The sequence below is a fragment of the Lonchura striata genome, chromosome 2 (genome assembly GCF_050655825.1).
Source record: "Lonchura striata isolate lonStrDom1 chromosome 2, ASM5065582v1, whole genome shotgun sequence".
Lineage (NCBI taxonomy): Eukaryota > Metazoa > Chordata > Aves > Passeriformes > Estrildidae > Lonchura > Lonchura striata.
In genome coordinates this window covers 65,513,694-65,574,641 of record NC_140704.1, presented here as the reverse complement: position 1 = coordinate 65,574,641, position 60,948 = coordinate 65,513,694, and the positions used below count along the sequence as shown (strand labels likewise).

General features: G+C 40.5%; 3 protein-coding genes across 4 annotated transcripts; 1 reads left to right on the top strand and 2 right to left on the bottom strand.

The window, feature by feature from the left end:
* The first annotated feature begins 564 nt into the window (after window positions 1-564).
* Window positions 565-29,857, top strand: MAK (male germ cell associated kinase). 2 transcript variants are annotated; one of them, XM_021534463.3, is made up of 15 exons: window positions 565-686; window positions 5,818-6,153; window positions 7,817-7,871; window positions 8,828-8,949; window positions 9,962-10,041; window positions 11,801-11,933; window positions 12,025-12,196; window positions 15,932-16,099; window positions 17,848-18,162; window positions 19,172-19,362; window positions 19,888-20,018; window positions 21,952-22,083; window positions 23,906-23,980; window positions 25,495-25,623; window positions 28,355-28,740. In XM_021534463.3, the coding sequence occupies exons 2-15, from the start codon at window positions 6,053-6,055 to the stop codon at window positions 28,507-28,509; spliced, it is 1,959 nt and encodes a 652-aa protein (XP_021390138.3). In that variant the 5' UTR covers window positions 565-686; window positions 5,818-6,052; the 3' UTR covers window positions 28,510-28,740. The 2 variants fall into 2 exon arrangements, with proteins under 2 accessions (XP_021390138.3, XP_085427606.1); XM_085571480.1 differs by lacking the exon at window positions 23,906-23,980 and having other exon boundaries at window positions 28,355-29,857.
* A 2,442-nt stretch (window positions 29,858-32,299) lies between these two features.
* On the bottom strand, window positions 32,300-35,881 carry LOC110472625 (transmembrane protein 14C). The gene is made up of 4 exons (XM_021534476.3): window positions 35,739-35,881; window positions 35,340-35,441; window positions 33,311-33,395; window positions 32,300-33,086 (listed from the first exon to the last, which is right to left on the bottom strand). Exons 1-4 carry the CDS (start codon window positions 35,812-35,814, stop codon window positions 33,029-33,031), a joined length of 321 nt encoding a protein of 106 aa, XP_021390151.1. The 5' UTR covers window positions 35,815-35,881; the 3' UTR covers window positions 32,300-33,028.
* Window positions 35,882-46,457: 10,576 nt separating this feature from the next.
* Window positions 46,458-53,229, bottom strand: GCNT2 (glucosaminyl (N-acetyl) transferase 2 (I blood group)). The gene is given in 5 exon segments (XM_085571479.1): window positions 46,458-51,913; window positions 51,915-52,267; window positions 52,269-52,493; window positions 52,496-52,566; window positions 52,569-53,229. Coding segments are annotated over 5 exon segments (1,227 nt in total). The 5' UTR covers window positions 52,819-53,229; the 3' UTR covers window positions 46,458-51,585.
* Window positions 53,230-60,948: the final 7,719 nt, after the last annotated feature.

Genomic DNA, 60,948 nt, shown 5'->3' with positions numbered 1-60,948 from the left:
CCATTAGGTCCTGGATGGTCCTAAGGTCAGCCTAGAGCCTTCTCTTCTCCAAGCTGAACAGCTTCCACTCTTACAGCCTGGTTTCATAGGAGAGGGGCTCCAGCGCTCTGAGCATCACAGAGCATCCAGCTTTGGACTCCTTCCAGCAGGTCCATGTCCTTCCTGCGCTGGGGACCCCAGAGCTGGATGCAGCACTGCAGGTGGGGGGGTCTCACCAGAGCACCAAATACACATTCAATATATAATTACTATTAGCAGTAATTATAATAAGGACTGTCTGAAGACGATCATGGGGCCACCTCCAGCGAACTTGTGACGTGGCCCCTGTCATCAGGCTCAGCTCCGCTGCGCACAACTCCCTTTCCAACGGGGCGCTCCCCTCAGAGCTGCTCCCCGGCCGCTCCCGGCTCCTGCGCTCCCGGGGGACACCCGGGCGGCCGTGCCCGCGGCCGGCGGGCGGTGCCGGGGCGGTGCCGGGGCGGTGCCGGGGCGGTGCCGGGGCGGCGCCGGGGCGGTGCCGGGGCGGTGCCGGGGCGGTGCCGGCGGGGGCCTGCCCCAGCCCGGGCCCGCCCCAGCCCGGGCCCGCGCCTGTCGCCCCGGTGACGGGGCAGCGCGGCCCGGCCGAGGAGGCGGCGGGCGGGCCGGGGGCGCGGCGGCGTCGGGCTGGCTGCGCCCGCAGCGCCGCGGTGAGTGAGGGGCGGCGGGGACGGCGGCGAGTCCCCCTCGGGCCGAGCTCGGGGCTGGGCCAGGCCTGTCTGGGGTCCCCCCGGCAGGGAGGAGGTGCTGGTTCGGGCTGGAGCGGTTCTGAAGGGGAGCGCTGCTGCCGGCCCCGGCGTGGCTCGGGCGGGCGGCGCGCTGTGTGTGGGAGCTGCCCGCGGCCGTGCTGGGCTCTGGGGCGGCAGCGCCGCTGGGTGCGGAGCCTGCGGGGACAGGAACCCTGCCTGCTTTGGCTGCGGTGCGATAGAGCCGGGCCTCGGCGGCCGGAGAGGTCCGCGGTGAATGGGAGCAGGTGCAGCTTTATTTAGGAGTACAGGGGTGAAACCGGCGGGCCGGGCGGTGCCGAGTTTCGCAGCGAGCGGCGGGAGCGCCGTGCTGTCCTTGGCGCTGCGAGTGCTAAGGAAGGTACTTGAGCGCACTTGGGAGGCGACTGAATGTCACCAGGTGGAAATGAAGTGGAAACAAGCATTTGTTTCCATTCTTAAAACTGAGAGGGGTTCTCATTAGTGGGTAAAACTATCTCACAGACAGGTGCCAAGAGGATAGTGCCAGAGTCTTTTCAGTGGTGCCCAGCAACAGGATGAGGAGCAATGGCCATAAATTGAAACACAGGAAGTTCCACCTCAACATGAGGAAGAACTTCTTTACATTGAGGGTGGCAGAGCACTGAACAGGCTGCCCAGGGAGATTGTGGGGTCTCCCTCTCTGCAGACATTCCAAACCCTCCTGGACGTGTTCCTGTGTCACCGGCTCTAGGTTATCCTGCCTTGTCAGGGGCTTTGGGTTAGATGATCTCCAGAGGACCCTTCCAACCATAACAATTCTGTTTTTTATTGAAACTTAAGTAGTGCAGATGCAGAAAGTTGAGTGGTTCATGTTCCTTCTGGACACTGCCCAAAACCGGAGACTTGAAGTTCCAGCAGCACTGAAACCACTATTATCCTGAAACTTGCTGTACTGTGTTGTGGGAAGGGTTTTCATGTGGGTAGGAAGTGGTAGCATCGCTGGCTTAGTGGTAATCTGCTGAAAAAGTTGGTGGGAATAATTTTGGTTTGAAACCAAAGCTAGTTTGGAACAAAATAGGCAAAAATACTTAGGGCGTACTGGAGTTCTTAAGTTGATATGCCCCATCCTAAATGCCTGATACACACAAGTGGAACAATATATTAGATTTTTAAAAGGAGTTTAAAAAAATTAAGGCAGTCTGTTTCAAAGCACCAGTATTTATTGTCAGTGTTACTGACTTCTTTCTTGAAGCTGTGTCATGCTTTTAAATAACTGCTGGTATTTGATTAGAGTAATGGATTTGAGGTCAATCTCAAGAACTGGATCCACCTGTCATGGGACCTGATTACTGGCAGCTTTAGTAATATGCATGCACTTCCAAGAAGATTCTTGTAGCAAAATTTGTTTGTTGTTTTGTGGTTTGGCTTTGTTTTTGGGTTTTTTTTTAACTTTTAAAATCAGCATCAGCATACATTCTGTGCTGTGCAATACGGCAGTTCTGATCATTGAGAACAGTACTGTGCCACGCAGTTTTGGTGATTTCATCAGGTACTGTAAACAGGTTGGTAAAACTTGGTTGTTGGTGTTTTGCTTCTCTGCAAAGGGAGGTCTTATTGGGTCATATATCCTAGTTTCTAATTATTTGAGAGTAGTGTGTTTAGGATGCAAATGTAGAACTTTTGGTAAAGCCTAGTATTTGTATATAAGAAATGTAGGTGATTTGTTGCTATTCATTACATTTTGAAATGTAATTCAGATATCTGAAATAATGTAAAATTGCTGCTAGTGCTTAAGACACCAGTAATACAGTAAAAGTGATGATTTGTTTTGATTCTCTAGTACTTGTTCAGGTTCACTTAATTTACACAAATTAAAGATTCTGTCAAGCTATTTTGTTTCGTCCTCTATTTGTCCCTGGCTTTAATCTTTCCTTAATCGTGTGTAAAGAGATTATGTGCAGTATGTCATTAAGAGTAACAACAAGCTGTTGTTTAGACTAGGATTTCTCTTGTCTGTTTGGTACCTGTTATGACAATTTTACATTTTAGAGCTTTACATCACTAAGGAAATAATATCATATTAGTATGATATTATCATATTGGTATGGAAAAGGTCACTCCAAAGGCATGTTTTAACCAGAAAAGCTAGATTAGGCCCTTGTTTTTCTTCAGGTTGGTACAAAAGACAAAATTTGACTGCAGATTTGAAAAAGAAAATACAGATAGACCACTGAGGAAAAAATTGCACACCTGAGCTGCATATGAGTGGTGAAAATTACAAAGTATGCAGAAGTCTGTTGTAGTGAAATGTGACTCTCTGGAGCATTTATGTTCTAATCATCATGTTCTGTAATTCCAAAACATGTCAGTGTGGGGTAGGTGTGATGGTACACAGATATTGTTATCAGGGTATGTGGTTTTCACACCTTGTTTTGTGCATTTCTATGGAGTGGATTTGACACTTCCACTTGATAATTGAAGGAATGCACTGACTTTTCTGTACTTTACTTGATCAGGTGTTTTCATACCCTAAAAATTAAAGTATACAGCAGAAAAGGAGTAAGACGATAAAATATATTACAGAATAGACAAAATGAATAATTTGGTCTGTGATGTATTGTATTACATAGAATTTCTGGAAGGAAGGAGCACTTTATGTGAGGTTGTTTTGATTGCACATGCCAAAATACTAGAATTGGACAGAAGGAGTAATTGTAAAAGCATGTGATTAATATATAGTCCAATGAAAATTACTTGGAAAGCTGATAGGATTTAGGCACCAAAATTAGAGGATTTAAGGGTCAAAACTTGAGGTTGTGTCTAGATCTTGTTCTGTTTATTGCAAATACAAGTTTTTCTCATGTTGTTTTTTGTACACTTTGTTAGAGAGCAAAAACTTGAGCATGAAATGCATGCAAAATCTCCAACTTCTTAATGTAACTAGGAGTTCAAGCTAGGGCCATCTGTAGCAGATATTGCTGAATCCCCTCAAAAAAAAACCCCATACCTTAAACAATGCACAATTAGCTGAAACAGAAACACAAGCACACAAAACTTGTTACATTTCACTTCATATGATATGCCTGTGTACACCTATACAGAAAATGTATACACAGTTTATCATTGTTGACACTTTAGATGTGATGCTGTGTTTTAAAATGGGTATAAGAATACCCTCAAGGTTTTTGTCTTGGTTTGTTTTTTTAATATATACATAGAGCTAACCATTGACAACTTGCAAGATGTGTATGCAGAATGTCTCTTAGCTTGGAATAAGTACACTTGATCATCTGTTTATTACCAGAGTGAACAAATAGCCTTGTTGGAAAAAGGCATTATTGATGGTATTAAAGACTAGAGTGCATGCAGGCATTCTGGGGAATAAGATATGAAACTAAACTCTGAGAAAAACAATTTGCTTAAATATATGAAAGTGCAATTTAAAATTTCATCATAATTTGAGACGTCTGTGTTACTTTTTGTTAAATCTGATTTTCATCTTAGTTTCAGAATATGCTATTAACCAGAATCTTATTTCACTATAGCTGTGGCTTTAGGGGAGGGGAAGTGTAGATGGGTGTAGAAAAAAAATTATTGCCTAACAAAATGAAGGTTGCCCGGTGCAAAGATTATAAATGGAGATGTCCACTAGGCCACTGGTATCTTGACACAGGTGATGTGAGATTCTTTCCTGCCAACAGAAGCAACAGGGAATAACACTCTGTGTTACAACTTAGAGGAAGCAGCATTTCAACTAAGAAGAGCTTAGAAACATTGGTCTATTGTCCAGGCAGCTCTTTCCTTTACCCAGCAGGCTAGTCTGCTTGAGAATGTATATTTCACACTCCTTGAGAGGCCAATATTATTGTTATTTTGCCAAGCCTATAAATCTCAAGCCTGAGTCTTGTTATCAGCTGAATCAGAGTTTCTTAATCTGTTTGAACAGACCAGACTGTAGCTAATTTTGGCATAAGGATAAGGACTAGAGAGTTGCCTGCTAAGTTCTCAATCTCCTATAAAGGTAGACTGATGGTGTGTTTTCATTGTTTTGAATTTTATTTTGTATATATATTGTTCTTGAGTTTTTGTATGCTAATATTCAGTTAACATTCAGTTTGTGTATTAGGATTTGAGTTACAGTGAGTAAATGGTACAATGAGAGGTGGTTTGTTTTTCCTAGTCCTGCATAAATAACTGAGTGATTCTTGTGAGTTTATATAAGTGTTTAACATCAGGCAACTGACCTTCATCTGGAGCACTGGGGACAGATAGTATTGTGTGTAATGGAAGCTGGGGTTCAGATTCAAACTTGGATTGGGATTTAAATTAATGTTTGCATGGATTCAGATATGGTGATTCAATATTGTTCAACATGGATTCATTTCTAAATGATAGTTTATATTTAGTCTTCTATAACAGTGCATGTAAGCTCTATGCTTCTCTCTGTAGGCCTTGTAAAGCTGAAAAATAAACTTAACTGTTCAGCCATCACCATGCCTAGGAATTGTGTGAGCTTCAGAGCAAGACACCCATTTATAACATGTCTATGTGGGTGAAGAATGCAGTGGTTATCTTGCTGCTCCACCTCCCTTCCTCACTAACTTTTAAGCACAGGAAGCCTGCTTGCATTACCTTTCCAAAACACAGTATTCAGACCCTAAGTTTGCTGTGGTACCCTGTTCAAAATTTCTGTCCTTATGTTTTCCAGAACTTCAACCGTGCCTTTGTAATAGTTCAGGAAGCTGCTGCTATCTACAAATTCAGAGTAAGGGCTTCTATCAGAATACACCAGCTTTAAAAATGCTTTGCTGGTTCTAGGGAATTATGACAGTAACCTTGACTCTCCAGTTTCTGCTTACTCCAGCCATAATTATGCAGTAGGCACCTTCTTCTGTGGTTTGAAAAATTTAAAGGTGCTAATTATGTTTACATGCATTTAAAAAGCACGTGTGGTTCTGGAGGGTGTTATTGTTTGATACAAATATTATACAAGTTTGATACAAGTATTGTTTGATACAAATATTAGAGTGTCTCTTTACTGAAATACTGTAGAACTACCTAGTCTTTTTTTGTTGTTGTTGTTGTTTTTTTTTAGGGATCTGTGAGAATGACTATGTTCTTCTGTCTCCCATTCTTCATAACTGGATCTCAAAGCAGCTATAGTTTGGAAGAGAGCCTTGAATATCCTGCTCAGTTATGAGAAACATTTACCAACATAAAATAGTCTGGAAAAAGATTTTTCTTAAGAAAATCAAAGAGCACAGAACCCTTTAATAAAACAGAAGACATTTAGCATTTCATAAGCTTTTGGCTGTCCGAGTCGTAAAAAAATGAATCGTTACACAATTATGAAACAACTGGGTGATGGCACCTATGGCAGCGTGTTGATGGGAAAGAGCAATGAGTCAGGAGAACTTGTGGCTATCAAAAGGTATGTAGCATCTCAATGCAGTAAAGGTGCTTACAAAATCTTAGATTTTCACTTTTGACTTTATTGTTGTCTTCCATTTGTGTAGAATTAAAAAAAGTCACCTTTTAAAAGGAAATTAACTTTTTTTTTTTTTTAATTAAGATGTTTAACAAAGTGATTGTGGGTCAGATTTCTGGTAACAGATCAACAGAGAGACACATCAGTTTAATGTACTGATTTATGTTGGCTTGTAAAATTGCATGCTGCTTTTGTTCAGTTTGAACATGCTTCCTTCTAAAAATGTTGTTAGGCCAGCACCAAAGGAGATGCAGAAGTGAACAGGATTAGTTAGGGATTTTATTTATATGAATTGCAGGAATAACGATCTTAACAGGTAGATTTGAAATTCCATTCCAGCCCCCCCAAATCTTTATAAGTACTGCATTAATTTTAATGTGTTGCTACAGTGATAAACAACAGTAACAATCTGGTCAGGTAAATAAAGGCTGTCTCCCTGGCTCTAATAGTGTTCCGTGTAATCAAGAGTATTGTCATATTTGCCTTAAAAGATGATTACGAAACAAGAAAAATTCTACTCAAGGCATGGGGGAATTCCCCTTGTATTCCTAGAGAATTGCGAGCAGGATATAAAGTGTAAATTGAAATATCCGAAATTGTAACTTGCTCAGACTTTTTTCTCTCATTTATGGATCTACTGCAGTAAGATAATTGTAATATAATAGACTGACTTTGTCTTGAAGAATTTGTGAGAATTTCATGTTTCACCATATCTTGCTGGTACTATTTCTGAAGTTAATATTATTCTAAGCTAAAGAAAGAATCTCCAATTATTTTAGTTCTTTTTAGCAAAAGGAACAACATTTTGTGGGAAGTGGTTCATTTTGTCATTTCAGGATTTGGAATTCTGTTGTGTGATTTTTAAGCTTGGGACTTGAGAGGCTACAGTTTATTTTAAATGAAAATTATGGGTTTAAGTCTCTTCACTTTAGGTGCTAAAACTTTACAAAACACAGCAATGACATTCACAACTTCACCCCAAGATCTGAGCACCACCAAATGTCCACATTTGGATTTATGCAGGACTTACAAATAAACGTGTTACACTGCTATGTATAACAATTAGTTTAGAGGCTATGATGTTGCTTGAAAAACATGAAACCTTTTTTTTTCCTAAATTAATGTCTTGGAACAGATTTTTTAAATGACCAATCAAGTAAGATGCTTAATTATAATAGAAAGCAGTCCAGATACTTTGCAGATTTCAAAAATTTAATTTTTTTTGTTTTCCTAGAATATGCAACTTATGCATAAAGATGTGATTTTCTGTGTTGTATGTACAGTGTCATTGTTGCTTACTTTATTATTAAAAGCACAATTCAAATGATACAAAGAGATTTCATGTCCCTTTTACTATGGAGTAACATGGTCTCTGGCTGTACTCTTCTAAAGATATGTTTCAGTGCTTGATGGTTAATCACGGGAAATATTAAGCATTTCTCAGCATTGTCTTTGTTTATAATTATATTGCTGATGAGTGTGCTAGAATGTTTTAAATTGAGTTGAAAATATAGATAATGCTATTCTTAGAAATATTTAGGTTTTCTAATTCTAAAAAAAATCTGTACTGTTCACTGAAAATACTTTATCTTGGACTTTATTTCAGAATGAAAAGGAAGTTCTATTCATGGGATGAATGTATGAATTTGAGAGAAGTCAAGGTAAAATGGTGACCATTCCACATTCAAAAATAAGTGCTTGCACTTATAAGTTAGGCTTGCATGAAGGAAAAGGGCAGCTACTGTGTCCAAGCGAGGCCAAACTCTGTGAACTCCTTAAATGCTGACAGTTTTCACAAAACTATGGGGTGCTGGCACTCTTAGAGGTCTTGCTGATTTGTGGAATATCTCACTATTCTCAAGCAGTGGCCGTATCTCATAGCCAAGCCTCCTTTCTCCTTTGAGAAAGGAGAAGAAATTGATTTAATATGTGTGTATTTCTGTGTTTTACCATCCTCCTCTTTCATTTCACTTCCAGATTTCTAGCTGTGTATCCATTCTGTATATCTTGTATTTGAGGCATCTGTAGAAAGCACTGGGAGTTTTCTGTCACTGGCTAGCCAAATGATAGAATAACACTTTAAAACCTCGTCATAAATTCTGAATAATTCCATGTTTTGATGTCTAATTTTTCTGTATATACAAAACTCCCTACTAAAGGGTTTTTGATTTAACTTATTGGAGATTTCACACAAATCAGTATGTCTAAAATGAATATCTCTAAGAGAATCCTTCTTCATGAAAGTTTCATGCTAAAAGGAAGGGAAAAAAAAAAAAAAGAATGCAAGTTTTCTTACTCAGTTCAGTGAGCAAGAGCTCTTACAGCTTCCGATTAGTGTTTTGTTGTAGGGAATTAGGTTTTTGTGCTAATCTTTGCTCCAGCTCTGAGGTAATCCCTAGAAATAGGTTTAAGCTACTATTAATACAGTTGTTGCTTTTAGTTTGAAATTTATTCAAATTTCTAGATTGTTCTTTAAAACAGATTACAAGATAAATAATGGGGTATCATATGTTATGATATGAATATGTTGTGCTAGAAACTTACATGTTAAAAATTTTGTTCTGGTAAGGAATCAAAGTCTGTGGGGTATCTGAAGCTGTATTTTGCTCTGTTGCAGTCTCTGAAGAAGCTAAACCATGCCAATGTAATAAAATTGAAGGAAGTCATACGAGAAAATGACCACCTTTACTTTGTATTTGAGTACATGAAGGAAAATCTCTATCAGCTAATGAAGGATAGGTATGCCTTTTTTCACAGAAAAGTAGAGTGCTATCATGCTTTATTTAATGATTCTTATACTGCTTTGAAGAACACTGGGATTTCTGTAGCCCCATTGATGTGAGCAGGATTGCTGCACCAGCTTATCTGAGGGTAGAGTTCTGCATTGCTCTGTTACAACACTGTATATTGTAATGCTTTTGGAAATAAGTTTGATCACTTGTTAACAGGAGAGTTTGCATACCTTTGTATAGAGCCATGAGAGAAATTCCAAATAGTTGTGGGGTTTGTTTTTTTTTTTTTTTTTACTTCATTAGCCTTCATTTTAATGTATGAAGAATTGGGTGAACAGTGTTCATGCTACTTTTGCGTATGGGTTTGATTTAAGGTGGGAATGGTATGTGCATGCATCTTTGTAAGAATGGCCTAATGTAGACTAACTCTGATGTTGCAATCTTGGACAAGCAGTACATAGCAAGGCCTGCAAGGTGGTCTTTGGAGTAGGACCTGCCTTTTCAGTAACATTTTATTTTGATTAATTGCTTTGCCTTTGGTGTGAGTTTCCTTCAGACTTTGTCATGTGCTTGTATTTCCTAATGTGCCAAACCCTTTGACATCCTGAAGTAGCTGCTGGTGATATGAGCATAATGTTACTCTGCAGCTGAGCAGAATTGCTCTTATCAGGACTCCCTTAAGGGCACCACTGGGTAATGCACCCACGAGTGCCATCTCTGCCTTGCTACAGCACTGTGCATTCCACATTCACCTGGTCAGGCACACTGCTGGCCAGCCAGCTTCTACAGTGAGATAAGACCATGAGCAATCTCAGCACAGAAGTTCTGTTGCTGCACTTAAAGTGCTTGCGATTCAGGCCCAATAGAATTTTGACATGAGAGTTGCATCTCCCTTACTTTGACTTGATGGGTTTGTTTTCATGTGTTCATGATGTGTTAGGCAAAATAAAGAAACACATATGTTCTGAAGACGCATTATTTTTCTTAATCATGTAAGTCTTTACCCTGTTTCTTCACAGAAACAAGTTTTTTCCTGAGTCAGTCATCAGAAACATGATGTATCAGATATTGCAAGGACTGGCTTTCATCCACAAACATGGTAGGTTTCCTACTAGAGTTTAACTGTGTAGCACTTTTTTTAGAAAATAAGATCATGCACAGAAATAACATGAATAAAATAACCTAGCAAGGGCTATTAATCATCTCTGATAAAATCATGGTTACCTGGTTCAAGTGTGGTGCAGTTTTAAACTTTGCCTGAAGTTCCTTTTTCTCTTGGTAAGCACTGGATGTTGTTCATAACCTGTACAGTAGTTTTTTCCTACTTTAGTTAGCAGATGAATAAACAAACTAGAGAAACTTGTATTCTTTGCTGTACTAATCACTTCTGCATCCTCAAAAAGATCTAATTGAGAAGCATTAATACATCAATACTTTTGTGTTGAGATACTATAACATGATACTCTACATATAGCAAAATACTAAAATAACTTGTTCACTGAGAAATTCAAACAGTGTCAAATACAACCTGGATTTAAGTATTTTAGTAAGTGGGGTGTTTCTAGGAATTACAGGCACAGTCTAAATAAGAGGTGAGGTGTGCTCACAACAATAAAAATTTTCACAGTGTTTGCAAAACTCCTAATGTTCATGTTTAATACCTGTCTTTGAACTATTTTCAGAAATACTGGTATCAAAGTCCTTTGCATTTAAAAAGATAGTAATTTACTCTCATGCTCAACATTTTTATTTTGTAGTTGTTCTTCATATCACATTGGTATCTTTAAAACTTTCCAAAGACAATAAAATGTTAGCTGAAAATAAAATTAGAATCAGTGTTCCTAGCAAGGTTTGATTTGCTTCCAGTGTACCCTGAAGAGGCCTGTTGGTGAATTAAATTAATAATTAGTTTTATTCAGTATTGTTAATGATTAGAAATTGACATTTTATTTATATATACTGTTCTCTGATTGTTAGCATCCTCCTTTCGTACCTCATTTCTCTGTAAAATACATTATAAAATTAGATTTTAATAAAAACTTTCAATTTTAAGTTACAATATTTATATCTTGATTTGACCATAAGTGTATAAGGGAAAACCAGGTATGATAAATTTGAACATTTACATTTCACTGTAATAATTTCAGCCAATTTCTTACAGTCACTTTCAATTTATGCATGCAGAAAATCAGTGCTTTATTCTAGCAAGGGGATTTCAATCAAATTATGGATAACATAACAAATTGTGTGTTCCAATTAAACAGCAAAATTAATTGGCTTAGTGACTTAACCACTGCCCAAGTATAGAAATCCTCAAGCCAATAGCAAGCATTGAAGAAGCTTTATGTGCCTGCATTACTAATATTAGCATTTCTGGGCAGGATTTGGATATCCTTTATACGTCTGTATCTCCAAATTGTTACAATGATAAATAACTAGCTAAAAATCATTCAAGCAATTTTATGAATCAATTGTGTGTCAGATGCTCAATTTTCCATGATCCAAAACTGACAGAGCAGTTGTAGTTTTTGCAGAAGATTTCCTTCTGAAACTGTTTTTTTATTTGATTTTGCTGCCAGCCAGTTAATTTTCCTTAGTGTGCTAACGACAGTTTGCATTTGTTAATTTAAGAACACTTGGTGTAATAATCACTGGAGGGAAAATGTGTGCATTTGTTGGGGGAGGGTTCCAATTATTTTACATTGAATTAAAAAAAAAAAAGAAAATAAAAAAGACTGAAAACCACTACTTATTCCAAAACATCCCAAAGTAAATATTGGATTAGTCTGATTAGAAATTGCTGCTTAAGAAGTGATTCTGTAATAATTTGCAATTATTTTCTGTTCGGTCGTCTTCAGGATTTTTTCATAGGGATATGAAGCCTGAAAACCTTCTCTGTAGTGGACCAGAACTTGTGAAAATCGCAGATTTTGGGTTGGCTAGAGAACTAAGATCTCAGCCACCTTACACAGATTATGTTTCTACCAGGTGGTAAGTATATCAAGAATTTAATACATTAGCTTAATTAATTATCCTCCTATGACCATTTTAACTTATTTATTATTTCCTTCTATCTTCACAGGTACCGTGCTCCTGAAGTTTTGCTGAGATCTTCTGTCTATAGCTCACCTATTGATATTTGGGCAGTTGGTAGCATAATGGCTGAGTTATACACACTCAGACCTCTTTTCCCAGGCACAAGTGAAGTAGATGAAATCTTTAAAATTTGCCAAGTCCTAGGGACTCCAAAGAAGGTAAGGCAGAACATACATATTGAATTATTATTTCAATAAGTTTCCTGCGACTTTAGTGTTTGCTCAACTGTATTGCTTTTCAGCTTCCATTAAGACATGTAATACTAGTCTTTCGTTGTATATTAACATCTGCTGTATATCAATACTAGTATATGAAGCCCTGCTTTCCTCTGATGAAAACCAGATAAAATTGTTTAATTTAGTTATTTAAAGTTATTCATAATGGAAAGCAATTCAGAAGTCTCTTAGGATTTAATTTACCAGAGTCAATTTGCTTTCCCTTCCCAAAAGTGTAATTCTTCTGTGCTATCACACAGAATTTGGAATTTGTAAAAGTTACCATAAATAAGACAAATTATGTCTTTCTTATTTTTAAAGCATAAAAGAAACATTTCATCTCAAACACAGATGTCTTGTAAATATTATTAGCAATAAAAAAGTAATTGAGGGAAGATATGCAGTATTTTAGAGAAGAAACAGTTCTTTTTGCTTATTTTCTGGATGAGCTAAATCCTATTTAAAATTTCAAGGAAGGTTTGGATAGTGCATATAAAAATGGATGCAATTATATTCAGTTTAAAAGTTGTTTTAGTAAATGGATGGAAGAATATGCAAGAAAAGAATAAGGTTACCTTCTATTTTTTTTAATGAACTGAAAAAAAAAAAGACCATATGCTATTAAATATTTCTGTTGACTAAAGTAAGAAATGGCAGGTATCTATCAGTATTTTATGAGTGCAGATAGAACTTCGTGGAATAACTGACCAAACACAGTCCACCTAGATTTAAACAGCCTAAGGGTGGAGAGAGAAACGTCAGTTTCATTAGTATTCTGCTTATATAAAATACAGTATAATTCTTGTCCAGTAAAGGAGCTGTTAGCAATAGAGAAGTAAGGAACAGAAAACTTAAAACAGAAATAGATTAAGCTTAGCTAGGAACATGCAGAGGTTGAAGTAGTGGGAAAACATCCAAGAGAACATTCTGAGAAACAGGTGCAAACTCATGACAGAGCGAAGAGGAAAAGGTCAGGTGGAGAGTTATAGATGATATGTTGTGGAAATGAACATCGAGTCAAGAGGACTCAGTGAAAATTGGTATAATGTGTAAAACAGTGCTTGCCATGACAGAGTTGTGCCTTGGGAATAATGTGCAAATAGGAGCAGTATTTTAAAACTTGAGTTTTCAAATGCAGATGTGAACTTTCTTAAGTAGATCACAAATCTAGGCTAGTTAGAGGAACATTTTGATGTACAAAAAGACTTAAAGGCAGCACCATGCTGGCTTCTGGAATATTTTCAATGTACAACTTAAACAAGCTCCGAAGTGAAAGGATATCTGAGAGAGGTTTTCACTGTGCGCAGTAGCAGAGCAGCAATGTGGTGATTGTTGTGTTTTTTCTCTAACCTTACAAGGAGCTAACAAAAATCCTGACTGTTTAGTCTGTCATTCCCTGACTAGAAAGCTTATTGCCTGGGAAAACAGAGAGCATTACCAGCTGAATAATCTAGAAAAAATTGTAGCCTCCCTTAAAGCCACTAAGAGTTAAGGACATTGTAAGTCAGCCCTCTAGAATCAGAAAACTGTAATTAATTACTTTGTGCCCCTGTCATCTGCTGGGCAGACTCGGGAATTTTCTCTCCTTATGATAATGCCAAGGCATTCTTCAGGAAGATGGTTGCGTAAAAGGAGTACTTAAATAGTATGATAGGAATTATCACAACAAATATATGCATTTTCATTTATTCTGTTATCCTGCAATAATGAGTTAGAGGAATTATGCCCAGAAGCTATCTTCATTCCAGTTTACCTTCCTGTACTTAAGTCCATAACAACATATCAATGACTTTGGTGAATGTAGGTGTTCTAAATAGTGGCAGGCAACTATTTTGTTTTATTTTATAAATTAAGTTGCTTTATTTATTTTATAAATTAAATTGCACTATTAAGGTATTGGCAGTGGTGGTGCACTTGTACTATGTGAATTTAATGGAGAAATTGATGGCAACCTCAATAGCAGAGATTCATGAAATGCATTTTCATTAGCTGAAGATCAGTTACCATGGACTGTACTAACAGAGCTAAAGCTGTTGTACATAAAAAGATGAATAATGGCTGTCATGGTACCTTAAGACCAAATTGTATCAAATCAGTCCAGTTTGCCCTGTAGCAATGCAATAACCTTGGTGGAGAGAGGAAGAGCACAAATGTTATACCTTGTCTTCAGCAGGGTTTCTAATGCTGTCCCTGATAACATTCTCAGCAGCATATTTCTATGCAAATTGCATAATAAGAGCATACCTGTTTGGAAAGAGTTACCCAGAGAGTAAGCTTCACTGGCTCTTATTCAAAAGATTATTTGAATGGAACTTGAGTGGTTGTGCCTCTGATGAAATTTTTTAAATTGTATTGAAGGCTGTCTGCTAGATTAGATTTTACTACTTAAGCTAGTAGATGGCAGGCGGAGAAGAATTTTGTTAGAAAGTAAGATTAGAAGGGAGGTTTTTATGTATAGAATTAGAGATGCAGCTTAAAAGAAACTTTTTTCAGTAGTGCACAGAATACTGTACCTAGGCAGGAATAACCAGCTACATAAATAGCTGCGGATGACCATCCAGCTAACACCTCTGTAGAAGAGGCCATAGGAGCTATTTAGTGTATTGTATGTCTAAAGACAAGTACCATACCAGTTTGTAGAAAAGTTAGTATTGCCCATTAACATGTGAACTAATCTTTCTGTTTCACTTGCTGTATTCTATCCAGTTTAGAATAATCCTTTCACGAGAGAAAAATCAGAGTCGAGAGAGGAAAAAAAACTTTAAAAGCCTAGACCCTAGGAATTGTTTGGGTTTCTTTAGCCTGTACAAAGACTGGAAGAAAAGAAAATAAATATACCTCCAATGTATAAAGAGGCCACTCTGTAGGGAAGAATCAGATAGTCCTTTTTGGTATCTGTGGATGATAAGATACTCAACCATGGTCATCTTCATTCGAGAAACCTCCATTTTCCTAATCTTGAGGAGGTTACTCTCTGGAGTAATCTGTATAGTCTGGCTGTAGATTGCCAGAAATCAGAAGCTTTTTGAGACTTAATACCTATCAGGAGGGGACAAGGGTGTAGAGTAAATGGTCTCTTGAGGTCGTTGATAATCCTATAGTTCTGTATTCCAAGAATTCAATTATCAGGCACAAAGGACTTCAAGGTTTACTTTTGGAAAGTTAAACACATTTTTAAAAAGTTCTTACCTGGTGGTGGTCATGTTTTTTTAATGTTGCAATACTGTCTGGTTGTAACTTAATTATTGACTGTCATAATGGTGGGATCGGTGCTATAGTGTATAGGCTGCATCATGCTTATACAACTGTGTCATGGTGAATGGAAGGGCTTCACTTCTATTTCCATAAAGAGGGCATGTTGAAGTCAGCTGCTGGGCTCATGGGATGTTCAGTACCGTTCCGGGTTCTTTTGTACTCTGGTCTCCTTCAGATAGAATGTGTCTAAGTGTGTTATTCATGGTGATGGTTCCACCTTTAGCTACAGGAGACCTTAGGAGGACTGCCATTGGAGACCTGCATTCACTAGTGTTGTAATAATTGTCATGGAAAATAGGAATGCTTGTTTTCAACCATACAGGAAGGTGCCATGCAGACCAACCATGACTCAAGCTGCATTAAATTTTATATAAATACATCTTTGCTCTTTTTTGGTGCTGATTTTTCTTTCCTTTGAAACAGAGTGACTGGACAGAAGGATACCACCTTGCTTCTGCCATGAATTTCCGTTTCCCACAATGTGTCCCTATAAGCCTAAAAACTCTCATCCCAAATGCAAGCAATGAAGCAATACAGCTTATGAGTGATATGTTGAACTGGAATCCAAAGAAGAGACCTACAGCAAGTCAGGTCTGAGTACATTAATGATTAAGTATAAGACTGAATTTTCTTGCATTGTTAAAAAATTGTAGATACAGAGACCAATTGATTGTCATAATAGTGATGGCTACAAACATCTCCTAATTTTGAAAACTTTGGTGGGAATGAGACTAAGTGGTGAGAAGAGAAAGTTCTAAATCTGGCTCAGCAGACATCAGAAACTCTTCAGTTATTTCTGCAGTGTTGTCTTCTGTACTGGCATATCTTAAAATACTGTCTATACAGGACAGAGGAATAGATGAGGTGCAAATATTTCAATTGTGTCTGTCATCACTTCACCACTTTTGTTTTCCTCACCATCTATACAAAGGGAGGTACTGAAAAGTTTGAAAACTTTGCTTTTTGTGAAGCCACAGATGGAATGCAGTATGGAAGAGCTAAGGCTTATTTTTATTTGGAATGTAAATTGTACGAAGTGATAAAGAAAGAACTTTGTGAAGAACGTGCCAATAGCTCACAAAGGTCACAAATTTTCTCCAAGTTAATTTTCATACAACATATTTCTAGGACCAAAGATGGTTACATTCTGTGGATTTTTTTTTTATTCATACCTAATGTAATCCTATTTAGAACATATAAAAGAGGAATACAAGTGGGAAAGGACATATTGCAAGTTACCCTAGGTGGATGTAGTGTGATTCAGAAGCAGTTAAGCAGATGGTACCAAATAAAGCATCCATTCCTCTCCACTTTATAAAGCATGTCTATTGTACAGTGATGGAGATCTGTATGTAGTCCCGTACTATGTACCTCTACACAAAGTACTGCATGGTGCTTTATAAAAGCAAATAACCAGCTTGTACCCAGGTGAGTTACCAAGGAAGCAGCTGCAGCAGTTGTGTAATCCACAGTCAAAAGGAAGAGTATAATGTATATACATGGCAGTGTGTTCAAAGGCAGGCATTCTTGAGTGCAGCTGAGGCAAAACATGTATTTCATAACTAACAAAGAGTGGGATCTTGCCCAGAAGGATTAACGGAGTGGGTTGTTTTGATATAGGAGGAAGTGTCATACTAAGCTGTGTCCATGTTCTGCATCTAGCAGAGGACATGGAAAGGATCAAATGAATATATGCCTTAAGACAGATCCTGTATTTTCTTAATAAACACCATGAAGGCACAGCAGGTGCAGTGAATGTATTTTAAAGAAAAGGAAAAGCTGGTGATAAGAAAAATGGGTGAGAAACCTTGCTCATTAATATCCTATAACTGTAGAACCCATACATGGCAACCATCTCACTTCTGGGGTTTTTGTTGTTGTTGTTGGTTTTATTTTGTTTCGTTTTTAATTTAAAAACCTCAGGCTATTCACTGAATTGCCAAAACACAGTCAGCAGTGGAGGCATGTAATAAAGCATGTGTTAAAGGTAGTGGGGACTACCTCTTTTAAAACAGAAATTTGTTACTGCATAAATATACAGTGGTGCTAAATATATAATGCACCTCAAAATACAGATTCCACCTAGCAATAGAGAAGGGAACAAAATGCTGTCATATGTACAAGTGGATTAGTCTTATTGAGTTATGTGATGGGAAGAGTTTGAAATGCAGAACTGCCAGTTCTCAATACAAGTTTACATATGATTTCATTGCCCATCCATCTTTCATCTGTTCTGTAAAGCTTGCTCAAATGTTTCAGAAACCCACTTAGATCCTTGATGAGGTTACCAAAGTCAACTTCTTGAAGTTAAAATTAGTGTGTTGTATCTTCGTCTGCAGGCTTTGAAGTACCCTTACTTTCAAGTTGGCCAAATTTTAGGACCTCCCCCACAGTATCTGGAGAAGCAGACTCCTGTTAAACTGGTTCAGCCAACAGAGCCAAAGCCATCTTTACCTAAACTGGAAGCTAAGCCAGAACCTCTGTCTTCGCCTGATTTACCTGACAAAACACAGCCACAGCCCTTGCCAAAGGTTAACCACCAGCCTCTCCAGCAAATTCAATTGCCTCAGAATACAGCTAACCAGCAAGTACCAAAGCAGCAGCAGCCACAGGCACAACCACTTTTTCCAATTATCAATAAAAACTCATCACCTGTAAGTTGTCTTCAATAAGTATATAGACGGTTTTATTAAAAATTATTACTACGTTCAGCTAGGTGATCCCTTGAAAATTGTCATATGTTTTATTAGAGGAGATACAGATAGATAAATAGTGAATAAGTGAGGCTATAACTGTCTGCTTATTTTATAGCAAGTCAGAAAAATAGATTGCTTGTAACAACAGCCCTCATATAATAGCCCTCAATGATGTGCTTATGCAGTAATGGAGTTGAAAAAGCTGTTACTTATTGACCTTTAAGAAGCAGTTCACAACAATACTGTCAGTACACAACAGAGAATTGGAAAGGGAGAACTTCACTTGCTTCATGCAGGAAAATACCCAAAAAGGTTCATCCAGTTCCTAACCTTGGAGGAATTTAGCAATTATGATTTTTAAGAAAATGAATAGTAAACTTTGGTTTGTAACTTCCATTTTGCTTTCTACTTGTACTCACTGAACTGCAATACAAAACATGTTAAAAACAACAGGTATTCAGAGAATACTGGAGAGCAAATGATAAGTAGAAGGACAGTCTTAAAATGTAGTAATTTCATTGGAGCAGAATGTTAAAGAAAAGTTTATTTGCTGTATTTACTTTAGGGGCACAGCAGTGTTCTGCACCATTGTGCCCTATTTCTTGACAGCTCACCTACCACTGTTCAGAGCATGAGTTCAGCAAGATGCCAGAAAATAGTGGTTGAGCACTGAACTGGGTTTGCAAACAGAATGTTAACCTCATTAGTTCAGGTAGACCTAAGCAATTCAAGAATGACAGTCCAAAACAACTACACTTCAAATACATGCTGGCATTATTGTTATGTTCTGTGCTTAAAGTCATAATGAGACTATGACCAAAACAGGTACAACACACTGTGAAAAATTCTCTCGAAGTCTGTATGCAGTAGTCAGGAGTTACACTAGATATAAAATATAACATTTTAGAATTTAATACAAGTGTGTTTTTATTATTATTTTAACTTCTTTTTTTTAAATTTAAAATAGAAACAGGCAGCTAGTGGATTTCTGAATGGTGTACTAGGTCCTAAAAACTGCAGAAGACGGTGGGGTCAGACTTTGGTAAAGGCTGTGGATAGCTGGGATGACTTGGATGACCCTGAACTTGGAATGTCATCTTCAAAGAAGCCTAGCATTGCACTGTTGAAAGAAAAGAAAAACAAGGAGTTTCTTTTTAGGTAGGTCCTGAAACTATAAAATCCCAATTTCTTTTAGTAAACAGTATCCAGAAGTAGATTGTTTAAGACAAGTCTATTAAAATTCAAGTCACCAAAATTCTGCAAGAATGCTAAGAATTGCATGAGCAGATCAGCTTTGGGTGTTATGTTGTTATAGTGCTTGTAATATCCAAAAAAAATCAAATTTGTTTTCAGACTATATGGTTCAGGTGTTTGTTGTGTATTTAAGAAACTGTTTTACTAAAATTTGACATACTAACATTTTTCATTTGTCAGCTAAATAGGTACTATGTTCTGCCATTTGGCCACATTTAGTTTTAAACCATAGTGTTGGATAAATTTCTCTCTTCAAATCCCAGGTCAGGCTCTTGTGAGGTGTTCAGTTTGACTATTACTTTGTGGAAACAGACTCTACTGAGAAAAGTAGGATAAGCAAAGTATTCTGTATTCTTCAGGCTAAGGTCAGCTTGTGGTATTCTGAGCTGGAGTTGTTTGTCACATGGTTTGAAAATTTTGATTTTTCAGTGTGCCAGAACCAAAAGCTTCATGCTGTATCCAGCCAGGAGGGGAAAACAAGAGTGTGATGAAAAATGATTCTGAAAGGTCAAATACATCAGCAAAAGATTATTATATAAACCAATCAAGATATCTGCCTGGTAAGGTTAAAAGTCAATACATTTGGAAAATACAAGATGTGCACAATGTACGTACAATACATTTAAGCTTTAGATTTCTCATTGGATAATTTTATTTTCTTAACCAAGCTACATTTTCAGGTTTTGGACTAAATGCCTTTCCCAGAAGGTATCACAATTGATGCAGCAGTTCCTGGCTATAGAAACGTGGCAGGACCTTAACAATGCTTGTACACTATAAAAGTTCACAGGCCCTCTTATGACCCCTGACATAAAAAATCCTCAGTAATATAAATCAAACATCTCGTGGATTACTAGGAATGTAGCCTGATCAATCTATAATCATGTGTATGTGAGGACTCAAGAAACTGTGTACATGTTTTTCTTCAAGACTGTAGTGATAGGACTACATAGGAGTAATGGATTCAAATGGAAAGAGGGGAAATTTAGAAAAGATATACAGAAGAAACTCTTTACTGTGAGGGTCGTGAGGCATTGGACAGATTGTCTGGAGGAACTGTGGATGCCCCATCCCTGGTAGTGTTCAAGGCCAGGTTTAATGGAACATTGAGCAACCTGGTCTAGCGGAAGGTGTCCCTGCCCATGGCAGGCAATTGGAACCAGATGATCTTTAAGGTCTCTTCCACCCCAAACTATTCTAGGATTTTATTATTTTATATAGTGCATATTTATCAATTTTGCAGTGTCAGGATGTTTGGAATTTTCTGAACATAACAATTCTGGTAAACACAGTCCCCTTCCTTGTACAAAGTGTTTAGAAATATCTATCTACTGGCACTGGTAGCAACTCACACGCTCACTTCCTTTCTCAAGGTAGTCATCTTTCTTTAGAAATAGATATCTTAGTCTAAATCTGGGTGATTTTGTCAAGAAAATAATGTGATATTATTTAATTACTGGGGATGAGAATGGAAAGGAGAACGCAAAGAGAATGTTTCCTCTAGTTAGTATTCTGAATATATTCTATAATCAAATTATTTTCTTGGTGTCTCAGTATCTTTGTTGTGGTTTGTTCAATTACAGTAATCATGTCATGACTTCTGTAATACACGTTTGAGAATTTAGGTGGCTCACAGAGGAATTCCCCATTGTTAGGCAAGTCATTTTGATACATATGATCAATTTCGTCAGCAACTCATTAGGGCAGTGATGACTTCTGAATATGAAATCAGTTTTAGAATGTTGAATAGGATGCTCAGAGAATCAACAGTTTAAGTCCAAAAGAAAAATAAAAATATAAAGAGAGAGGAACTTCCCTATGGAAAGGAAAGACAAATGTAAGAGTCATCTGTATTTCTTATATTTTATTAAGCACAGTTCTAATGTCTCTGTGATTTTCAATGAGAAAGGCATAGATGTAAAAAATAATTAATTTCAACTTTCAATTTAAGGGACTAATATGTCCAAGGAACATAGTTGTTATTTATCCATATTACTTTAGTTTTCTGCAACCACTAGATCTGGGAGGTGCCTTTATGTGTTGTAATCCCTTTAACTCTTATAATGCTTGTAACACGCTGAATTAACAAGAACCTTTGTCCTACTTTTTAACTTAATCCTCAAATAAATAGTTTCTTTTCAGCCTTAGGAACCCCAGTTTTTGATAGGTATTTTTATTTTGTGTGTTCTTTCTTGACAGACAAAAATATCAATTATGAGATTATGCTTTTAGAGAAACCAAGTACCTATACTAAACAGTCTTTTAGAAGTTCTCTTGAAAGCATGAAGAGAATTGTTCTTAAATTAGTGTCACTGTTTTTCATGGTCTGGCTTAAAAATCTAATGAATGGACATCATTAATTTACGTTAATGGTGTTCTGCATTATAAGACAAATAATTCAGTGTTGGTTTTCTGTTCTAGAAATGCCATTTATTGTTTGAATTAAGGTTGAGATTTGGTATTTATAACACTTTCTGTCAATTGTTTTCTAAGGTGTAAACCCAAAGAGTGTCTCTTTAGCAGCAGTCAATAAAGAAGGATCACACGGAACCTGGAACAACCAGTTGTTTGCTAAATCACTGGCAAATGCTGGGGGAGGATTGACTTACAGGAGAAATACTACAGGTAAAAGTTGATTGAAAATGGTCACATTATATCTCCTCATATTTGAATCAATTTAGTTAAGACCATCCGGTTCAACTTCTGCAGTTAAACTTAGATTCTAGGCTCTTTTTTTTCCCTCTTGTTTTAGTGAAAGACTCTTAAAAAACCCAACTTTTTCATATGTATGATGTAGATATGATGTATTTTGCTTTCAAAACATTAGGAAGGTATAGACCAGCCCCTATTTGTAAAGTTCTGTCAAGATAAATTTTGTATATAATGCACTGAGACTATTATTTTACTTTATTTAAGCAAGTAGTTTGGCCTCATTACTGCCTGCTCCCTATGCCATGGAACACTATGAAACAGCAGTCTCAACCATGAAAACAAAAGGGTGGATGGTATGGGATGGTATGCTCATGTGATAAAAGTGCTGCCTAATATTTTAGACATGTCTTTTATCCATTTACTGGCTTTGTCCTAAATTCTTTGCTGCAAGAAAAGTTCCCTTGTTTCTAGGAAGGAACTTCCAGTGAGACTATGTTTTGTGAAGAATATTATTACCAGCATTCTGTAGCTTGAAGTCCAGCACTAGTAAACACTTAGATTATCTAAGATTTCACTGAGGAATACATCAGACTTTGGACTGAAATCTGTCTTCTCACCATCAAGCCCTATACCTCAGGTATACTGTCCCTGTTATGGGAGGTTACCTGGTTAACAACTCTGCAACCATTGTCCAGCTAGCACGAGTCACTCTCCAAACACTTTAGTGCCAATAAACCACTCAGCTTTACATGCTTGTACAGCAAGAACTTCAGAAGGTTTGTTTACATGCAGATGCTGCACCCCTTTTCAATAGAACTTTGGTGGCCATTTTGCAGTGTCAACAAACCTAATTTTCCCCTCTGAAGGTGAGGCAAGCTGAAGTTTTTCATTTGAATTAATGTGCAAGATTTTAGAAAGTGGATAAACAACAGCACCTACCAGAGCTTTCTGTGCATTAGAAGAGGTTTTTTGTATCATCTTGTATATCTTTTTTGTTTTCTGAAATAGAGTATCCATGTGCCTCAGAAGTAAGTTATTTATAAGTAATCTTGCAAGGGAATCGGACACGGAAAAGCAAATAGCTGCTTCCAAACGTTTTCATCAATAGGCTAGACATCTACCTACTGAACTGCAATGAAGATAAAATTAGGATGAATGCTAATGGTAGAAATCCTGCATTTGTCTTACTACCAAGTAAAGCACTAAAACTGATTAATTTTTGTTTAAAAATACCTGGTATTTCCATCAGTATCTTAAATTGCATGTGGTGTTTCAGCAACATTAAAGACACACGTGAAACACATGGAACCAGGATAGATGGATCACAGAAATGTAAACTATATCTTTTCTCTTTTCATATTGACAGTCTGAAAGTTGACATTGCTATGTTTAAATAACTATGTACAGTTTATTTAAGTGGTTTTTTTTTTTTTCATCAGCCACATCATTGCTTTAAGGCAAAATAAGATAAGAGCAAATAGTTACAGATGCTTTATTTATGAAGGATTATATGTTTATGATCAGTCAACTTTGAAGATATGACCAAGTCCTTAAAATTGTAAATGGAATGTAATTGCATTGTTGGATGGACCTTGTGAAGTAACCTCTTGGAGTAACATTTTCTGCTTAAAAAAACAAGCATAAGACATTATAGTTACTAATGTGTCAGATCTTCATTCTTCCTTGCTTTTTTCCTTCCTCATTTCTTTTACATCACCTAAATTAATTCTTCATACCCTTCTTCTGAAGTTCTGTTCTTCTGTCTTTTTCTTCCTTTAATTTTCCTTGTCTACAGATGAGAACTTAATTATACCTATTGAAAAGCTATCATGCAAAGAAAGGTTGAATGAAAAATTAGAAGATCCAAAAGGTAATTTACAGCAATTATAGCTTGGTTCTTTGTACATTTCCTATTTATGTTTTACAGTTTCTTGTAATAAAAAATATTACATTTACAATGCAGGTTCCTGATGATTGTATACTGCCATTTTCAGTTACAATCTGTTTTGTCATACCTTGCTTTCTTCATTATGGCTTCTCCTGGATTCTTGGAACTCACTGTGCTTTAAAAGGCAGAGAATATTTTATTACCCTAATCATAACCCATGCAGGTCACTGGATAATGTTGAGGAAGTCATCCTAATGTAGCACATGCCTGTCCCCTCAGGGATGGCTTGTTCCTGACAGCACTCAGGACTTGCACCTTTTCCTGCATTTGGGTTCTCTACCTGTTACACTGATCTTACAGTGTTGTGCTTGCACAGGTTTTGGTGGAGTTACCTTAGAGTAAAAGGGAGGAAACTCAGGATTCCAGGCTACCTAGTTTGTGCCTTATAGTTCATCTGCTCTGAAATTATCACAGAGTTCTGGGAGTGTTTGTGTGAAGAGGAACATTATAGGATAGGCCAAAGATTTAGGAGACAAAAAAACTGGCAAAGCAGATAGTGTGTTTTACTGTAACTACCACTGAAGCCGTGATGAATATGCTCACACATGATAAAGGTCAAAATTAACTACTAGGTATAGCCTTCTACTTCATAAATTTAATACTACTGAACACAAAATCTTACCACTAGAGAAAAGCATTTCTCTCTAGACATTGTGTCAGCACAGTCTTAACATTGTCCCAAGTGATGACAGACATGAAGATAGTGAGGGATTTTCTTGGATCAGGGAGTAAATATTGTAACAGATCACTCTTCCACTGAATACTAATTTCAGAACTAATTTTGTGTGTACATGCATGGTGCTTCCCAGCTTCCAGATAAGGACACTTTTGTCAGTCTTCCCAAGGTAGTGCTGCTTTAAAAAAAGATCTGGACCAAAACTAGGCATAAACAGAATTATAACCAGGGTTAAAGAGAGAGGATAATTGAGTGACTTTTATAGCAGGCCTTCAACCGTGGGAACTGTCAAAGTCAACTTCAAGTGGTGCACCACTTTGCACGAGAGACATTGGATTCCATTATTTTCAGTAGATTTAGGCCAAATATTTTGAGCACAAGAGTAGTACTGAGCACTCATTAAACCAGCTTCCAGTAAAGCAAGTAGATGTAAACAAAAGGTAAGATCCTACATTCCTCTGCATCTTTCCATGTGGTCTTAAGTTTAGTGGAAGTAATAATGAAATGTTTATTCTGCTCTTCCTCTTTATTCCTGCTGAATTTCTGTCTGCTAGTGCTGAAAACGGACCAACTAATAAACAAAGCAGAGAATAAATTCAATGAAAGAATGTTTTTCAAGAGACAAGCACTAGCAAGTTTTTAAATAACACTCATACTTGGTACTCTCGTGGTACTGCAAATATAATTTGAAGGGACTAGAAAAAGTAGGCAGTGTTTTCTGAATGCAGCTGAAAATTCTAAAATTCTGTAATGTCAACAGGAAATCCTGGCTTTGTAAGTAGTGGTGCTTACAACCCATCAGGACTACACACCTCTTCTTTCCACAAAAAAGAAGTTGGATCAGCTGGACAACGGATACAGCTAGCACCTCTTGGTGCACCTGTATCAGGTAAGAAATATTCTTTTGCTACTCATATCCAGAACAAAGAGAAATGTTCATTTTCCATGCTTCCTAACAGATGTATTAGCCCTTGGTATGGTTTTCCTCAAGTTTTGTAAAGAAAATTGTAGGGCATAAATTCTTCTTAATACAAGTGAACTGCATGTAGGTGCCTAGAGGCTGTCCTGATAGTTAGAGAAAACTACTGCTACTAATATTTGTTAGATAAGAGAGAAAATAATTATTAAAAGTGCAAAGAAGATTTGGACCATTAAACTACTGTTCATTAGTGGTGATGGTCTAAGCAGAATTGTAGAAACATGTAACTCCACAGCTCTATAACGGTCATGTAGTTGGCAGTCCATTCATTTGTTAAAAACAATGTGAAATCTCTTCTGAATGTAACTGTTCCTCTGCAGTATTGGTGACATTCTGAGCACCTTTTTCATTGTCATGTTTCTGATGCAGAGAAGATGAACAGCAGTGGTTAGGATGCAGGGAGAAACTGGTTTGCAAGTGAAGATTTAGAGCTGTTGTCCACAACCAGCAGCCCACTTCTCTGGTTACTTCAGAGGAAATAGCAAGGCCCTAAACCAGTAGTGAATTGTTTAACCAAAGCATCCATGGCAGACCAATCTGATACGGTCCTGCTTAATAATGTTGTCTTTTTGCTGACAAGCTCCTTTGAGTTACCTCTTCTCCCTAAGAACTTCCAAGTGGCTTCAGAGAACTGGAGCATGAGAGAAAGAAGGAGATGGCGCACACACACACATATATATATGTGTAGATATATGTGTGTGTGTGTGTGTATATATATATATATATAAAAATATATATAATATGCTTAGATGTGTGCATATTCTATTCAGAAACCCACCAAGAAAGGCTGGGGCTGCACTTAATTATCTTATTGAGTCACTGCTGAAACACAATTGCAAGAGTTGATTTGTCACAATGCATGGATCAAGAAGTTCACAGGAGGACAAAATCTGCAATTCTCTCTAGACTGCTGTGAATAGTGCAAAAAAAAAATCACATGTGGTGTTCCAAAGGAAGTAAAATTTACTGTTATCTGTAATTAGAAATTGAATGTGTGTAGTAGAAGTCAGAAAAGCTGGCAGATGGAGGTCAATTAAGATACTCTTCTACCTCCAGGAGAAGAACAAGAATGTTGCTTAAACCACTCGTATTTAGCTTAAAGTCTTCAGAGTTGTATGGAAAGAGAGATAAGGACAAAGGAAATGGCAGGTTTTATCTCCTAGATGTCAGTATTTGAATATTAACATTTTTGGTGACCCTTTGCTTTATATTATCCAAAATGTAATAAGTTATGCTGTCAATTGTTTTTGCTCTTTTCATTTTTTTTGTTAATTTTTTTTATGCCATAATTTAATGTAGTATGCAAAATCCCTTTTTCTGAAATACCAGGAAAAGTGGCCTTTATTGCCAAGATAGTGTAGACTGGAATCATACTTGCTGGTGAAAGATAGGGAATGCCAGCCTACAATAAAAATAAAGTATTCAAAGAGGTGGAGACCTGACCCCAAATATCAGCTCTGTGATGTTCCCCCTTTTTAAATGTCTTGATCCTCACCTGTTCCTTAACAGGTCCAATCCACTGCTGAAAAACGCTACCAAAACCAGGTGGTTTTCTCTAACAAACAGAATAATACTTAGGCACCAAAAAAACCATCAATTTAAATGTTAAATTTTGTTTTAAAGAGTGTCAGTACATAATGAGACTAAAACATAAAAGTAGGAATGGAAGGGGCAGGAACTACCTTAGGAATGCTAAGGAAACAAGGGTAAGGTGTAGCAGGAGTCTGAATAAAAGGGGTCCTGGCTGGCTAATTTTAAAGACTTGGGAAAATGGTTGAATTGGTCATGAACATGAAGAAATGTCAGCCCCTGCAGCAGGGCAATTACTTTAGTTGCATGAAATTCAAGGAAGTAGGAACTATCTGAAGTGTCAAAAGGGGAAATCTGAATAGGAAGTACAGGAATACAGTAGTGCCCTACTGCTAGTGCCTGAGATCATGTGGGTGCCAATATTGAGAGAGAAAGAAAGCCCCCAAACTTAGAATAAATCCTGTGAAATTAAGGGAGAAATGGGAAATGGAGCAAAGAAGACTTGCCACCAAGTATACTAGGAGTTCTGAGCTAAGCAAGAGGGGAATAAAAGGAATAAAATCTCAAAAGGAACAAGAGGGTCTCCAGAAGCTGTCCTTCAGGCTAAGCTGTTTAAATCTTAATCAGCTTATCAATGCTATAATTACATGCTTTTTTAAACATTTGAGGTAGAAGAAAGAACACTTTCATACTGTAGCAGTTTTGTAATAGGAGATACAGAGTTGTAGGCAGTTGCATCAGTTTTTCCACTGAATTTCATTCTCAGCATTTTCTTGAGGGATTGCTGCAAAACAACTATTCAGTATGTGAGAATAATACACACAAACTATTGGAAAAAATAGCCTTATCTGAAAACAAGCATAGACAACAAGGTCTCAGGCACATGATGTGATTCTTGAGGTTCTCCTGTGTGGGGCCAGGAGCTGGACTCTATAATCTTAGTGGGTCCCTTCCAACTCAGGATGTTTTATGACATACAGGAGACCAAAGCATCCTGCTGCATTAGCATCCTTGAGGTCCATAAGTCATCTGTAAGCTCTCATTCTTTTCTCTGTAGAGGAGTAAAATACCTTTTTAGTCATAATTAATTCTGAGTTCTTATTCCTTGTAGATTATTCCTGGAAAAACAAAGTTGCTCGTCCTCCATTACCAGGTCCTACTTTCAATGCAGCAACAAAAAACATGAGTATCTTTACTCACCCCCCAACAATTCAGCGAGTGCATGGAAGAACAGACTGGGTGGCCAAGTATGGAGGAAACAGATAGAAAATACATCCTGTGTGGATATTACATGCTCTGTGTTCAGTTCTCCTGCACTTGGAAACCTGAAAAAACCTATTTGCTCCAGCTTTTCTTAAGACTATGCAACAGTAAAGAAGAAAAAAAGACCTTGTGTTCTATTATTTGTATAGTACATATAATACCATGTAAAATACTGGCTGTAAAGTAGGATGCAATGAAGTATTGTACAATACATATTGCCAAAACTAAGAAGTAGATTTCACCTGATGTTTTCTATAGATAAATCTCCTGATCTCATACTCTTTGGAACAACAAAGGATAAGGTTGTTCATCCAGTGCAACATCTGCTGCTGGAACGTGCTTGAAGCACACAGGCAGCACAAAGAAGGGCTGAAGCAGAGCAGCACCAGGCTTCCAGGTGTGAGGCTGGTTCCTTAGAATGAAGACAAGAGTGAAAGCACAGATCTGGCTTTGTGAAGAGCATCAGTGTCCTGCAAGGATTTCAGAACTCACTAAGAGTTACTCAGGGTCTGTAAGGTGTAAATATTCATGTAGCAATGAGAACTGAAACCCTTGTAGTAGGACATAGGCAATCCACTGATATTACACAAGGAAGGTCTAGAAATCTGGCTGATAGAGGACTATTGAATGATACAGCAATATGGGAAAATAGTTAAACAAGTACTGAATACTACTTACCAGGTTGTAAAGTAAAGCCTAACAATCAGATTGTGCTGTTTTAATTAACTTATTGCCATTTTTTGTCAAAGATCTGTAAAGATTTATCTCTGGTCTGTCAAGGGAGTGTCACAGTGACCTTTTAAAGAGCCAAATAACTGCAGTCTGTCAGTCATTTTAAGGGTGAATTAGCCAAAAATGCGTAAATTATCACTAAACTCATGTTGCTGTATGTCTTTATTGGGTGATTGGACTAAACTACAGAGTTTGAATAGGCTACATGAGGAAGATTATTGATCTGTTCTTCAAAGACATTGCTTTCTGTTTTAGATCTTAAAGGCCAACTTAGGTACCTGAAAACACGGACAAAACTTTAATAATTCAGTATGTCAGTGTTTATATGCTCATTCAGTACTTTCCCCAGCTTTTATGCTAACTTATATAATAATATTGCCCAAAGGACTTTGCAATGTACAGTGAATTTTTATTAGGATGTTGAGCTGGGCTACTTCTTTTAACAGCTGTATTTAGAATAAATGCTTTAGACTTTATAGTAACATTAAACTTGCCATTTTAAAGTAAAGACTGAGAATGCTCTTTTCAGACATCAAGATGTTAATGATGACTTCAAGCATTTTTAAAAAATAAATTTATTTGTATGGCTTTTATAAATGGATATTAAACTTTAAACTCCTTTTGTGTTATAATGTATGGGTTACATTAACTTCCTGAAAAGCAATTTAATCTAAAACAGTTGTACCAAAAAGTCAAATATTTTGTTAGGAAAATTGCACCGAAAGTAAACACTACTTTTTTTTAATACTGTAAGAGCTATGCAAGGATAGGGCTGTCTGGTTAGTAATGCACTAGAGAGTTTAATTCAATTGCCACTGGTCTAGGATTAAGTATTTGCCATTCCCTTAGTAATAAGAGATGTCCCTATGCTGCATAAATGCATCTTAAATTAACTGTACAACATATCTGTAACTTGCTATGGCAAGGAAGGACACCCTCAGACAATTTGCAACAGGCATAAAAGCTATGATTTTATAATTAAAAAACAAAATTAATTACTCATCTCTTGTACAAGATGCCAATGACAGTTAAAATCACAGCCTGGTCAAGGAATTAACTAATAATGTGCTGATAACTCATGTGTCTGAGTCACCTGAGAGAAGAAAAATAAACAGCTACTGTTTATGGCACTAAATATGGTTAGAAGAAACATGCTGTCCTTGTTGCATGCTAATCAATCTTGTAAGGGCTTTGACATAACCAGATCAGTCTTTACTTGTCCACAAGCAAAGCATGACAGCAGTTGAATAATTCTTGTTGCAAGCAGCAAGAATAGGCTAATGGGCTTTGTACAGTCATTTAACTCTGATTCATTGGTACACATTGGACTGTTAGTGCAGAAATGCTTAAAAACATTATTATATGCTAATAAATTTTCAAAGGGATACAAAGTGTGTAAAACTAAGATTTTTCTCTTGTCCCTTTGCCTGTATTACTGCTGTTTATCCTGAGCCTGAGTGTTCTACTACAAGTTCTAAATTACTTCTACCAGCAGTTCTCAATTCAACCTATTACTTTCCAAAGCTCAGGAAACAGCAGCAAGGATTCACACTTTAATCTAAAAGTATAAAAGCTTACCAGTCCAGTTTTCTGCTTTCTACTGTCTTTATTCTGTTAAAGACAACTGAAATTTAAATTCACCAGTTACCTGGCTTGAGACCAGCATTATACAATTACAAAACTGCTGGGTCATGGCTCTTCTCAGTTTATTGCAGGAGATGCATTTATGTTTGCATCCTACTCCTACAGAAGAAAACTGCTTCAACAGTAATATGAAGAGGCAAAAAATCCTCACCATAAAGCAGTTTAAAGAAAAGTGTCTTAAATGCTAACATCTGGCTTACTAACTTTTTCAAATTAGAACAAAGATGTGGGGACACCTACCTACCAGTGCTGGGTCCTGGGCTGGAATTAGGCACTTAAAAGGGTGACATGTTAACAAACCATCTGCTGTCCTGCACACCCCTTATTGCCATGCAGAGAGATAGGAGAGAAATGTAAATACAGGTGACCACCTGAAGCTGAACTCTGCAGGGTGATAAATAAGGGCTGTAAGAAGATGCTCTGGGTACAGTTCCTCATCCAGATCTGTCTGTGCTCAAGCCAGCTCTAACCCAAGCTGTCTGGCCTGGGACCAGGCTGCTGAGACTCTTGCTGGAGCTGTACCCATTCCTGGCCACGTCCCTGCAGATCCGTAAGCCAGTCTGACTGACCTGGCATCCCGGTTTGACCTCAGTCCTGTCTCATCCCTGTGACTTGCCTGGCCAACCACCTCCCTGCTGGCAGAGCCTGGCTGTGGCCACTGGCCCAGCTCTGCGCCTCCTGCTCACGCAGCACGAGGTCACTGCCCTGCCTGTGCTTCTGCGACGAGGGAGGAGGGAAGGAAAACCACAGAATGTGATCCTCATGCCAAGGTACTACCCTGATACTCAGAGAATTCTGAGCAGCCCCAGAGTCTCACCAATCTAATGGACCAGCCCTCTTGCTTCCATCCCTCTCAGTATCAGGCACCAAAGAAAAAAGGTTGAAGAAATCGAAGCTCAGGATCTGTGCAAAAAGGGACATAAGTTAAATGTGACCAGAAAAGGGATGCATTACCAGTCATGTGTATCTTCCAGGATATTTCTCTATGGAAAGTTTATAATGATTTCAGGCATTAAGGGAATTAACTGAGGACAAAGGCTGATCAAATAAGCCCTTTGGTCTTTAAATAAACTTTCATACAGTATTTTCTAAATCTAAAATAGATTAACCTCTCAGAATACAAAACAAAACCATAACAAAACAAAACTAAAAAAACACCAAAAAAACCACCAAAAAACCCAAAATAAAAAACTTTAATATAATACTTGTCTGAATATGTGGTCTGTATGCTTTTGTGCTGTCACCTCTCTCCCAGTTCAGATTTTTTTAATTTAGAAGTTACTAGATTCAGGGATACAATAGATTATTTATACAATTCATGCTCGCAAATATATCCCGACACCCTGCAGGAAAGGCACCAAACTGTATCATCCAGATGAACAATTAGAGACAAAATAACCTGTGTAGAACACAAAAGTTTGCAAGAATAATTTCTTGGTTTATTAAAATAACATTTTAATAAAGCTGTGCCTACAATTCAGCATTACCTAATAAAGCATATTTTTAATTTATGAGTAGTAATCTGTAAAAGTAAAATGAATGACATACAGCCGAGCTTACAAATGATTGCAAGTCATGGGTATGCATTTATTGCATTACAGCAGAGCCTCAACAGCTGGCTCCATGATTGTGTTTTGTGGGACCAGGTTCTAACATGCAGTGCTGGGAGAACAAACTCCCTGACTGACAAACACTGTGAACAGATAAACTGGCATGGAAAGGGAGATGGAACATCATAAGCACGTTTATTGTATGAATTACTAGTAACAAATCGGCAACTCCTCTCTCCTGGTTTTAGAGGTATACATGATTTTAGAAGGACAAGTTAGATGTGCATTTAAGCTTCAATCCTGCAACTGTCTGAATGCAAGGGCCAGGAGGTCTTTGCTGACACGAAGCTGCAGGAACAGAAGCTAAACTATTGCTATACTCATATTTTTTTGCTTGCTTTCAGTGCAGCAAATGTTGACAAATACCATGACAAGGGCTCTCTATGTCAATCCTTTAAAAACACAACTCACGTGCATTAGGATATGAAAAATACAACACACAGGTAGCAGTGCCTGTTACACTTATGTGCAGCACATTTAGGCAGTTGCATTTTTGGGCTTCTCAGTCATGTCTCTTCAAGTCACTTGATTCAGACTTATGGCTTAATAGGTTTTTCCATCATCTGCAATCCAAGCCGTCCAACCATCAGTAAACTGTGGAACAGAATAGTTGTTATAAAAAGAAGGAGGTGGAGGCAAAATCCCATAAAGAACAAGAAGGAAGAAAACACTGACATTTCATTTAGCCGAACACCACCACAAGATTTCATTTTTCACAGAACTTACCATGTTACATTTTCAAAACAATATAATCCACAAATAAGCTAAATAAAATGGTTATTCAGTAACACAGACAAGAACAACAGACAGGTGGTTACCTGGCACCAGCAATTATCCCGGGCATTGCCTTTTTGGAGTTGTAGAATCTCATTCCCATAACAGTAGACAAGGTGCCAGATGCCACTGTTGAAAAGAAGCCCAGTCAGAACCATTTGACACAGAAATGCCAGCGCAGCATTGCCACACTTGGGCACTGAGCAGCACCAGCCAAACACACCTACACATACAGATAGGAATGCCTCCCTCTGTGAGTAAAGCAGTTTGATTTTCTTCAGCATCAAAGCTGTCATTACAACCTTCTCAGCAGCTTTGGTAAGCACACTCCACTGCTCAGCAGAAGTGAGGAGATCTCACCAGGGTTGAGACACAGTCTGATCACCCACAAACTCTAATCCTCTGAACAGGTCACTAGCTCTCCCTCAACCCTTACTTGCAAAGAATGATTATTCCCTCGAACACAGGCAGGCTCAAAACTGCCAGAAAGCTGGGATGGTGACAGTATTCACTATGTGGGAGGTAAATATTATTTACAGTCCCCATTTCTCTGTGACATTCTGAACTGGAAAGTGGCAGTAAATACTACAACTAGAAAGAAAACAACCTCACTTGAAAATATGATTAGAAAACAGAAAACAATCCAAAGGATCAAACTGAAAGAGCTATTAACATCTTAGACGTGTGCAGATTATTTTTCTCTAAGTGTAGAAAAGGAATCCCATCAACATTCACAAGAAATTTACAGGGCCATTGTTTTTTTGAATAAGAAAGGGAGGTGAAAGTGTGGTATACCTTTTTCCAAAGCCTCAAGTTTGTTTGCATCAGACAGGGTAAAAGGTATTCTAGTGATACTCTGTTAAGGTTCTGTTTCTGCATTTCTACTCGTAATGTACTGGGACCAACTTACAGCTCTGCAGGAGCCACAGCTGCACATCTCAAGGAGGGCTGAGGAGGGAGGGAGGGATGGATGGATGGATGAATAGCTATACTAGACTGTGACACATTACTGCTTTCAAGAGGTCCATCTGAAAACACTCCATGCACCACATCAGGATATACAAAAGGTGTTAATTCCTCTTCCATGACACTGCCTATAAACCCATGCCAGAGATGCACAGCCACTCCTATAACATGCCAGAGTGGAAGGACAGTTCACAAATGGAAATTGTGCTTTGCACTGAGCTACATTTTACGTTTCATTCCTTACTGATGAGGATGGTCCTCTACAGTGGCTTCATAAAGCCTTTCAGCACATTAGTCCTATTGGTTTAAAATAGTCTTAAATCACTGTAAAGCTATAGTATCATAGCACTAGTGACAATATGGAGTAATTGCAGAGCTAGCAGGAACCTCAAGAAGTTATCTAGGATACCCTAGATAAGGTACAATCAGTTCCTGATAGTGGTTTAACCAGATATTACACTCCTGCAGCAAAGGAACTCCCTGAGGTTCACCTGAGTGCCTCATAATATTTTCCACAGTGATTTCATCCTTCTCCTTCCCCTGAAGAGTTAACTGCAAGCTTAACACCCACAACTTCTTGTAAGCTCTACTATAAGCAAGCAGAATACATCACTGCCTCTTTTCTTTTACATGCTGTTTCTTCCAGATGGTATGATGCATTGGAATATGTACTGCTCCTCTGAGATGCCTGTGCAAACCAGGGTTCCCTAAGGCCACGTAGCCCCTTTCACACTGTTGTCACTATTGCAAAAATAGTGCTTATTCCACCACCACAGGCTAAGAACGTTGCTTCGCAACCAAAAATTTTTCACGTATGTTTTTTGCACCTTATGTGTTGGTGTAACACATTATCTAATCTGGCAGAGGAGACAGTTGGTGACAGTTTCTCACCAGCTCTGGATTCACACAGGACAATCCAGGTCTTGGACCCAGGAATCATGCTCTTAAACAAATACTTCCTGCCTGTGGGCAGGGGGTCCTGCCACCACTTACAACATTTGTATAGGTACAAGGGCACAGGGCAGCTGAAACATGCTAGAAAACAAAAAGCTTACTGTTCCCAGCGCCACCAGTAACACTCAGTACTCGGCTGCCGAGCAAACTTACCGAGGGAAAGCCACACATTCTTTGGATCTTTGGACTGCTGGTACGCGCCGAGTCCCGCTAAGCCGCCGAACAGAAGACCGGCAGCCAGAGACGGGACGCTGCCTTCAATAAAAAATAAAGCAGTCAGCGGAAGAACACACGCAGAGTCAGCCTGCACACCAATCGAAAGCACTTCGCGACTCCCCCGTGCCAGTCAGTAAATCCACAAAACCAATCTAACCACAGCATTAGGGCTGAGGGGTTTGGGGTGCACTTTGCGAGCACCGTTTCGTTGTTTGGTGGCAGCAAGGACTGAGCGGGACTTGAGGGGTCACTGCCGGCGGCGGTCCCGGAGCGGGGCGGAGCGGGGACTGCCTGCGAGCAGACCGGACAGGGACAGCCACGGCCACCAGCACCCACCTGCCTTGGCGTAGCCCACGACGCCTCCCGCCGCCACCAGCGCCGCGTAGCCGAAGCCCAGCCAGTCGTACTCCATCTGCGGGAGAGCCGCGCTCGGCAGCGCAGCACGGCGCCGACCTTGGGCCGCCCTCCCTCCGGCCGCCCCCGGCCCCGCCCGCGGCCGCCCCGGGGCCGCCTCCCGCAGGTCCCGCCCGCCGCCCGTGACGGCGCCCGGGGCGGGCCCGCAGCGGCGGCAGAGCGGTGGCAGTGGTGCCTCGGCTCCGGGCGGGTTTGCTTGGTTGGCTGCCCATCGTTAACGCAGTCGGGAAGTCAGAAACGGAGCAGAAAACACCCATCGTTCCTTTTCCTCCCAGGCTCGGGCTCGCCCCGCACTGCCAGGGGGCGGGACGGGGAGGTTGCGCTCGGTCCGTAGCGTCTCTTCCGCGCTGCGGCTCCCTCCTCGCACTCTGGCCGTGCCCTAGCGTGGGGCGCTCCCACGGCGGACAGTTCTGCACGAAGTGCCGCATCGTAGGTCCTTCCACGGGGTGCAGTCCTTCAGGAACAGGCTGCTCCATCGTGGATCTTCTGCGTGGTCGCAAGTCCTGCCAGCACGCTTGCTTCGGGGTGGGCTCCTCTCTCCGTGGGCTGCAGCTTCAGCTTCCTCCGGGGCATGTCCACCTACTCCAGTGTGGTGTGCTCCGTGGGTCGCAGGAGGATCTCTGCTCCCTGAGCTGGAGGGGGTTAGCCCACCTCACCGTGGGCTGCAGCACGGGCTGCAGGGGAATCTCTGCCCTTGCACCTGGAACACCTCCTGTCCTTCTTCACTGACTTTGCTGTCTGCAGGGCTGTTCCTCCAAAAAGCTTCTCATTCCTCTCTCCAGCTGCTGATGCTGCTGTGCAATAAGTTCTTTCCGCTTCTTAAATACATTTTTACGGAGGTGCCACAATTGTTGTCACAAGTTCAGCTTGGCCAGCAGCGGGTCTGTCCTGGAGCTGGCTAACTGCCCAACGCAAGGGTAGGTCCTGGTGTCTCCTCCCAGAAGCCAACCTTGCCCTGGAAGCCCAATCCAGATGTCAAAAGAAGGCATCTGGATTCCTCGGCAGCTCTGCTGAGGACGCCACACACATGCGTGCAACGGTGGTGTTCTGCTACAGGGCACAATCCCCAGCACCATGCAGCAGCCTGCCCAGCACGGCACCGGATGCTGTCCTTTGCCCTGAAAGCAGGCTTGCTAACTGGTGCCCAGTGCCAATTCACTCACTGAGACAGGTATTTCCATCTTTCATTCTAGTTTGCACAAGTAGAGAGCTTGGTCTGCTCACTTATCATCGATACTTTATACATACATTTCAAAAACTAATTGCACCATTTATACATTTTAACAAACTAGGGCAGAAACATTCACTGGTGACATGACTTTTCTATAATTGCTACTTGACCCCCTGTCCATTTGCTAGTTATATCTCTTGCTTCTCATGCTAATCAGTCCACAGGTGCAGTTCTCTCCATTTTAGTGTAAGTACCTAATCAAATCAGGTAGAAAGGTTTAGTGTTACCTACTTAATGCCATTGCTTTGCCTTGAGTGCCTATTTCTGGGCCTATTTCTAGTGCTTGTTTCCAGCCTCTTCGGGTGCCCCTCACAATAATGAGCCAAGTGTTAATCATTTTTACGAGTGAGCCTTCATGCCCACATAGCAAACCACCACCATGCTGGCAGTCACCAGCCATGAGACAGCAGGGTTTGTGAGACAAAGACCTTTTCTTGGATGATCTCCTGTTACCAAAGGTCTGAATCTTCCCTGGATTCCTAGTGTGGGAGGGGGACAGAGATGGAAAGCAAAGTCATAGCTAGAGGGTGGCACTGTGAATCTGGAGCAATGAAAATTGGTCTTTGTTAAAATCCATTGAGAATGATTTGCAGAGGGTCATCAAAAGTGCCCCTCTGCTGTGGAGTAATGCCAGTAAAACTTTTTGAAGCATGATATCAAACTGTTCATTAGATGTTTGTATGATCACAGGCTGGTTCCTGGTGAAAGCTGAGGGTGTTGATCTATTCCTGCACATCACCACGTAACACCTTATCATGACCTCTGAATCAGTGTGTCCTATTGGGTTGATTTTCAGACCATCCTTCATTATGTTTGCAGCATTTTCATTCATAGTTTGGTGCTGCTGATGTCACTGCCGACCTCACAGCTCATGTAAGTCAGAATCTTTGATGCTTTAAATGAATTAGAAATCAGTGACTGTCTCAGAAGCCAGTGGGCAGAAAATCCAACTGGCTACTTCAGTTTTATGCCTCTTGTGGCTCTGCTATAATTTATTCATGGGTGTCAATGTTTCAGCCTTGCATTTATAGGTTTCAAAATGATGGGTTTGTGGTAGCTGTGTGCTTACAAGTTCAGTGAGACAAGTTTGAAGGATAAGGCAGAGGAATTGATACAGCCAACAGAGGAATGGTATATGCAAGAGAGAAAACCAAACCAGACTGTAAATTCACTTAAGTGTGCTTGGATTTGTCTTTGTTCTGCATCTGTGAGTGTCCCTGGAAGTGTTCCAGGTCAGGATAGATGGGGGCCTGATGTAGTGAATAACATTCCTGCCCATGGCAGGGATTTTGGAACTAGATGATCTTTAAGGTCCCTTCCAACCTAAACCATTCTATAATACCATGATTCTGCATACACATTGCTTTCATTACTAGAGTGAAGTTGAAAGACGAGGAGGTACAGATAGAGGAGCCCAAGCTCTCTCCGTGGAGGTGCACCACAGCTGCTGAACTCAATCATTGCTGTTACTGTTGTGCAGGTCAATCCTTCCTTAACATCCTTCCTACCAGACACCCCTCCAGTGTTTCATCTTTCCCTTTCTTTTACTGCTATTTCAAGGTAACACCAGTATGGTAAGGTCTCACTGGTTTTGATGCAGTTCTTCAGTTTTGCTGCCAGAAATCACTGTTTTGTCTCTTCTGCAGTGAATAACTCTATTGTCCTTTTCTGCAAAAGCGAAAAAAAAGAGACTGATGAGGCAGGTGTTGTAGTCAAAAATCAGTCACACAGTGAAAACAAATTAATTTACTTACAGAAAAGCATAACCTGGATTAGCATTCATAAAAACAACACAAAACTTTAAAAAAATCTTAAATAACTTATGAACAGAAATCTGTGATGTTTTTGTGGATTCTTACTTGAACAGTTAATATAACCCATAATGTATCTGTATATCCATAAAATATCTGTATTTCTTCAGGTTCAGAATGCTACGTGCCATTATATCCATAAGTTTCAAACTGCCAAGCTCATTGCTTCTGCCGCTGACTGACATTTTGCTATTCACATCTGGAGTCTGAACAATGAAATGTGATGTTGTTTGTACTCTGGGCTACTTTAAATACTCACGCAACAGGGTGAGAACAGCTTTATTTTATTTGGGATTTTTCAGTTTGGGAGAGATATTCAGCTTATTAGACCAAGGAGGGGATGGGCTGGTCCCAGACCTCTCTTAAGTCTCTAGACCTTCCTAAAACTCCCTATTTGAAATACTTACTCACTCTGAAATACTTCTCTCTTCAGCTCCCTCCATGACAGCAAGATAGCTAAGCTCTCTTCTCCTCTCTTCAAAATACTAAACAGAATTTTTTCTCTGGAGGAAACATTTGGTGCCTTTCTGCTGGAATCTGCATCATTAGGTGCTGGCAGCCCTAAAAGCAGAATAAGCTGACTGAGGCAGATCCTGTCTGTTCAGAACCTTCCCTGCAGGTTACCAGCCACACTCCAGGACATATAAGTGTCTTGTGTTCCTGTTACAGAACTGCTGCAGTTTGCAATCCAGTTTGTTAAAAGACCCTGAAATTAGTAATGTTTTCATATTTGGTGGTAAACTGCTGTTATTCAAGAGGTATTCTTTGAGCCATCACTGCTTGCTCAGAAGAAAGGCAGGAGAGCAGCACACAGTCTCCCTAAATTCAGGCATCCCAATGTTTACCACTTTTGTGCAGCTGACTGGGTCACTCAAGAGTGCTGCTAACATGCCATGTGAATACAACCACAACTGCTAGAGGAATAAGCATTCATAGGTTTGCTTCCTTGCTTTGTTTTTAGGACACGATGACTGAGAACCATGACTTTTGTCTTCTGTTTGCCACACCAAAATATTCTCAAGCCCCAATTTTTTTTCTTTTTTTTCTTTTTTCTCTGCAGCATTCTTGGTCAATTGTGTTTATCAAGAGTTTGAAGAAAAAATCTGCTCAGATGTTGGATAGCCTTCCTCTGGTGGCTGTTACTGTGGAATTAAAATGGGGCTGTGACCAAGCACAAAGCTGTGTTTGCATCAACTACTATATGCCACAAAAATGAATAAACTTGGGAAGAAGTCTTATGCCGCACCAAGAAAAAAAACAGAAACACTATGTTATTGCCAAAGCTTGATTACTGCTTTTTCAGTCCTGAAAATACTTATCTTCCCCACTTTCCATCTCCCCCTCAGTGTCCCTACCAATCAGGATGGTCTAAGGACACTGGTAAAACAAAATCTGCATCTAAATTAATTTTTTTTTCCAGTTCAGTTAGTTGGTCAAGTAAGACAAATATGTAAGCCCCTGTTTTTCAGGCATGGACTCCTGTGCCTGAAATGCTATCTGATTTTTCTAAGCAGGCACACCAATACAGTAAAGGATCCTGTTTGCTATTACAAACTTTGTCCTAAGAGATATTTAAAGAACAGGTATTATCTGGGAAATGCAGCATCTTTATTCTATTTCCAGTAGTCTTCTGTTATTCTCTGTAGTAAATATCAGTATATTTGACAAAACCATATCTATATGTGTAGCCAGCAGTTGTATTCCTGTTTTTAAGATCTTGCTGATTGTGATTCATTACACTTGTCTTTTAGACACAAAAAGGGCTAGGAATGCATGGCTGCATTCCTTTTTTTTGTAGGAAAAGATAGCAATGACAGGGTAGCAAGACAAAAGTTGGAGCTAGAAAATATCCCATTAAAAATGACAGAAATGGAAAGCTCCTGTAGCTGCAAGAGGAGCTTTGCCCTGGTGTCTCCTTCTGGATCTCTCATACTTTGGTCTCCAAGTCTTAAGTGATTTGCAGGCACTATGAGGCAACCCAATCCAAGCTGCATTTATAGAACATCCCTAAAAATCCTGTCTCATGAGTTTATGCTCTGACACAGCAGAAATTCAGACTGCTACTACTATTCTCTTGACTGCTTTTAGTGATGTTGTGGGCTGGGGTGTTGTCACCTGAAAATACCAGTTGAATTTCCTCTGGCAGTGGAGAGAAACCAATACTTTTAGCCACACTAGATTTTCCACAAACTAATTCTGGATGCTATTTGTGTATTTTTGCTGGTTTCAGTATAGTTGTGTTGTGAAATTACTGTCATTGAAGCTGACTGAAGTTCTCAATTTTTTTTCTCATCAATACACATAACTACACTATGGATTAACGATCCTTGAAATCAAATATGTGTTGCTAGCACAGGAAGAAAAAATAGAGAAAAATGTACACAATACCATGACAACCTCCATGCCTCTCTTCCGTATCAATCCACTTCACCACTTCTACCTCCCCATCACATGCTGGCTATGGATCCTTGGGCTTCTGAAACTCAGTAACAGAAAATCAAATAGTTAGTCCCTTTAAGAGCTTTGTGTTCAGTTTTGTGTGCACTCTGGGGCCTTTCTCCACAGAACTGGGGTAAAATGCTTTGGAATACACATCAACAGGTGCCTGGCTGCTAACATGGTTTCTTCAAGTCAAGTTTCTTTGCTGAGAGCAGCTTTCATGACACAGACAAGACGTCAACACAAAAGACCTAAAGATTTCATTTGAGAAATAAAATCCCTCTTCTGCAATAGCCTCAGTATGATACTGCACATAATCATTCATGTAACCTTCCCAACCAGAACTGCCCTCCAAGTGATATTTGAACACTGGGCCAATAACACATAGTACCTTCACATTAATTTAGTGGTAAGTACTGGATTTTTGCTTTGCTTTTTGTTGTTGGTTAGTTGGTTGGTTGGTAGGAAATGGACTAACAGAACAAATTCAAGCATGACATAATTGGAAGGAGTTATTGAAACTCAATTATAACCTATTATGTTATATAATAATAGATATAGATTTAGGCAGATCACAGGACCTATCCATGATATAAATGAGTAGGAGTTTATCCTCTGCTTGTCACTAATTATCACCTTCTGCAAGCCCAGGTTTCTCAAAGTCTCATTCAGCCTGGTCTTGAACACTTCCAGGGATGGGGCATCCACAACTCTGGACAACCTGTCCAGTGCCTCACAGTAAAGAATTTCTTCCATATATCCAATCTAAAACCATCTTCTTACAGTGTAAAGCCATTCCCCCTTGTCTTATCCCTACATGTCCCTGTAAAAGGTCCTTCTCCAGCTCTTAACAGGCTCTCTTTAGGTACTGGAAAGATGTTCTAAGCTCAAATGAGAACCTTCTCTCCTCCAGGCTGAACAACCCCAGCTCTCTCAGCCTGTCTTCATAGGCGAGGTGCTCCAGTCTCTGATCATCTTTGTAGTCCTCCTCTGGCCTTGCTCCAGCAGGTCCATGTCTTTCTCATGTTGGGGGCCCAGAGCTGGATGCAGCACTGCAGGTGGGGTCTCACCAGAGCAGGGCAGAGGGGCAGAATCACCTCCCCAAAGCCTGCTGGCCACACTGCTCTGGATGCAGCCCAGGACACATTTGGCTTTCTGGGCTGCAGGCACACACTGCTGGGTCATGCTGAGCAACAAACACAATCACCAAGTCCTTCTCCTCAGGGCTACTCGCACTTCATTTTCCCCCAGCCCATATTTATCCTTGGGGCTGCCCAAACCCACAGGCAAGACCTTGCATTTGTCCTTGTTGAACTCCATGAAGTTTGCACAGTCCCATCTCTCCAGCCTGTCCAGGTCCCTCTGGATGTCATCCCTTCCCTCCAGTGTGCTGACTGCACCACACAACTCGGTGTCAGCAGCAAACTTGCTGAGGGTTGATTGCACACAATCCCACAGTCTGTGACACTGACAGAGATGTTAAACAGTGCCAGTCCCAATACCAGCCCCTGAGGAATGTCACTCATATCGAGTGCCATGCCACAAAAACTGACTCATGACTTTTAAAACAAATGCAAAAAAGGCTGTATGATCCAACCGCAGAACTACCATAGCACTTTGCCATAAACAATAGTGTGTCTCAGATATAACCAGAACTTAATAACTTTATTTCTCCCTTTCTGTATATTGTGTTTATCAAATAAAGTAACATGCCAAAAAAATGTGGTTTTCTCCCAGGGAAAATTCAGAAAAATATTACTTTTTCACAGAAAGTATTAAAGTAAATATAACACTTTATGAAAGAGCAAAAGAGACAGTGATGGCAGAAAATAAATCCTTTAAATAGCCTGGGATGTGCATTACCATCCCAAATTAAAAATCTGTTCATAACAGATGGCAATAAATGTGGTGTATGGGAAGTTTCAGAAAATGCTGATACAATGGCAAAGCAGAAAGATATCTGACAAAACAGGAATGACCCAAGGACATCCACAAAAATACTGGAAGGCACTGCCTTCCAGGAATACAAAACTACTGACTTCACATTATTCACCATCTCCCAAATTGAGGAAACTAGGCATCTTTGTAAGTTAATTAAAAAGTAGGGTAAAGTGTAGCTAAGTATGGGGAAAAGAATTAATTTATCATATTTTTCTTTAAATAGTTGCTTGAGTGACTGGTTTCAGATTCAGAATTTTCCTGGGGTGCTGTTCTTAAAAAGACAGTTTGTCTGAGAAGTGGTGCTGCTTATGAAAGTTAAAATAAATTTTGTCATGAGCTGCTCAATCCACTTTTGTTAACCTCTTTTCTCTCATTCCATCATGGTTATCAGAGTTTTGTCCTTGAAAACCAGGAATCCAGGCATAGGAAAGAACCACATCCTGGGCAGCAATACTGAGCACTGCTCTGGAAACAAGTTCGCTGCCACTGGGTGTTAAGAACAGCCATCAGCAGCATTGCACTGCTCAGGTGTGGAGACAGCCACAAGAGAGATGGGTCAGCTCCTCTGTTGCCTATAATTTCATGCCTTTTCTTAGTGGTGGTGGTTTGGAGGAAGGAAAAGCATTGCTTCAGAGCCTGGACCTCTTTCACCAGACAAAGGCACAACATAATCCCAAAGGCAGCATCCCCTCTAAGCCCTTCCCTTCAGTTTTTTTGCCATTACAATTCCAGTGTGAGCTGTTCTGCATCTGTTGATTCCAAGAGGCAACCTTGCATCTTCCCTTTCCTCCTTGCATCACCACCACGGACTATGAAGACAAACACAGGCAGCTTACACAACATAAGCCATTGCACACCCATTTCTGTCACAGGTGCACTTAAACCAACATTAGTCTGGGAATCTTGCAGCATAAAAGTCTGACTGATTTACCTTGACCTTCCAAATGCCATGCTTGTCATTCCAGGATCAAACCTACCTACCAACAGGCTAATGTCCACCAGCCCCCTGAAATAGCCTGTGCTTCTCCTTCAGCATTTCTCTCTAGGCAAAGGGATGATTTCTTTACACTTCTATTCCACCAACTGATCTGAGCTTTTCTCCTGTACTTGACAATCTGATGCACAGGAGTTTGCTCTTTAGAAATCTGTCTGAACTGTTCCCATCCTTGGGAATATATTGCAAGACATGACTGAAATCAACAGTAAGTTTTGCTGGGCACTGGAGCCATATATTTATGTTTGGGAAACATGCAGTGCTTGAGGTGGGTCACATAGAAGTGGGTTGCAGGACACTTAGAATTGGCAGGCCTATGCCCCAGTGCTGCCTACCCCTCAGGCAGGGTGCCCGCCTTGCCAGCGGTGTGCCAGATGCCCACTCCAGCCCCATGGCCTTCAGAGAGCCCCACTGCCACCACCCGCCCCCACTGTGCCTCGGCAGCACAGCAGTGACCAGCAGCACCAAGGTGGCCACCACCAGCCCCTTCACTCCATCACAGTGCCCACGCTACCAGCCTTGGCACACCCCTGGACTGGCCAGCACCTCCTGCATGATCCCGTGTGGTAGTCTGTTGTTTTGCAGTTTGTTCTTCTGTAGTAGGTTTTAAATATTCCTTGTAATAAGTTTGTAGCAGTTCATTCCATGTACCCCATTTGGCTTCCCTAATGGTTCACACCTGAGTTGTTTACCCCAGGATTCTCCCACCAAGTATTTGTCAATCTCCTTGTACCTCCTTTGTTCTGTTCTAGAATGTTCCCTGTCCTTCATCCCTTCCTTGAAGCAAGATTGGGCTGCAGGGTTTGCTCCTTCCCCTTGTTGGCTTCTTTAGGATAGCCCTTACTCTGCACTTCTCCCCTAATGCCTTCCTTTTGGTAAAAGGTTGTGTTTAGGAGGATGGAGAGAAGCTGATGAGGAGCTGTGGGTAGGATGGAAAGGGTCCCCTCTTAACCCTGTAAAGCAACAAGAATTTGTCTGACCAGATGCATAAGATGGCATGCAAGAATGATTTGCTCTGAAATTCTGGTTTGTCTGGTTTTTTGTTTGCCCAGCAAGACAAGTTATCTCACCTGAAGGGAAGTAGCTGATAAAGATGGAGGGCATCCTCAGAAGAAAATATTTTCTTTCAAGATGAGTTTGCAACAATGGAGGAAAAAGAAAACCAACACCCCTCCTTAAACATGTACAAAGGCTCAATTTCATATTTTGCCACCAGAAATTTTCATTTCAGTGGGGTATGCAAAAGCAAAAGTGTGCATGTGGTGGGGTGAAGGTTTAACTAAAATAAACTCAAGATTGTTGAGCTTCAAAGAAGACCTCAGAAGCTGGAAAGAACTAAAACTCAGAAAAAAGCAAGAAGCTTATTTAAAACAAAATGTTCTGATTTAAGGAAATGCACATCATCATCTTGAGCTGTTAGGCTGCTGACAGTCGTAAGAGTGCTAAACTGCACCTCCTGTGTTTAAATATCTGGTGGATAAAAAGGAAAAGGTCTCAGTTCTAGTAACTTCCTCTGATATGTTTTGGAGGAAGTGTTTCTGTGCTGTTCTTGACCCATAAACTAATTCTAGTGTATATGGGAGTGTTGCAGTCCTGGTTTTGCAGAGCTGAATTCTAGATGTCAGTTCAGGAAACACTTGCTTCTCCCAGTGGGAGTGAGCTGGACTTGTGGGTGTATGCTGGGTGCCAAGGACAGGCAACAGGAGAACTGCTTTTCAGGAGCTGCCAGTGCCCACCCCAGTGCCCATTCTGGCATGGTTCTGCCAATTGCCACTCTGGCTGTGTGCCGGCATCAGGGTTTGCATCTCAGCACACAGCTGTGTGCAACACAACTTTAGGTGTGGTCAGATGAATTTGCTCATAGGTGAAAGGAGGGGATAGGCTCAGGTAGTCTGGCTGGGTCTTCCCCCTAAAAACACCCAGGGCTGTTGAAAACTCAGCATCTGGGAATGTCAAGAAAATCTCTGTTACTGCTGGAGTGAAGTTTCATTTGTTACATGCCTGAGTTATCACAGACATTACCTGATGTCCGTGTTTAGAGACAAAAACAAATCTTCCTTAAATTATTCTCATCTAATTCTGCTCTTCAGGGAGCTGTGTTCTTTAAGACCTCTTACAGCAATGCCTGATAGTTGAAAAGGTAAAGGAGAACCAAGGGAGGGAGCACAAGCTCCCTCCATTTAGTAGCTGTGCTTTTCCAACAGGTCTTATTGAAGACATACCCATCCTTATCCCATCATCACTGAGTGCTGTTTCAGTGAGAAGCAAAGGGTTGTGAAGAAAAGGATTATTCCTTTGCAGCACTTAAATTTCAATGACTGCAAATTGCATATAAACCAAAGCCTGCTTTAAGTTGTATCTTCTCAGGTGAGTTAAAATATCTGAATGGGGGCTAGAGGACAAGAGTAATTTTTCAGAAATTCGGCAATCAAGGTGTTCTTGTGATTGCTGCAATGGTTTTGCAACACTTTCCCTTGAGCAGGTTTTTCAAAAGAGGAAGGTTTTGATGGTGAGATTACAACAACTTTGTGGGCATGAGACTCAAAAACAGTCACAGGAAAATCCCTATTTTTAAAATACTTTATTCCTATGAGGAGTTCTTACTCAATCAGGAAGTCTCATTAAACTAATGGAGAATAGGAACAAAAGAATGAGGATTAGTTATATGAGTAATGATGAAGACATAGCTACAAAGTACCTTTTTTCTAGACCATGGCTTATTGAAGCAGCATCACTGTCTGGAATCATATTAAAAAAACTGTGTGTCTCTGTCTGTCTGACTTTTGAAGGGTGGGGACTAAGCTAAGGAAAATTAACAATTATACCAGGCAGAACAGAACCACATTAGTGTAAATTAGTATGACATGTTCATTTCAGGGAAGGTCTACATGTGACGGTGGGATGGAGAGGTACCAAAATGACTTTGAATCATTAAGTTGCTGTGGTGAAAAGTTCAGTGCAAGCTAAAGCATCCGAAAAAAATTTCAGGTCTGTCTGTTCAAGCAACTGGACATGTAAAAACTGAAATATAAGGAAACAGCTAATGTGGTAGATTAATATACTAGTAGTGCTACTCAGAATCTTCTGGTATTTCTCTTTCATCTCACACTCACATCCAAGGGGTGTGAATGAGGTGTTCTTTGACAGGTAACAGCTCTATTTGGGAAGCAAGGCTGCTGCGTCAGAGAAACTGCAGTGAAGGACTCCCATCTCCCTTGTGATCCTACTGCAGCTACTGGAGACATACCTGTGGCCATTTTTCTTATTTTTCTTTATATCATTCAGCTTCCAGCTGTGGAATTTACATCAGGACTGTTATGAATGAATGCTCCAATTTATTAATTAAAGAAAATTTATTTAAATGGTCCAAATATAAATTTAGAGAATAACAATGAAAAGACACTATCAAAAAAAGGTCAGTGCCGAGCCTGGGATCGGCACTGGGTGAGACACAGGTTTGACCGCTGCAGCAAAGGGTTCCTTGTGTTCACACTGACCGTCCTGCTCAAGCGGTTTTTATACAGTTTGTTTTGCTCGAGGCAGGAATTTCGGTGAATGGGCTTTTCTTTCCATTCGAAGTATCACATATTCATAAAGTCTCTTTTTTTTGCTGAGTTGAACAAAACTGTGTCTGGGAAGCGATGTATGCCAATCAGAGGGTTACTGGAACTCCAGATGGCACTGGCTATCTCAGTCTGAGATATTTATCAAGTATTGTCGCCTGGGTGTTCCTCGGATTACCTTAGAGAAGCACTCATCTCCTAGCCATGTCCATCCATTTGCAAATTAAGTCCTTTTCTCCCTGCTGCCAACTGAGATTTCAAAATACTGTGAAGCAACCTTCCCTCCCCCTCCCCCTCCCTCCCCCCGCCCCCCACCCCGTCCCCAGATTAAGAAAATTTACAGGAATATTTCTTACCAGTATAACATATTTCATTCATCTATTTCTCACAAGCACGAATTATCTAAAATACACAAAACAAGGACGATGCAGATATACTTTCAAAGTCTAGGATTGGTTTAACACTCCACCCACAAACAGAATAATCCACCATTTTCATTCCTTTGAGATAATATGGCTATATTAGCAACCTTCTTCCTGCCTGGAGAGAGTTGAGGTGAGTCTGATTCTTTGAGTTTAGACAGATTTTGGTGGTTTTTTTGTTTTGTTTTGGGTTTGTTTGTTTGTTTGTTTGATTTTGGTTTTTGTTTTTTTGGTTGTTGTTGGGGTTTTTTGTTTTGGTTTGTGGTTTTTTTTGTGGTATTCAGGAACAAAGATCTTGGATGAGTGCCAGACCATGCTGTCTCTTACACTTGCCATCAGGGAAGGAAAGCAAAAGGAAAGGACAACATTGGAAAAATGGTCCCCACAGCAGCAGCAGCTGTTGCACACATCCTATGCATCCTATGTGTGCAGGTAGAGGACAGTACCTCCGATATGTTTCCCAGGCTGCAGTAACAGTCCTGGTGTCTTTCTAGCAGTGCAGAGAGAACAGAGGCCAACTTGCCAAGAAGCTGTCAAGAGGGACTCCAGAAAGGGTAACAAAGAGCTTCTGGTGCTCAGGCATCTTGTGCACACTCACCCGTAGCAAAGAGAGCAGAGGTGACAGTGGAACCACGTTCTGTCATTCCAGAGGTGAGCCAGTTCTGGAAAGCAGTTTAGTCCAGTGCATTACACTGGGAGTCAGGTGTCAGTGTACCCGTGAGGGCTTTGCCCATGGTCTGCTTTAAGACACTGGGAATATCATTTCACCCTTTTCTGCCTGCTTCTGTGAATGGAGAAATAAAAGCACTGATCTCTCTTGTAAAAGCATGCTGGTGTTTCTGAATGAAAAGCTCTGCTATTACTTCTTGTGACCTTTATTTTCCCACTTGAGCAAGGCGTAAATTGCTGGTGACCAGCAGAGGTGTATGTCAAACCCTGAGAGATTGTTTGCAGGGGACTGCTTGTGTCCCAAATATGCCATGACATTGCATGAAAGTGGCATTTGGCTTGGAAGAAGTAAGGGGGCTCAATGTAGACCTCTCCCATGGCCATCACTTTCTGCTTTATATGAGCAGAGAGAGGAAAGGTGTCCCAGTGGGAACATGGCTGGCCTGGGACATGGGCGCTGACCTGCACTGTGGTGGTGTGTGCTTGGAAAGTCATTAAGGGCCAGCCAGACATACCTTGGAAATACTTTCCCTTAATTCCCCCATGCTTCTCTTTCTTATCTGAAAGGTGACTTTCAAGAATTTTCTGTCATGCAGGAGTCGTGCAAGATAAGCAGCCTGAGATAAATACCAAAGATAAGTTAAGGCTGTTATTTGAAAACCAGCTGAATAGGACTGAAAGTCTTTAGCCTTTAAGGGGGTAAGAAAAAGTCTTGGTCTTCATTACATGACTCTAGGCAAGAAGCATGCTATTTTAAGATTTGTGGGCAAGTCTTGTTTTATCTTTTATCTGAACTGAGATTATCCTGGCTGGTACTGATACTGCAAACAACTGTTTAGTTTAGTTCTTTCATGTTATTCTATCCATCCAAACTGGTCCTTAAGACTCCTCTGCTTGCCTGGAGGCCTGCAACTTTTTGTTCTAACAACCGGACCTGGAAACTGAAAGGAATTGGCCTGGTCAAACTTGGACAGAGCCTGGAACTGAGTACCAGGCTAACATCCCACACACTGAGAGGGTTGACTTCTCACCCCAGAGTTGCCCAGCACTCTTGGATCTGACTTTGATGCATTCAGGTGAGTGTCTGACTGTTATCCTTGTAAGTTTGGGTTCAAAATCCTGTACAGCCTTCAAAAACCACTGAGCACATCTGTCAGAGCCACATGGCTACTTTTGGACAGGCAATATAATGTGATGGCAAGGAAAAAAATGAAGAGGAAAATAAACACATATGCTGTGGAAATGTTACATCTTTCAGATGCAAAAAAGAACAATCACAAAAAAGTATTATTCTCATACTGGAAAAAAACACAGTGGTTATCATGGAAATAACAATGAAATATGCAGGCTATGTGAGCTACACAAATGTCAACCACCTAAAATTTTCTAACTGTGGAGAACATATCTGGTTCCAGGTTTATGGCTTCTGAGGCAATGGACTGTAATAAGATCACAGCAACCTGGAAAAGTGATCTAACTACAAATAATACATGCTCATAATTATTCTATAAATATCTCAATCAGCAGTCACTTGTGCAGGTCAGTTGTAAAATACAGTTATCAGAAGAGCAAGCACTATGCTGATAAAGTTATGTGATAATTTGAAAATTAAAGTAAACATGTTCTGCCTCTGTTACTGCTCCCTCTGTTTGTTTCCCACAAGTTACAGTAGGGAGAAGGTGGAAAGAAAGAAAAAGACAGGAGAAAAGATTTACCTGTGCTTCCATTCCTCATATCCCTGCCTTGGACTGATATCCCTGCTCTGGGCTGCTGGGAAGCTCTAGGCAGCTGGGAGCAGTGGAGTCCTACCAGGTGCTTCTAAAAGTGACATGCAGGAGGGTGAAATCCTGTTCATCTTCCAACACTTTCCCAGTCATGCCAACAAGGTGAAAGCAATAGTAAATACACACAGTAAAGATGAAAATACTGGCGCTTATTCTGCTTCTCTGCAGAAATTCTTGACCTTGTACAATAGAGTTTAGGCAGTGGTTATGAGTTACATGGGTTTTTTGCAATTGCTATGGGAGAGCTGCTGTGTATGGTCCCGTAGAAAAGCAAGTGAAGACTAGAAGTCGACTTCAGCCTGAATTCTGATTTTCTGGGGGGGAATTAACTTCAATTTGTTGAAAAACAGAATTTCTCACACCAAAACGAACATCTTGTACAACATTTTTTCACTGCAATGCTTGCATAGATTGCATATATTAATCTTTATTACTTTTATTTTCATCATCTCAGATTGTACAGGTGAATCAGCTGAAATGTCCACGGATTTCTGTTTGAATTTAGATCCTCAGACATCTTTCTGCTCGATCATGGGATGGTAGTGCACATTCTGGACAGCACAGACACCTCTCCCTCAGTGCTCCTAAAGGGCCACTAAGATTATTTGATAGATCAGCCTTATATAACAATTCAATTTTTCATCTAGATTTTGCCAAAATCAACTTCAGATAATGCTTGTGTATGTGCATGTGCACCTATGATATAGAATCATAAAATGGTTTATGTTGGAAAAAGGTCTTAAAGATCTTGTAGTTCCAAACCCCTCTCCATGGGCAGAGACGCTTTCCACTAGACCAGGTTCCTCAAAGCCCCATCCAGCCTGGCCTTGAACACTTACAGGGATGAGCCATTCAGCACTTCTCTAGGCAGCCTGTTCCTTTGCCACATCACTACCCGAGCAAAGAATTTCTTCCTTACATGTAATCCAAACCTACCCTTTTTAAATTTAAGGCCACTCCTCCCATCCTATCACTGCATACTCTTGTAAGAAGTCCCTCTCCAGCTTTGTCCATGTGTGAAACAAGTGTGTGTGTGTGTGTGTGTGTGTGTGTGTGTGTACAGAAAAAACAAGTGGAAGCATGCTCACCTGGAATCCTGCAGGGTGTTACCCAGAAGTGCCCCTCAGGGCTGTTGGAGTCCTCGGGCCATGACAGCAGATGGAGAACGTGCTGGTCCTGCAGTACAAACCCCACAAAGGACCAGGTGATGACCACGGACACAGAGCCAAAACAGATGGTCAGATGGACATTTGCACACAAATGTCCACAGCATGAAAGAAAAGGAAGAGTAAAATTGCTCCCTGTGCACATATTTGATGCAGGTGGTGACCTGGAGAGGTGGCAGCAGCCTGGGTGAGATGTTCTTGCACCCAAAGCCCTTCAGCAGCTGGATGATCTCCCTGTTGTGCTTCAAGGAGAGGTCCTGACCACAGGAGTTGAGTAGCACCAGGGCATGGCCAAGGCCAAGCAGGTATCTCATGCAGAGGAGGTCAGTCCACAGGTGGGAGATGCTGCCCTAATCACTCTCTTTGCCCAGGAAATGAGGGAGGTGCTGAGGAAGAGGAGCTGTCTGCAGGAAGGGAAATGGCTCCTTGAATGACATCCACATGAACACGGCAGACATTCTGGAGCATGAACAGCTCCCTGAAGAAAAACTCGAAGGTGTCAAACTCTTTGTGCAATGTCATGAGGTAGGCAAGGGAGTAGATGGCCTCCTCAGCTGCAGGGACGCAGGTGATGTGGTAGCTCTGTGTGATGTTCTCTGTGCAGTTGGGCTCTCTGAATAGCATTTTCCTTCAGAAGGACACCCTGTCCTCAATAAGTGTGCTTTACAAGTTTCCGCTAAAATCAAGCTCACTGAGAAATTCAGCCTTCTAAGAGGTTTTTGTGCTTGCAATTAACAGTGTAGAAAACAAACGGAAGTGAAACACTGTGACTCAGAACAGTAGAAAGGCCATATCTTTGTGTTGCACAGAGGAGCAATTCAGTGCTCCTCAGAAAAATTCTCTCTTGAAATACAACATCAGATACCACCAGTAGCTTGTTTTGATGGCTGTGCTTGCTTCCTGCTAGAGGACTTACGGATCCATCTGATGCAGAGTGTGCAGCTGCTGCCTTTACTTTCAGTATCAATAGTCGCACATTCATCACTGATGTAGAAGCAGTGTAGGTGAAGGACAACTTGCAGATGGAAGCTGCTCCACAGCACCCTGTAGATAAAACAGACAGATTACATAATTACTATCTTGCCAATGAACAGCTGACACTTATTTCAGTGTCCCCAAATTCAATGTATGGCTATGTTCTTAGCTGCTTTCTCTCCACTCTCCCTGCATATATCATATAGCTGCTAAAATATCTGTGCATGTACCCTATGACATGAAAATCTCATATTTATCTCATGCCATTCTTTGTTTTACTTGCAGGATTTTTTTAACCACCCCAATGTGTCAGTCATCACTGCTTCTGAATTGTGAAAGACTTGTAACATGAAATAAATACTACTTCAATATGTCTCAGTGACAATGATACTACTAGATCAAGCATATGTACAAGCTATTGTGGCTTTTCACTTTGATATTCTGAATAAATACAATTTCTAGAAGGCAATACCCAGAAGCCCAGTTCAATACATACCACTGTCCAGCCAAAGAACACGGGATGAAGAAGAACCACTCATCCATCTTCCACCTTGATATTTCTGTCTTCTCTATTCTTCATTTCTCATGTAAGGCCATCAACATTCACATATAAGAAGCAGAAGATTTTTTTTTGCCCCTGCATAGAGTTATGCCATCCATTTTTTTTCAGAAATATTTTCATTTACAAATTTGAAATCTGACAAAAAGTTTCTACTAAGAGTCATGGATGACTTGTGATGAGCACCAGGCTGACATCCATCACAAGGAACTGGGTTAACAAAGCCTACTATTTAAACTCTTTAAACTAACCCTAGCTTTCTGATGAGACATTTTTATTTCTAAGAATTGTGTATGCATCTGGTATAACATGCCTATGCAACGAGAGCTTGACAGAGCTGTGACTAAAGTGAAATCCTTGGTAAGTCTCTTTGTTCCAGCTATGAGTGTGTTCATCTCCTGCCATGACACAGCATGTTTGGGGCATGCAAACTTTCCTCAGCATCACATTCTTTTGCTCCAATGTGAAGCAATGCTGGGGCAAAACCAGTTGATCTGAGATTTTGCCAGTAAATGTTCTGAGTGGGCAGTGCATTGTGCTACAGAGGGAGAAATGCTGCTGCAGGCCAACTCTACAGCTTGTTAAAGATGCACAGATCTTGAGCTGAGACCACTGCCCAAGTTTAGCAATGAAATGCATGGAAAGCACCACCATGAGGGGAAAACATGTCCCAGCTCAGTCACTGGTGAATGCTGTCCTAGGGAGACCAGACCTGCCCAGAATGCATCCAACTCATTCGTAATTCAATTGTTACACTGAATTATATGCAGGAACAAACACCACTCCCCTGTCTGACTCTTCAGAAAGGCAAATTGCCATGACAGCTGGTGACTATAAGGCCAGCAGCCTCTTGCTGTCCTCTGTGAATTCCATAGACTGTGGAGTTCATAGCCTTCCCACCTCTTCACTGGGTCAGCTGGCTGAAACACCATTTCTCCCATTCTGCCATAGTTTTAACATGAGACCTCCATCCAGCTGGAGTTAGGAGGGTGAGGAAGGAGAAAAACAGGGGGAAAGATGCCAGCATTCCTGCAGGAGTCGGGATTTCATTGAGAGCAGTTTCAGATGAGGTCAGAGAGCACAGGTAGCTGTTCTGAAGTACAAAGGCTGAGATCTTTCAAGGCATTTTGATGTCTTGGAAACCATCAGATTTTTTAAAACTGCAGTAATCTTTTAAAACAGTGTAATCTGTTACACAGCTAGGAATGCCTCTAGGATCTCAAAATATATACATTATATATGAAAGGAGATCCTTAGTTGTTGAAGCCTGCTTTACTAGCACGGTCCATATGAAACAAGCAAAGCTATATGCAGAAAATGAGATTAATTTGCTCTTCACAGGAGTGCAGTGCAAGATTTAATTTTTCCTTGGTGTGTTTTGTTGTTGGTTTCCTTTTTTTTTCCTTGCACAGACATTGCTGCAACACCTTTGCAGAAATCCAGAGTTTCTGTGATCCTTTGGTACCAATACCCTTGGAAGAAAGAAGGCTGCTTGGTGCTTCTTCTTAGTGTCTTGATTCTCTGGCACTGTTAATATTTAGATACTTGAAAACATACATAGAAATGATCGCTGTGAGAAATTAAGCTGTCAAAACCTTGGGGGTTTTGAGGGACTTTTTTAGGTTTCTTTTTTAGCACTAGTTTTGCCTTGTGCTGCTCTGTGTGAAATAGACAAATGCTTGAATTATAGGCAAAATATCACCCAACCAAACTAACCCTCCCCACCCCAGAAAAAGAAAAAGCCGACACACAAATAAAAAAAAAAAACAAAAAAAACCCAAAAAACCTAAATAAAGCCAGTCAAAAAAAAAAAATAGTGTATGAATCACATGAGCCACCTCAATGGAAAAAATCTTTTTCAGGTATTGGTGCTGTTGATTTACAGACTCATCCAAAGTTCAGATGAAAGGAGCAGCCAAATCTAGATGTACTTCTAAACCATATTATGGCACCTATCACCAGCAAAGTGTGAGGAAACACCACGAGGGTCCTGGCTTCTTCTGTTCTGAGTGCAAGAACAGAGTTATGGGACAAAATAACAGATGGTCAAATTTACTATGCAATTTAACAAATAGGTTGTGTGTAAAAGGGTTCTGTGCTGGCAGAACTAAAACTACTGCTGACTGAGATTTGCTGTGCCACTCCTTTCTATTGTTCCCTGAACCTTCATTTAAGCAATTTTCTTTTAGCCTCAGAGGAGGTTTTGGTGTGGCTCCTGTAGTAGAAACATACTCCCCAGTAGGATTGGGGATTGAAATGTCTTCCATGTGGATGAATGGGAAAAGACCTTTCCAGACAATGAGGCTATTGTCTTAGGAACAGGGTGAGTACTCAGTAAACTGCTCCTGGCCTTAACAAATGTAGGTAATTGGTTTCAGCTAATTAAAAATCAAGGTGCACAGGTTTTGCACATTGGTTTTGAGTTCCTGTTTGGCCTCAGTCAGTAGTGACAATTGCGATGCATTTCATGTTTACTTCGAGTCACTTGGCATTTTTAATTTTGTTGTTAAGACAAAAACCATCTGTACCATGATATTCCTTTTCCTGGTCCTCTCATGCATAGCTATCAGTTCAAACTGGCACCACTGTTAAATTCACAGTGAGCTTGTAGGGAGAAAACAATTTTTCCTCAGTGTGGTTTTTCTGGTTAGGAAGTGCATGTAGCCACAAATTGCTGTTTTGTGCCCAAGTAAAGGATCTCTTCATCCTTCACACCTTCTGAACTGAATGAGAGGAAACCTCTTTGGTCTTATGTTGGTTTGGGATGTCCTACAGTGTGCATGGTCTCCCTAAAACTCTCCTGTTGGAGCAGCCCTGCCTGGCAGGGGTCCTCTAACATGTGTCTTACTCACATGTCTTCTCTGATCCAGAAGGCTGGAAGCTGTCAGCACAGGGGAAGTGAAAGCAGACTCTGAGCACAAAAGCAGTAAAAATTTATTCCTATTGCTCCCCTGCCTTTCCTTTTTCCTTGAGCAGTCCCTGCCATTCCTTCACTTCCCAGGCAACCATAATCTGACTGTTGAAAGAGAAGAAAATTCAGACCTACCTGAAGCACTTACACTGGACAATCACAACGCAGCAGCACAGGCAGCAAACGGGAGGAGAGATGGAATGACACATTGAGGCAAGTGCTAGCTCAGCTCACGTGGTCCAGCAAAACCATCGGGTGATCTAATTGCACACAGTCAGTGAGCACACCTGTCTGCACAAACAGCAGGGGCCAGACAGTGCATCCATCTCATCCACCTTTGTCTTGCTGCTGTCTCAAGCTCCAGGCAGGAGCTTTGCTGCTTGTCTGCATTTGCAGCAGACTTGCAGTGCAAAGGTTTTGGGAATAGGTAAGCTGCCTAGCCTCTTAGCAGAGCACATTTTGCAACTCAGGCTTACCACTGCTCCAAAGCACAGCACTTGACAGCTCCCTCCTCCAATTAATTTCCAACGGGGACATGTACTCACCTCTGTGCAAAGTGTTCCTCATCACCTGCTCAGGAGCAACAGCGCAGCATCCTCTTCCCTGCTCATTTATCCTTCCGTGCAGGGAAAGCAAGACATAATTAAACACGTGCTAATAGAGGACAGGCAGGCTGTGGTGGTGAAGCTGGCTTTCTTCTGTAAGTATGACTAGATGTTATAGCTGACTCTGGTGTAGTCAAAGCACAGATAGGGATCTGTTTTCTCACTGCAGATTAATGCAGACATTAGTGTACGGTAAAGTACAAATGTACATGCTACTGTACAAATGTACAGCTACTATTTGACCTGGAGGAGTGTCCAAAGGCAGCTTACAATGGGTTTTGCAAACATTTGGGCGCATCCTAGCTTTATGAACACGAACCCAAGTTGTTCCTCTCAGTGTGTGAAGTGAGGCAGATGGTGTTAGACCCCCAGAGAGGTGACAGCTCATGTCAATGTCCCTGCAGCCCAGTGTCTGCATGGCCAAGGGTCTGCTCACAGCTGCAGGTGTGTTAGCAGCTAGAGGAGTAAGGCAACTCTATCTGCAGGTTGGGAGTCACCTTCTCTGCCAAGCAAGTCTGACCACAACCCTGGCTGCTGGTACAGGTGACTGACTGGCTGTGTCAGAGAGAACAGATACATGGATCAGATCACTGTTATTATTTTTAATGCCTCCTAAACATGTAGCATCATCATGCTTTTTATTCTGACAATATAACTTGTTGCTAGGTACAACATGAGCAGAGAATTCATAGGGATCTACTGTCAAGAATGACTGAAAAATATATATGTTTATTATGGAATTAAAAAAAAAAAGGGGAGGGGCCAGGAAGTCTTCAAATATGTAAAAAAGGTAAACCAGAAGCAAATTCTGGTTCAAACAGGAAGGGAGTAGCTGATTCTCTCTGTTCTCTGTGCACAGGACAAAAACTAATCATCTTAGCATCAGAAGAGGTGACGATCAGACAGAATGGAAGCTTTGTAGTGTTAAACATTTAAATGTGGATTAGATTGTCTGGAGAGGCTGGAATTTTCCTGATGATGTTTTTCATTGGCAGGTTAGGCATAGCTTTTTCAGCAGTTTTACGGGTCATACTGGTTCAGACCTGGTGATTTTCTAGGTATTTTCCAGCTTTCTTTACTGTGATGGTTTATATTACATTACCATAGCTTAGTTGTAGCTGGGCTGGGGATACTGTTACACTCAGCAAAGGCAACAAAAGGAGTTTGTCATCATTTGGAAATATGCTTATGATCTCTGCTAATTGCTATTAACATTGCAGTTTGGTTAAAATCGGGATAGTCCTGGACTATTCAGGAAGAAAAAGCTTTTGCAATATTTTGTGATTCATCCTAAGCATAAAGAAAAATCATTTAATAAATGCTAAGTCTAACAGTTTACCTATTGACAGGTATTTCACATTTCATATATTTTCTCATCATAACACAAATTAGCTTGGTCACTGAATTATCCCTCACTGAAATTCCCTCACTGAATTATCAGGATTCTTTTTCAGAGGGCTGAAGTATGTATCTACTGTCCTTAATGAATTCCTACCTAGGAGAGATTTTCCAGCAGGTTTAGATAGAACCAAGTCAGGACTTGCCTTGGAAAAGCATTTTTCTCCTCACCATCTGTGGGATGCCACCTGGGTTTTGGGGCTCTGGAATCTCCCAAAGGGCTTTAGGATTGAAAACATCCCCATCACACTGCACTGCAAGTCTGATCGGGAGATAATGTTAGAAATCCCTGACTGTTAGAGCCTGCCAGGTTCTTTGTGGGCAATGAGAACCCACTGGCAGAAGCACAAACCCTGGCTGTTGGTGAAGAAGGCTAACCAGTGCTCCACAGCTGTAGTTTTCTTCCCACCAATGGAAACATCATCATTTGTAGCCCAAAGTTTTTTCTTAAGATTTAGCCTAAGATGTTCAACTTCTGTTTGCCTCATTGTCCCTTTGGAGGCTTTACTGTGTGCCAAGGTCTCCTCACTGCATCACCAGGAGTCTGAGCAAAGCAGCCTGTGCTGCTGAGCCCTCCACCTCACACTGTGTGAGCCCCAATTTTGCACTAAAAGTTACCACCGTTCTAATGTGAAGACAGGGGATTTCCCCCCACCCTGTCTTTGCTATCCACAGACATATGGAAGCCTGTATCACCGTTTTTAGAAGGAGCCCTGCTTTAGGCTCTATCAAGTTTTCACATCATCGCCACATCTTTTTCCTTGCTATCTTCTGGAGCTGTTGATGAGTGCACGCCCAAAACTGCTAAACAAGAGCATCAAACTTCACTCCTGAGTGTTTCAAATTGCCAAGCACTTTTCTGTTTGCCTTTGCTTAGGGTGGAGGCTCATGTTTATGTTTTGTCCCCTGGTTCAACTGCTTACGCCTTTTATGGCTATCTAATGGGAAGGGGAGCGGCTGCAATCACCATTCCCCAAGGGGTTAAAGACAGACACTGATAGCATTACTGAAGCTGGGACAATTTTGTCTTCTCACACTGGGTCACTGGAAAGTTACCAAGACAGTTATAAAGGGGCAAAGAGGTCAGAAAACTATTGGAAATCTCCTGCCTTACACCACATCGCATTCCTCAGCTCCTGCAGACAGCCTTGTCCGGTCCTTTCCTGCTGAACAGCTTCTCCCAGGCCGACGTTTTTTTATTGGATTGCCCAGTTACTATACACACCTGGCAGCTGGTGTCCTAACATCCTAACATCTGTCCTGAGACAGGTTATTTCATGGTGTTTTCTGGAACCTGTCTTTTGCAGCACATCTGGATCCTTCTTTGAATTACAATTGTACTCCGCAGTAAAAATTCTGCAAGTGTTTGTTTCTTTTCTTCCAGTTTAACTCAATTTCTGTTTGGGAACTATTTACAGCTTCTTGGGTGTCACTCATACTGTGTGACACAATGCTCCTTGGCCCGAACCCCAAGCCTTTATTTAGGTTTACATTTTGCTATACTACTTTTTATTTTCGAAGAATGTACACTTTTCTCTGTACCTGCAGCAATCAGAAGAAAACAGGCAGCTTTATCCCTAAGCCCCTGCTTATTCTATCTCTGTGGGCTCTGTTACATGTCTGGGCAAGTTCATGACACAGAACCATTTTTGGATAGACGGCAGTTACGTCCTTCTCAGAAGATCCTGGTCTACAAATGGTTGTAGGCTGGAAGGATGCCAGGAAAAGCGCCACATTTGCTTGCACGTCTCCTTTGCTCTTCCAAAGGCCTCAGGACCTGCTGGGGAAACATACCGGTCTGTGATGTTATGACTGTCCTGAGTTCCTGCTCCATCTCAGGGATGCACAGACAATTGCTTTTCTCACTCCCAGACCCTTTTCACTCACACACGCAGAGCTCAGCTGCAACCACTGCCCTGCTCCAGGCTGTTGGTTGTCAGTAGCTTCTGATATTTCTCCAAGTCAGGTCTTGCTCAAGACATTACATGAGCTCAGTGTCTTAAATGGTGTCTTCTGTTGTGACTAAACAGCGCAGGAGTCTGAGTTGCTCCTGGTGGTCAGCCTGAACAAAGCACAGACAGACATTGCACCCCTCAGCGGGCTCTGAGGTTTCTTACACACGCAGCTTGCTGTGTCCAACATCAGGCCATCATGTCCTCTAATCAATACAGCAGTTCTGGAGTAACTTGGCATCACTGACAGACAGCAGTGGTGGATTTATGTATTTATGTGCCTGTATTCACACAGTACCATATTAATTTTTTTTTTATGGGCCATCTCATAGCGGAAGTAAGACTTTTTCCAGGGGCATTAGCTGTGGGATCTCCAGAGTTATAGCCACATTAATCATGAATTCCCCAAGAAACTGCCCTACCCCATTAAATACACTGGCATATTTTTTAATAAGGTCACCTGCCTTGTGTCAGCTGAGATGGAACAATTCCCACTTTCATTACCAGTTTGATCAATTTAATATCCAACCTGCTCAGGGACTAAGCTCTGGTGATGCTACTGTGTGTACAGAATGAAATTTGTGGTGTTTTACCTCCTATTTGATTGAGTCTTAAAGCACATCATAATGTGCTTGATGCCCCTCTGCCTTACCTTTCTCTTGCAAAGGTGGGTTCTTACTCTCTTTTCCTCCAGCCAGTCCTACTGTTGCCA

Excerpts from the sequence above, each read along its gene's own strand:
- MAK (XM_021534463.3), top strand. The coding sequence starts at position 6,053 with ATGAATCGTTACACAATTATGAAACAACTGGGTGATGGCACCTATGGC. Across the intron at positions 11,934-12,024 it reads GATTATGTTTCTACCAGGTG|GTACCGTGCTCCTGAAGTTT; the intron begins GTAAGTATATCA and ends CTATCTTCACAG. Across the intron at positions 12,197-15,931 it reads TCCTAGGGACTCCAAAGAAG|AGTGACTGGACAGAAGGATA; the intron begins GTAAGGCAGAAC and ends CCTTTGAAACAG.
- LOC110472625 (XM_021534476.3), bottom strand. The coding sequence starts at position 35,814 with ATGGAGTACGACTGGCTGGGCTTCGGCTACGCGGCGCTGGTGGCGGCG. Across the intron at positions 33,396-35,339 it reads GAATGTGTGGCTTTCCCTCG|TGGCATCTGGCACCTTGTCT; the intron begins GTAAGTTTGCTC and ends TCTTTTCAACAG. Across the intron at positions 33,087-33,310 it reads GGGATAATTGCTGGTGCCAG|TTTACTGATGGTTGGACGGC; the intron begins GTAACCACCTGT and ends TCTGTTCCACAG.